Below are 72,089 nucleotides of genomic sequence, written 5' to 3'. Positions count from 1 at the left end.
TTACTTACAAGTTGGTTATGCATTGATTGTACGAAAACGCATTGGTAACTCGATGTTATAAAACGTGCTTTTGTGTATAATTCAACGAGTGGTAGAACAAACATATGAGTCGAAGTTTATTTGTTCCTTCTTGGATTAGAAGTTGATATATGGGCCCCTCGATGATTTTGTTTTGACCTATGTACCGGGCCCGGTCAGAACTAAGTTGATGTGTTCAATTAAGTTCTTTGTCAAACAAATCGGAAATCGAGAAACAAACTGTTGGACAATAAGTAAGACATTGTTCCATGTATTTGTCCGGCTGATATCTAGAACAGAGGATTATATGATCACTTATCTTAAATGGCGTATCAACATCTTCTCAGTTTCGAGAGACCTTGAAAGAGCTACGATTGCCGGTTGGTTCCTGAAGTACTGGAGTTATAGTTATTAGACTTATCCAAGTGGGAGACTGTTGGATAAGGTGTCTAAGTCCATAACTATTTCTGGTCAGTGCTTGACCCGACCCGACATGGTCCATTTGGGTTGCATGGCACCATGCAATTGGATAGACTAAATGAGAGAAATAACACTTGGAGATTATTAATATATTATAAGTTCTAATATATTAATAATATTATTTAATTAGTTTGATCAAGAATTAATTTAGAATTAATTAAGTGATCAAAAGATAACTAATTAAATATATGGGTTGATTATGTAAATCATTCATATCTTGTATAGTGGGCTAAGAGGCTCCATGGATTATCAAGTTGGGTTCCACCCATAGGATGCTCCATGGATGCTCCATGGGAGTTACAAACCCATGGGTCATGGAAATGAAGAGTCATGACACATTAGGGTTTACCTGGTGTAACCCTAGATGTGTCAACACTATATAAGAATCCCATTCTCCACCAAAATCGGCTACACATATATGAAACAAGAGGGCTAGGCCGATTTCAAGAAGTGTGTGGTCTTTCAAAAGTCTTTCCAAGAGCATTTGGTGTTGTGTGAAGCATTTGAGGCATCACACTTGGGGTGCTAGGCTCACAAGGTTTCAAGGAACATAAGCAACAACAAGGTAAGTTATTCTATCTTTCATTCAAGTTAAAAATTGTTCCCCATGTATGCTAGATAGGAATATAACCTTGGAATTCAACTTTGCATGATAATTAGACAAACATAGATCCAAGGTTATTAGGGTTGCATGTACACTTAGGAAGTGTTAGAATGCTCAAAACCCATCACAATCTAGATAGGTTGAAGGCCCAGTGAGGCGTTCCAGTCATGTTGAAGGTTCTGTGAGCGTTCCAAATAGTTTGTAGGCCGGTGTGGCGTTCTAGTCAGGTTGAAGGCTCTGTGTACATGTTGTTTGTTATTATGTTTATGTTTATGTGGTGGTACTTTGAGGGAACTCACTAAGCGATGACTTATAGTTTTGGTGTATGGTTTCAGATACTTCTGATGATCGCGGGAAGACGCAGACATGGCCATACACATCCTCTATTTTATGTACTTTTGATCTATGGGAGCCTATGATATGGAACAATACTTTGAAAGCAATGATTTTGTAAACATTCAAAAATTAGAGTTGTTTTAAAAAGTTTAAATTTATTATGATTTTATGGATGTTACATTTATATCCAAAAATGTAGTTAAATTAATACTTAAGTTTTCATATTTGACAAGTTTGGTCTCTTAATATTCAAAAAATTTATTTAACTCATTTTACCATTTTAATTAACATTTTTAGTTTCATAACTTCTAATCTAAATAATGATATTACATACAAATAACTCCATATCCTAATTAAAATAAATTTATCTCAAACTATTCCTTAATTCTTGATCTTGAAGATATTTAACTTCAACTTTCATCTAAATCATTTTAACTAAATTTTATATTTTTTAACATTGAAATTTTATATCCAGTATTTTTTTTAAAACTTTTATATTTTTTCTATGGAAATTTACTTAAGAATTAAAGCTTCTAACCCCAAATTTAGGAAACAAAAAGGGTCTAATGGAGAGATGGAAAGGATACATTTAGATATAGGGACGATCATTTGGAAACGTCAAAACTCTTCATTTTCATAATCTTCCTAAATGTGAAACAAAAATTAGCTCCAAATGTTTCGTCTTAAGAGTCGGAGATGGACAAAAATGCACATGTAGAGATGGAAAATTTTATGTATGGCTTTCAAAATTATGAAAAAATATAAGCAAAGAAAATCAATACCTACACTTTGATCGAATGGAAGATAGGGAAAACATATTAGATTGTTTATATTTATTCGTTCATTTATGATGAGTAACTTGATAAAAAAAATATGTATTATCCCAACACGATAAAAGGCCAAAAGCCTTAAAAGCTAAAACATTCACTAGCCTTGTAAGTTGGAATGACTTAAAGACTTAAAGGCTCAAACAAACGACCATTATTATCATCTTCATTTATGTTTGTGTATGCTACTTTAATATCTTAATAAACTAAGATAAATAAAATAAAATTTCAAATGAAAAAAAAGTGCATAAATAATTGTTCGTATATGTGTTCGTTCGTTTATTTACGTAAGTTGAACGAATATGAATAAGTAACCGTTTGTGTTCATTCGATTCATTTAAAACCTTGATTTTATCAAAGATTTAAAGTAAATAATAGTCATTTGTAATATGAAATTTGGGATGAAAATGATGTAGGGTAGTAGGAAACACAATCCCCATCTCCATATTTGAATCCCAGCTTATATTCACATCGCCGCCCTCATCATCATTTGGCATAAATATGTGTTCTCATCCCCATCCTTATCCGGTAATGGGGTTCTCCGCCGGGGTAATAAAGATTTTTCCCATTACAATTTGTTGATGGAAACTCAAAATTTTGTAACATAAGTTTATTAATTTTATAACCATCATTTAAAATAAAGTAGATATTCTTTTACGAGTGTTTCAACTCAAGAATCTATTTTTAGATCAACTTCAATGAGAAATATGGAACATCCAGAAGGCAAAAAAGAATCAGGTGTATTTGTTTGGATGAATCGGTTTAATCTGATCAGATCAAGTGAATCCAAATTAATTTCGGTTTTCAAAACGTAGATACAAATAGTCCAAACTAAATTCAAATCCGATCCGATCCAACCAAATTATAATTCGGTTGGATTGGTTTAATACAATTCGGTTTTCAAAAATCAAAACATTTCAACAAATATAAAATTTTAGTATTAACTTACTCTATGATATAAACTAAAATATATTGTTTAATTAGTTGTGAATTAAAATTATAAATAACTATCAAGAAAAATATATTATGGTTTACTACTTTATAGACAATTTTTTTTATAAGAAGTACATATTAAAGTATTATAATAGATGAAAATTTTTAATATACTAAAAAAATAATTTAGTAAATTTATAAATTATTAAAGATATATATTAAAAAGAACAAAATAATAAATTGCAATTCGGTTTTTGGACTATTCGGTTTTTATTTTATAAACCAAAACCAATCCGAAATTCAAAATAATAATTTGGTTTTGCTAAAACCAATCCAAAAATCCGAACATCCGAACCAAATAGTCCGATCCAAATTGTCCAATTGGACAATTCGGTTTTATCCAAATAATGAAGAGTCCTAAAAAAAACTATGTTACATATGGTTAAAAAGGTACGAATGTCTAATTTTTAATGCAAAAAATAATGAGTTATTTGGAGATTTCTAAAAGACATTATGCTTGTTTTTCTATAGGTTGTCGAGTGGAGAGATACCTCCGAATTTTAAGATCAACTTTTGTGAGAAATATGAAACGATCCAGGAAACCAAAAATTATGTATATTGTATGGTTTGGAAGATCTTCTTGAAGTCTAATTTCCATCGTAAGAAATGGTGAGTCGTTTGGAGATATAGAAGACATTACATTCGTTTTTTCTACAGGTTATCAAGTGGGCAAATTCCTCCGCATTTGAGGCCAACTGCAATGAATAATATGGAACAATCCAAAAGGATAAAACTCGTGTATAATATATGGTTGACAAGATGTGGAGTCTATTTTCCAACACACAAAAAAGTGTCATTTGAAGATTTGTGGAAGATGTTATGTTTAGTTTTCTACATGATGTTTGGGCGGTAAGTTCATTCGAATTTGTCCATTTTTTTGGGTTGCACTATTTTTTAAGATATCTATATATTTCTATTGAAGTTTTTAAGGTTTCTAAGTAAGTTATAAAATATTTTATTTCTAAGACATTATATAACTAACGGGGTCGGGGTCCGAGATGAAGGGTATTTGTATGTTATATGCAGAACTCACGGTTGCTTTATGAAAGATCCCTTGTGGAAGGAGATGAGACTCCAACATATATAGACACTTGTTGCATTGTGTCGCACTCATGTAAGATACAGTAACACTTTCTCTTACGCTTTGTTCCCGAGTTTTTATGTAAATTCATTAAAGGAAAGGGAATGAATATTTTGGCAGAAAGAAAGGGAGGTGAAGGAAAATATTCATTATTCTGTGTTCCCAAGTTCGAAGGAAAGGAAAGGAAAAATTTTAGTTTTTGTGTTCCCAAGTTAGAAGGAAAAAGAAAATAAAATTTAAAATTTTCGTTCCCCTCACTTTCTTCCCAAATCCGCCTGGGAGGAAATTTTGGAAGAAAAATATGACTCTAAAATCTTTCTCCTCCCCTCACTTTCCTTCCATTAATGAAACTCGGGAACACGATTTTCCTTCGACACCCCTCACTTTCCCTCTGTATCCTCTCATTTCTCTCCTCAAGTGTAACTCGGGAACAATGCGTTAGAGTCGGACGCCCGATGAGGATAAAAAGAGATATGTTGAGCCATGGGGTTGCGAGATGTCGATTCTGATACCATGTAAGATATATATTGAGCTCATGATTGTTTGTCCAAAAAGTCATTGTGGAGGGAAAGGAAACTCCAACATATATAAAAACTTGTTGGATTGTATCGTACCGATATGAGATACACTAACAATATCGTCATCCATCTTTTCTAGTTTGAGGATTCTTCTTCGCCTTCTCCATCCCTAGTTAACCCAGGTTCTGATATCAGGTCGAATACTTAGTTTTTTTTTGCCATCTTTATATGAAATTTTAATTCAAAGAAGCCTTTCATTTGACATTATATTCCGAAAGTATAAATATACTTTTAATGATGAAAAAGAAAACTAAAACAATAAGTTTAGATTAAATTAAAATTGGAACGAGGAGCATGCCAAGGAATCTTTGTACGTGTTTCCTTGTAAGAGAATCAATAGGATCGCTTCCACTCCATAGCAATATATTCTTTTGCTTTCTTTTGTCAATATGATTGTGACGATTTATAACTATTTTTAGTTGAAATATTTTTATGTATTTAAATAATTAATAAGCGTCTTTCAGTCTTTCTGGATTTGTGTTTTTATCATTATATATGCAAAATGGTATGTTGAATGAGTTGATTAATGTTTACAGTTTCTATGATGGATTAAAAAAAAGATTCGACTCTTTTAAACGAGCAATTTCATACCTTTTCTTCCAGAAATAACTAAGGTCCCGTTTGATAGTTTCTGTCTGGTAAAGTGCTGTCTGGAAAAGTTTTCTGACTGGGAAAGAAACCATGCTGTTTTATTATACATCTGATTGACTGTGTTGAATGATGAAAAAAAATAATAATTCAATAAAAAATAAATTTAAAAAAAAAAGTTATTTAAAAAAATTAATAATCCAATAAAGAAAGAAAGAGGCAGGGTTTGGTGTATAATTGTCTTTCCAACCCATTCAGCCAGAAAGATATGATTTTAGGGCTTTCTGGGAAAGACATATCTTACCGGGAAAGACTCCTTCTTTTGTGTAAATCAAACAGTCTTTCCGGTCCATTCAGCCAGAAAGATCTATTTAGACCTGGAATGATGCATATCAAACGGGGTCTAAAGGTCCAATCTGTAATGAGCTTAACAAAAGTGAAAAATCAATTTCATTATATATAAAACTCATTAATAAATATTTTTTTTATTACATATTAAATAACAAACAATAAAATATTATAGCTTAAATTTGAAGAGTTGGGATAACTTTGCATTTTGGATAACACGCGATGGTAATGATGAAAATGTATTTCCTTGGGTGCTTTCCTAGTTTCCTTATGGTCCCATGAGAGTTTCGTATTAGGCCCTAAAGATTTTGAAAAGTACAGATTGGACCCTGAACTTCTTTTATAGGAATTAAGGTTGACCTATTTTCATATAGGAAAGACGTGCGACAGTTAGAAAACGAGTGGTTGGTTGTCCATTAAACCTAATTAATGCGATTTCCCCATGCGTACAACCAACTACTTTTGCCACATTCAATAATTCCTTTTGTAAAACACTTATCATATTAATAGACTCTCGAATGATATATTATTCTTAAATGTCTTTTAATTTGTGTTTTTGGCATTGTCTCATGTACTAAGTATTGTTTGTCGATATGATTTTAATTTTAATTAAGGTAGGTGTTTAATGAAATCTCAATCTATATTAATTGCGGAAGGAATTGATGACATTGTAGATGGGCTGAGCTAAGTCCTTTTCGTGACAACTTCATACAAGGAAATTGTCTACTTAGAGCTTTGACTTTTGCACTACACAAATAAATGTTATGTTGGTACAATTTACAAATGAATGTTATGTTGCACTACACAAATGAATGTCGTAGGGTTCAAAACAAGTTATTTTCAAAAATATTGTTGGTGTCATGTGATTAATCAATATATAATAATTTCTGGTATTGATTTGGTGTGTGTCATTGCATACAAATTACCCTTTTGTAATATATGCAACATCCTTGCTATACAATTTACCCTTTTATAATACATGTAACATCCATGCTATAGAATTTACCCTTGTATAATATATGTAACATCCATGATTTTGTGATATAAATAAACTTTAAGCATTTGGATGATACTTTAATTGATGAGAATATTAATTTTAAAGACGTTTTTTTTTTCATAAAAACCCTATATTTTTATTTTTATTTTAAACCTAATTTTTTTCTTTTCAAAAAACTAAACTTTTAGGTATTACTTGTTATTTTATCCATAATAGGTAAATTGATTTTTTTTTCTATAAAAAGCCATATATTTTGCATTTTCTTACATTTTAGACCTACATTTTTTTTCAAAATAAACTCAACTTCAACATACCCATTATTATTTTATTAATGAAGCCAATTACCAATAGATAACCATATATTCTACTAACTTATGTACAACATATGCATCGATCGCTTAAAAAAATAAATGATTCTAATAATTTAGGTCACATTTATTCTTCTTCTTGTTGTTGTAAACCATTTTGGGTTCTTTAAAATGACTTTTTCTTCAAGTTAGGAATGTAAACTTAATAAGAACTATTGAAACAAAATTATGCTATTGTGAGGATGAAGCTCCTATCCCAAGACTCTTTTCACAAGATTGAGTCTATTTTCAAATGTTTTTTAAAGAGTATTTTCATAAGGTCTGATGGTATGCTTAGTTTAACGGTGTATTGTGATAATTTTGCAAGTAAATTGATATTTTTAAAGAGTATTTTTCACAAGGTCTGATGGTACATAGATATGAAATATCTCTTATAGAATACGTGCTATGTGTATATAAATACATATTATCTATTATTTCGAATGAGTATTGAATGAATATGATATATATATATATATATATATATATATATATATATATATATATATATATATATATATATATGTTATCTACAAAACCGTTGGGTATAACATGGGCAGATAATTGACCTGTGATGAAATAAAATAATGAGAGGCATCGATGTTGTTGTTGATCTAGTCATCTAGCGGAGTATGGATGACGACCCCGGACTCTTTCTAGACTGTCCAGTGGAACGCTGGCAGGTTCATAACCTGTAGGTGTTGTGAACGATGTGTTCACCAGTGGAATCTATCCCCCTCATGGTTGCCTTTAGGATATTTATTGTTGAGGAAACTCATTTGCAGTAGTGTCCATCCCGATGAAAATCCTTAGACTAGGTCCCTTGTGATAGTTGTTGTTTTAGGGACGTAAAGTGGGGATAACGGGAATGGGTAATCGGGTTATTGTTGGTTGGTGAAATTAAATTAATTATTTATTGTGGGTTGAAAACCCTATATGCTCACCAGGCCCCCAAGCCTGACCCACTTAGTTTTATTTGTATTACATGTAGTGACACGAGAGCATAAGTTGGATGAATCATCAAGTTATTTTGTTTATAGGCCTGTAATTGTAAATAACTGTTGTAAGGCTTATAATGTGTTGTTTATGCTTTTGGTTTGTATCGTAACATGACATCCCGAGTTTTGATTATACTATGAAAATACATTTCTTTATGAAATGCTTTGGTAAATATTATTTTATCATATTTTGTTTGGGAACAAATTCCACAACTCTTTTAATCAAAGGATTACTCTGAAATTATTTTAAAAGCATAAATTAAACCGGTCTTTTATGGTCATGAATTTGGGGATGTCACAATTGGTATCATAGCATTAGTTTAAGCGAACTAGGAATTTATAGGATTTCTAGACTTAAATTTAGAATGCTAAGTGAAGATTGTGAGATAAGTGTCTGATATATTTTAGACACGAACACTAGTTTATTTTAGGAAATATGCCTAAAATGCTTTTATGTGCTAAATGTTATATGTTTGCCATATATGATATTATTTGTTCAGATCTATGGTTTGTTGTCAACCGGATCTGGAGACCTTATATGTTTAGGATTCTAAGCGTATGACGACAGTATTAGAACTAGCATGTAAACGTTTCGGAGTGATATGGATGATTTAATTATCTATCGTGAATGAGGATCTAAATTCACCTTATTCGGTGTATAGATCGAAAATGGCAAGAACTAGAAGCGGAGTTGGAAACACAAACGAAAATAGGAATCAGCCTACAGTGATTGAGCAAGCACTTGTTGTAGCAGCAGCACCTGAGCCAATGACAATGGTTGGGGTACAAGTGATGATCCAAATGATGTTGGATCGTCAAATGGAAGAAACTAGACGTCTGCTTCAGCAGAATTATGAAGAACCTTCAATTCCAATTGAACAACCCGAATTGAATGAAGGGCAGTCGGAAAGAGGAAACTTCAGTGGAATTGTTGGTCAAGCTAACCCACCGATTGTTAGGAAAAACAATCAGGATGAAGGAAATGATGGGCTTGGGTGCAAGTACAAGGATTTCATGGCATCCAAACCACCATGTCTATCCGGAAGCCCGATGCCGGTAGAAGTTATGAACTAGATCTCCGAAATGGAGACAATGTTCGAGAGTTGCGAATGCAGCAACAGACAGAAGACCGCTCTTGCGATCCCTCTATTAAAATCGGGAGTATTGAGCTGGTGGAAGTTACTAGCTAACTCGATGCCCAAGGAAGAAGCTAGCAAGATGTCTTGGGAAGACTTTGTGGTGCAACTCAAATTGCAATACTGCTCAGAGCAGGACCTTCTGGAAATCAATAATGAGTTTCAGAATTTGAAGAAGGTAAGGATGAGTGTTACTGAATACGCTGCAAGTTTTACAGAAAAGATGAAACTTATTTGATACCTAGTTCCAACTGAACTCTCTAAGTTCAATAAGTTTGCTCGCGGATTACCATCAAAATTTGTTCCAATGGTTAAGCAAGCAACCACATTGAAAGCCGTCATCTGGGCTGCTAAGAATGTTGACCCAGATTAGGGAGAAGGGTCTGGAGAGGTTAGAGGTTGGTGAGAAAAGGAAGTTCGATGGACCTTCAGGGTCCAGCAAGAAAAATAAATTCTCAAAGTCTAGTTCGAGAGGAAGTGGAGGAGGAGGCGAAGCGAAATGGTACAACAAATGCAAGAAGAAGCATCATGGGAAATGTGACGGGTTAGTCACATGCTTCAAATGTGGAAAGTCAGGGCACTATGCCAACGAATGCACCCTCACCAAGAAAGTATGCTTTGGGTGTGGTGAGGAGGGGCACATCTTGAGGGATTGTCCGAAAAAGAAGGAGGCAGCTAAACCCAACATTCCACCAAAACCGAAGGCGAGAGCCTTTCAGATGACACTTTAAGCTGCAAAAGATGAAGCTGATGTCGCTTCAGGTACCTTTCTTGTAAACGAATTGCCTGCCCAAATTTTGTTTGATTCTGGAGCCACTTACTCCTTTATTTCGCATGAATTTGGTAGAAAAGTAGTTTTGCCTGTAGATAGACTAGATAATGCTTTATTAGTCGAAGTTGCTAGTGGCAAGTTTGTACCTATTAGCCATTTTATGAAAAACATATTTTTCGACTTGAATGGGAATAAGTTCCACGAGGAATTATTGCCTATTGAGTTAAATGGTTTCGACCAAAACCGAAGGCGAGATCCTTTCAGATGACACTTGAAGCTGCGAAAGATGAAGTTGATGTCGCTTCAGGTACCTTTCTCGTAAACGAATTGCCTGCCCAAATTTTGTTTGATTCTGGAGCCAATTACTCCTTTATTTCGCATGAATTTGGTAGAAAACTAGTTTTGCCTGTAGATAGACTAGATAATGCTTTATTAGTCGAAGTTGCTAGTGGCAAGTTTGTACCTGTTAGCCATCTTATGAAAAACATATTTTTCGACTTGAGTGAGAATAAGTTCCACGAGGAATTATTGCCTATTGAGCTAAATGGTTTCGACATCGTGTTGGGGATGGATTGGCTTAGCACCAATGATGTCAAAATATTGTGCAGGAAGAAGATAGTAAAAGTAAACCCGTCAGGGAAAGAGTCATTTATGGTGTACGGGGACAAACGCAGAGTAAATTATGGGTTTATTTCTCTAATGAAAGCCAGAAAGTGTTTGGCCAAAGGATGTTCATCATATTTGGCATTCGTGATTGATGCAAATAAGGAGAAAAAGGAGATGCATAGCATTCTTGTGGTGTGTGATTATCTGGAAGTATTTCCTGAAGATCTTCCTGGATTACCGCCTGATCGACAAGTAGAATTATGTATCGACTTGTTTCCAGGAACCACGCCAATAGCAAAAGCACCGTACCGATTAGCACCAACGGAGTTGAAGGATCTGATGATGCAACTTCAGGAGTTATTGGACAAAGGTTTCATTAGACCTAGTTCATCACCTTGGGGAGCTCCGATGTTATTCGTAAAGAAAAAGGACGAGAGTATGAGGATGTGCATTGATTACAGAGAGCTGAATAAGGCAACGATGAAGAATAGATATTTATTGCCAAGCATTGATGACTTGTTCAATAAACTTCAAGGTTTAAGCTATTTTTCAAAGATCGACCTAAGGTCAGGATATCATCAGCTGAAGGTGAGAGAGCAGGATATCGAGAAGACTGCATTCAGAACACGATATGAACACTACGAGTTTTTGGTTATGTCGTTTGGAATAACCAATGCTCCAGCAGCATTTGTGGATTTAATGAACAGAGTTTGTAATACGTTCCTTGATAAATCTGTGATAGTGTTCATAGATGACATTTTGATTTACTTGAAAAGCCAAAAGGAGCATGGCAGACACTTGCGAGAAGTGTTGGAAGTCTTGAAGAAGGAGAAGTTGTATGCAAAGTTCTCCAAATGTGATTTTTGGATTCGAGAAGTCCAATTCTTGGGTCACGTGGTCAACCAAGAAGGGATAATGGTTGATCCAACGAAGATTGAAGTTGTGATGAAGTGGGAACAACCGAAAAGTCCCACGGAGATCCAAAGCTTTTTGGGATTAGTCGGATATTACTGAAGGTTTATCCAAGGCTTTTCTTCAATCGCTACTCCATTGACAGCTTTGACTCACAAGGGAGCTACTTATTCTTGGAGCGATAAGCACAAAGAAGCATTCGAGTTTCTAAAGAAGAAGCTATGTGAAGCACCGATTCTTTCTCTACCCGATGGAGTTGAAGACTTCACTGTTTATAGCGATGTGTATGGTGTTGGATTGGGTTGTGTATTGACCCAAAGAGAAAAAGTGATATCATATGTGTCTCGATAGCTGAAAGAGCATGAAAAGAACTACCCCACTCATGATTTGGAGTTGGCAGCGGTAGTATTTGCTTTAAAGATATGGAGGCATTACCTCTATGACACGAAGTGCAAACTTTTCACTGATCATAATAGTCTTCTATATCTCTTTAATCAGAAAGAATTGAATATGAGGCAAAGACGATGTCTAGAGTTACTCAAGGACTACGACTGTGAGATACTTTACCACCCCAGTAAAGAAAATGTTGTCGTTGATGCTCTCAGTCGGAAAGTCAATCTTGAAAGAAAAAGGCCAAGAGCGTTGAGAATAGAAGTTGGCTCAACAATTGTGGAGAGTATAAAGAAAGCTCAAGAAGAAGCTTCAAAGAATAATGACCGAAAGGAGGAACGTTTGGGCAAAACGTTAGTGTTCGGTACAAACAGTCATGGACTGAAGGTATTCCAAGATCGGATTTGAGTACCTAAGTCAGGAGGAGTAAGAGATCTTCTGATGGAAGAAGCTCATAAAACCATGCACTCGATTCATCCTGATAGCACTAAAATGTATAGGGACCTGAAACCCTATTACTGGTGGCCGATGATGAAGCTTGATATTGCAAAGTATGTGGTCGAGTGTGTGACCTGTGCAAGAGTTAAGGCACAACATCAGAAACCATACGGGAGTTTAGAACCTTTACCTGTACCCATGGGTAAGTGGGAAGACATTGTCATAGATTTTGTCACTAAACTGCCCAAAACAAAGAATGGTCACGACATGATTTGGGTGGTCGTTGATCGCTTCACTAAGAGTGCGCACTTCATAGCAGCCAATGAGAAATGGTCTATGGATAAGCTTATGAATTATTACATGAAAGAAATTGTGTGGCTTCACAGTGTTCCATTAACGATTGTATCAGATCGTGATAGTCGTTTCACCTCAAGGTTTTGGAAAAGTCTACAAGAGGAATTGGGTACCAAGTTGTGTTTAAGTACAACTTACCATCCACAGACTGATGGTCAGAGTGAACGAACGATACAAACACTTGAAGATATGTTGAGAGCATGTACCCTGGAATTCCAAGGTAGTTGGGATGAACATTTACATTTGGTAGAATTTTCCTACAATAATAGTTTCCACTCGAGCATTAAGATGGCACCCTATCAAGCTTCGTACGGACAGAAGTGTCGTACGCCGTCTTGTTGGCTTGAGGCTGGGGAAAAGCAGTTTATGGGACCCGAGATAGTCCATCAGACTACTGAAAAGCTTAAAATAATTAGGGAGAGAATGTTAGTGGCTCGGGATCGTCAAAAGAGATATGCTGGCATAAAGCAAAGACCGATGGCATTTGAAGTTGGGGATTCGGTTTTGCTTAAAGTCTCACCGTGGAAGGGACTTATAAGATTTGGAAAAAGGGGAAAGTTAAGTCCAAGATTTATTGGACCGATTAAGGTTCTTCATAGGATTGGGAATCAAGCTTACAAGCTCGAATTACCCGAAGAACTGAATGGAATTCATAAAACCTTCCATGTGTTTATCTGAGGAAGTTCTCGAGAGAAGTTCCCGATATAATTCCAATTTTTGAATTAAGAATTGATGAAAATAAGAGGTTAATTGAAGAACCAGAGGCAATCGTTGACCATAAGACTAAGAAGTTGTGACGCAAGATGGTTGAATTAGTGCTTGTCCGTTGGAAACAAACGAATGGGTCAAATCTCACCTGGGAAACGGAAAGTGACATGATGAGTCGATATCCACATTTGTTTGTTGATCTGTGATTCCGGGGACGGAATCATCCTAAGGAGGAGAGAATTGTAACACCCGTGTTTCTAGGCTAGACATTAATGTTGATGTAATAGTCTAGGTTAACCTTTGTAACCCGTTTTGAAATAATAAAAATGTATTATTTGAGTATTATGTGTTTTATGCTTAATTGTTGTGATTTAAATGAATTAAAAATTAAATAAGAGTTAAAATTAAGTATTTTATAAGCCTGATATGTATACATAAAGAGGTAGTGGTCATGACAAGGATTCTGAATATATATAGAATGCCGAAATCCGAGTTATAACGAAGAAGTTATGATCTGTCGAAGTTTCGCGACAGAACCGGTACAACACTACGTGACGTAAATAGTGAATTTATGATAGAGCAATATTTAGCCTTAGTGATCTAAATGAAATTCGTAGAATACGTTAAACCGAGAGCGTGCATAAAAAGAACGTCTAAATCTGACTTCGTATGAGGAAGTTATGATTTTTCGAAGTTTCGACTTAGCAACATCCGGCCCAAAGTACGATTATGAGATCGAGTGATTTCTAGCCAAAACAATATAAAAGAGAATCGAAGATCTTGTCGATCATTATTCAACAGTAAAAAGACAGACGAAAACGGACGTCGGATGAAGAAGTTATGAATTTCTAACGGAGTTTTTCTGTCCCTACCTACTAAAAATAATATAATAAAAAAAGTCAAAATTAGCCGACGGAGTCTAAACGAGAGTTGTAGAACATAATCTCACCTACGCGTGGATATAAAGAACATCAAAAATGGAGCTCGTATGCGAAAGTTATGAATTTCTAAACTCCGAGGCACGCAAACCGAGGCATGTCAGAAGGGAACACCCAATGTTCAGAAGGGGAATGCCCCGCGTTCATTGCTAGGCCTCGGATTGGCCACGTCTCTGCTGACTCGGAGATCTCATTGGATAGAGACCAAACCCCGCTCCTCCGCGCAACGTTCGGAGGAACGCCCAACGTTCAGGGAACGTGTTGCGTTCTTCGCTGGAACGCGCAACGTACGAGGGCCAGCCTCACCCTATAAATAAGATGCAAGGCCAGTCGTTGGTGGGTGCCAAATTTCTCTCTTAACCCTTAAACTTTCTTCTATCTTGCGAGAAATACCCCCGAAGCCCCGGTATCAATCCCAACACCCGAAGCAAGTCCCGAAGCCCTGAAGATCCCGAGAAATAGAGTTGTCGAGCCGAAACTCTGCCCGCGAGAGGCCCAGTTTTTTTGAAGATCTCCCGGTTTCATCAAAGAATACTACTTTTAGAGCCGTAGTGCTGTCCGATAATCGTCTTATCAAGTGAGTGTATATTCCCTTTCTTCTAACACATAGATATGAAGTATCTCCTATAGAATACGTGTTATGTGTATATAGATACATATTATATGTTATTTGGAATGAGTATTGAATGAATATGATATACATACATATATATATATATATATATATATATATATATATATATATATATATATATATGTTATCTACAAAATTGTTGGGTATAACATGGGTAGATAGTTGACGTGTGATGAAATAAAATGATGAGAGGCCTCGATGTTGTTGTTGATCTAGTCATCTAGCGGAATATGGATGACGACCCCAGACTCTTTCTAGACTGTCTATTGGAATGCTGGCAGGTTCATAACCTGTAGGTGTTGTGAACGATGTGTTCACCGGTGGAATCTATCCCCTTCATGGTTGCCTTTAGGATATTTATTGTTGAGGAAACTCATTTGCAGTAGTGTCCATCCTGATGAAAATCCTTAGACTAGATCCCTTGTGATAGTTGTTGTTTTAGGGATGTAAAGTGAGGATAACGGGAATGGGTAATCGGGTTATTGTTGGTTGGTGAAATTAAATTAATTATTTATTGTGGGTTGAAAACCCTATATGCTCACCAAGCCCCCAAGCCTGACCCACTTAGTTTTATTTGTATTACATGTAGTGGCGCGAGAGCATAAGTTGGATGAATCATCAAGTTATTTTGTTTATAGGCCTGTAATTGTAAATAACTGTTGTAAGGCTTATAATGTGTTGTTTATGCTTTTGGTCTGTATCGTTACATGACATCCCGAGTTTTGATTATACTATGAAAATACATTTCTTTATGAAATGCTTTGGTAAATATTATTTTATCATATTTTGTTTGGGGAACAAATTCCGCAACTCTTTTAATCAAAGGATTACTCTGAAATTATTTTAAAAGCATAAATTAAACCGGTCGTTTCTGGCCGTGAATTTGGGGATGTCACGGAAAGTTAAGCCAATGAGGGTTTATATAGGTGTTAGGAAGGTATTGGATAAGACAGGTGTATCCAAGATAACCCTAATCCCTAAAATTCCTCCCTAAGGCATCCAAGGCACCCTTATAGCCCAAGGAAACCCTAGGAGCATCTAGAATTCGTTCCCCCTACTATAGGGAGGTTCTAGAATTGCCCAATGCTCAACTATTAAACATTATCACCTTTAGTCCTGACAGTTTTAATTAATGTATTTAATCCCAAAATTAATTCCAAATTAATTTTTGATTAATATTAATTAAACAATATGATTTTTAATTAATATATTATTTCAATAATACATTAATGAATCATTTATTTTGATTTCTAATTAATTTATTAACCATGTAATAAATTAATAAATCATTCTTCTCTCTTTAAAAGATATCCTATTCAATTGTCAGGTTTGAAGGCAACCCAAAAGGACTGTGCTACTATCAATTCAAGTATATATCAATTATAATTATGGGCTTAGACACCTAATCCAACAGTCTCCCACTTGGACAAGTCTAATAACTATAACTGCCAGTATAACTACCAGATTGATCAGCAAATTGTAGCTACCAAAAGCCGATGTCGAACTCTGACCTATTCATTAATGTGTCCTTAGATTAGTGTTCAAATATTTCTCCTTTCTACAAGATATCGTATGGACATGAGACATGGATTATAATCAATCTCTTTGTCCAAGATTTGTTTCCCGATCTGATTTATGACGACTGATATCAGACTACTAATTGAACACATCAATTAAGTCCAGGCTTGGCCAAGCGCTTTAGATGTCATCATCAAATCATCGATGGGCCCACATATATCGCTTTTTTCATTAGGGCAAAAGGAACGGATAAACTTTGACTTATATTCTTGCACTATTCACTCATCAAATCACGCACAACAATATGTTTTATAACATCAAGTTATTGATACGTTTACGTATTATCAATGCACAACTGACTCGTAAACAACAACTCATATATCTCTATTTCAAGAATATAAGATATTATCATCACAAAATTACTCGTGATAAAATCCATGAAGTAATTCTCTGAGCGTGGGTTAATCCAATACTTAAATCCCTCTTTCAAAAGTACTTATGAATACTGCAGTAAACCATTGCTAAGTCTAACCTCTTAAACAATCTACAGTCTGATTCATAACAGTCTTAATTCACTACTTACTTCTAAAATTATGATCGATTGTGGATGTTTGAATAATCCAATTATTTGGGAAGTAAAACATGCAAAGTGAAACACAATAATAACCTAATTAACTGTGGTATCAAAACTGTTGAATATAAATAAAACACTTATTATTTAATCACCACATTTTGACTTTATTAATTGTATAATGTTTCGATTAATCAACTAAATACTTGAATTAAACAATAGTCATGCCATGTTCTAAATATGCATACTATGTTTCTCTATAGTCCTTCCTTTGTGAGAAGATCGATTGGACACTATCCCAATGATGCTCATTTCACAACTTCAAAATCCTTATCACAAGTGTAAAAATTCCAAATTCTTGTCACTACTAAATGTGTTAGAGTCTAACCTTTTTGCATTATCCTTTTGTGATGACATGGCGTCAACATGTGACATCCCCAATTTTTACGGCCAGAAAAGACCGATTTGTTTATGCTTTGTTTTATAAAATCAGAGTAATTCTTTGATTAAAAGAGTTGCGGAATTTGTTCCCAAAACATAATATGATAAGAATTTATCAAAACATTTCTTTAAAGAAATGTATTTTCATTAAATAACAAAATCTCGGGATGTCATATTCCGATACAGACCAAAAGCATAAAACAATATAAAATAGACCTTACAACAGTTATTTATAACTACTGATCTATAATCCAAAATCTCTCGTCAAGTCCACCAACTTATACTCTTGTGCCATTACCTGTAATGCAAAGAAAACTTAGTGGGTAAGGCTTGGAAGCCTAGTGAGCATATAGGGTTTTCAACCCACAGTAAGATATTATATTATATTTAATCATCAGACAATCAACCCAAATTACTCATTCCCATTATCTTCTTATTTCTTAAGGTTGTACCCTAAGAATCAATTATCCTTCATTCATTCCCTAAGGGATTGGCACAAAGTCCATTTGATACCACAGTTTATACAACAGGCACTACGTCACATAGTCGCCATGGTTTATACAATAGGCACTACGTCTCATAGTCACCAGGGTTTTGTTGGATTGGTGTCTAAGGCTGTAACTATATTTGGTAAGTACTTGACCCGGTTGTGCATGGTCATTTTGGGTTGCCTTCACCATAGCAACTTGATAGAGTGATTTAGAGAGAAGAGATATTATTATTAATGTATTATAAGAATAAGAATATTATTTGATTAATATAAGTCATAAATTAATTAGGAATTAATTTGGTGACTTAAAGAGATTAATTGAATAAAGGGGCATAAACTGTCAAATGTGTAATAGTTGTATTTTGAGCTATTAATCCTTATGGATATGGGTTGGACGATTTTAGGGATGTGGATCACCTAGAAATCGTCCAAGGCCTTATCTAGAAGAGGATTTGGATTGCTTTGAGGCTAAGTTATCCAATTAGGGTTTTAGGGTGAAACCCTAGGAGCTCACAGTATAAATAGACCCATAGGGTTGAGGAAATCAGCCAGCCTTGCTATTGGAGTAACCCTAGAGCCGATTTCCCTCTTCCTCATCTCTCTCAAATCATCTTCTTGCTATTTGGTGTTTGTAAGCCATTAGAGGAGTGATATTTGTGACTCTAAGCTCCAAGAAGAAGAAGGTTTTCAAGCAAGTAACTCATGGTATTATTCTAGATCTGTTTTCATATGTTTTGATTATTAGTTTACATTAGATCTAGACATGAAAGTCTTGGATATGTTGCATGTTCAATTAGTGAAACCTAGATCCAAGCTATAGGGTTGTATGTGCACATAGGGAAAGTTCTTATGTCCAAAACCCATCAGTGGTATCAGAGCCATGATTGGTTTCAATTGAATATGATGCTTAACTGTTTTGCTTGCTGAAAATCGTTTTTCTTGCCCTCTGTCGACATAACTCGGCGAGTCAGTGTTTGGACTCGGCGAGTCTGAGCGTCAAACAGAGGATAATTCGGGATTTTGTTGCTGTTTTGTCTTGGATTGATACCTAAATCATTTTATTATGTAAAAATCTGAATTTTAACTTAATTTAATGATTATCCTTGACATAAATATAGATAATTTCAAATCTTTTAAATACTGTTTATTTATGTGATAAATATGGACTATTTAAGATTATTTGGTAATTATCTAATGACTAAAATTGGATTAGATCAAATATAGATAATTATGAAATTAATTGTTTAATTTGAATTATTTGTTATATGATCCCTATTGTTTTGAAAAGTTCAATTTCTATCCTGGAGTTTTGAAATTTGAATTTTGTGATTAATAGTTTAATTTAGAAGAATTTAAATTTCAACCCCTAGAGTTTTACAAGTTTAAAATTCAACCCTATACTATTATATTATTAAAGGCTTAATATATATATATATATATATATATATATATATATATATATATATATAAGTAAAATCAAAAATGCTAGTCTTACCGTTAGTAGGCCTCATTCACGAAGCTGGTCTATAAGGTGGGTATAAGGTTGCTGCCTATAAAATGGCACTTAATGGGTGTACACTCACACCCACCGCTTGCTTGACCGGTGGATGATCGTTAGCCGAACGGGTAGGATAGGGCAACTCTCTCTCCTCATTAATAACTATAATGAACCTATAAAGTAACTAAACTATTTTATAAAATTCCCAATCTTAGTTACTTTAGGAAAAGTGAATTGATGCAATCCCATGAAATTGCACTTTGCACCCTTGCTAAGAAGTTAGTGGAGCGTGTGTGGTTTACCGGCCACTAATTGGTTCTAAGGAAAGGTGGCAAAGGGTGATTCATTGTTTATCATAGTTCGATGGAGCGTGTGTGGTTTACCGGCACATCGAATAGATGATTGTAACAATGAAGGCACCATGTAGATTTGCATGGTAATTCACACCCGCTTTGTGATCCTCGGTATCCCAGTCACAAACTAGAGGGGAATATCGAGATTTAAACATGTCATTGAAGAGTTCAATGAATCTCTAAAATCTAGGAATTCTCAATAAAAATTAAGGTTATGTTTTCGTGGTGAAGAATTAGTGAATCGTCATTCACTTACCTCCAAATTATTTGCATGATTGGATTATGACATCCCTTTTCTAATATGTAAATAATTGTTGGGTCCTAGCCCTAATTTTTCATTTTGGGTGTTTAATTAGGGATCCAATTCTAATCAAACTTTGTCCTTTCTATTTGTAGATGTCAAACGCAAACATCATTGCTGCTAACTCATTCACGTTAATGAGTCTTTGCCAAAAGGTGACCTTCGATGGTATGAACTTTAGCGAATGGATAAGATACATTCACCCCATTGCATGCTACGAGGACAAAGAGTATGTCCTCGACGAAAAGCTCGAGAAGGTCAACCCGGAAATCGCTACTCCCGAAGAGATGGCTGTCTTTGAGACACACGAACGTGATGCAACGAAAGTCCATTGCATCATGATAGCCACTATGAACCAAGAATTCCAAAAGTCCTATGAGGACATGTATTCGTATGAAATGCATCAAGACTTGATGGAGAGGTACCACCAAAGCGCGAGGCAAGAGCGCTACGAGATCATCACCAACATGATCACCGCTAAGATGGGAAATGGAGAATCGTTGACTGTGCACTTGCAAAAGATGCAACGATATGTTGATCGTCTTCGCAAGTTAAATGTTAACTTTGGGGAGGACTTGGCCATTGACATTGTTCTTCATTCCTTGCCTTCATGCTACAACCAATTTAGGATGACCTACCACATGAACAAGGAAGAGGTCACCCTAAGCAAACTCCAAGGACTGCTGAGAGCAACCTAAAGGACAAGTCTGTTGCACCAACTCCCGCACCAACCACTGCTCCTGTTTTGGCTATAGGGCAGGGAAGGGGAAAGAAGAGGAAGGCTCCATCAAAGAGCCACCTCAAGGGAAAGTCCCAAGATGGTTCTTCTTCTAGTGGGACCAAGGTTGATCCCGCTAAGCCCAACCCTAACCAGAAGGAGGCAGAGTGCCATCATTGCCACAAAATAGGGCATTGGAAGAGAAGCTGCCCGGAATATCTGCAAGCCATCAAGGATGGAAAGATCAAGCCATCTTTTGCAGGTATATACACAATCAAATCTAGTAATTCATCTCATACTATTTCTTGGGTTCTTGATACAGGATGTGGTTACCACATTTGTTCTGATTTGTAGGGACTAAGAAGAGATAGAGATGTGGAGCAAGGAAGAATAAATCTAATCATGGGAAATAGAAGATCGTCGCATGTTACCAAGATTGGAGTGTATTCTTTAGTGCTTAGTAATGGATTAGGTCTAGATTTAAATAATTATTGATACTCGCCAGATATGGCAAGAAACATCATTTCATTTCATGGTTTGTTTAGGCAAGGATTTAGATATTCGTTTAATAATATGAATGATTCTATTTATGCTTATCTAAATGGTGTTTTATACTTTGAAGCAATGCCTTGTAATGGAATTTATGAAACTGTTATGGTTGTAGATAACCTAGGAAATGATGTGTTGTGTATAGATTCTTCCAATAGTATGGATAAAGCATCTTTGTGGCATTGTCGTCTTGGACATGTTAACAAGAAGCGCATAGCCCAACTCCAAAAGGATGGAGTGTTGGAGTCATTCGACCTTAGGGAAGATGACACGTGTGAGCCTTGTTTGCTTGGAAAGATGACCAAGTCACCCTTCATTGGCACTTGCGAGAGGGGTGAGAGTTTATTGGATCTCATACATACCGATGTATGTGGGCCCTTTAGATCCACCACAAAGGATGGAAACCGCTTCTACGTGACGTTCACCGACGATTATAGTAGATATGGGTACATTTACTTAATCAAGCACAAGTCTGAAACGTTTGAAAAGTTCAAAGAGTTCAAGAATGAAGCGGAGAATCAATTGGGCAGGAAAATCAAGATGATTCGATCCGATCGAGGAGGAGAGTACCTAAGTCTTGAATTCCACGACTATCTCAAGGAATGTGGAATAGTTTCACAATTGACGCCACCTAGTACACCGTAGTTAAATGGTGTGGCAGAAAGGCGCAATCGAACCTTGTTAGACATGGTTCGTTCTATGATGATTCGTACTTCACTACCTATCTCGTTTTGGGGGTATGCCTTAGAGACTGCCGCCCATATCCTTAACCGAGTCCCTACAAAGAAGGTTGCCAAAACACCTCACGAGATGTGGACAGGGAAAGCTCCCTCGTTGGCACATATCAATGTTTGGGGTTGTGGAGTTTTCGTAAGACGAGAAACTCATGACAAGCTCGAACCTCGTAGTAAGCGATGTATTTTCATCGGCTACCCGCAGAAATCCTTTGGATATCTCTTCTATAGACCGAGTGACAATGTTGTCTTCGTTGTGAGGAGAGGGGTTTTCCGAGAGAGAGAACTCATAAGCCAAGGAGACACTGGGAGGCAAATCGATCTTGAAGAGATTCAAGAGTCGAGTGGTGAAGGAACCTCTACCGCTGGCGCTCAATCCAAGGAGGAAACTCCGGTTGAACCAATTGACGAGTCATTACCTCTTAGACGTTCCGAAAGAGTTAGATTTCAACCCCAGTTGTATGGTTTTCATATTACTACCGAAGGGGACACGTATATTAGTGATAATACACTAATAAATCTAGATGAACCTAATTGCTATAAGGAAGCCATGGCAGGCCCGAAGTCTGCCAAATGGAAAGAGGCGATGGACGGCGAGATTCAGTCCATGTATAACAACCATGTTTGTAATTTGGTAGAGAATGTGCCCGGACGTAAGACGGTTGGGTGCAAATGGATATTCAAGAAGAAGACCGACATGGATGGGAATGTGCACACGTATAAGGCGCGATTGGTGGCGAAGGGCTTTACTCAAACTCCCGGAGTTGACTATGATGAGACCTTCTCACCAGTTGCGAAAATTAAGTCTATTAGGGTGATGCTAGCTATTGCCGCATTTCATGATTATGAGATATGGAAAATGGATGTTAAGACCTCTTTCCTTGATGGGAAGTTTGCTGAGGATGTTTACATGGCTCAGCCAGGGGGTTTTGTCGATACGAAGCATCCCAATAGAGTGTGCAAGCTTGAGAAGTCCATTTATGGGCTTAAGCAAGCATCTCGCAGATGGAATCTTTGCTTCGATGAGAAAGTCAAAGAGTTTGGATTTGTACGAAACGAATATGAATCATGTGTATATGTCAAAGCCAGTGGGAGCATAGTTGGCTTTCTCGTTTTGTATGTCGATGACATACTGCTCATAGGAAACGACATCCCGACTCTACAGGAGGTCAAGTCCTGGCTCGGGAAGTGCTTCACTATGAAGGACCTCGGAGAGGCTTCCTATATATTGGGAATAAGGATAGTGAGAGAAAGAAGTAAGAGACTAATAGGACTTAGTCAGAATACTTACTTAGATAAGGTACTAAAACGTTTTAATATGGAAAACTCAAAAAAGGGAGAACTACCGATACAGAGTAATACCAAGTTGAGTAAGACTCAAAGTCCGAGTACCGAAGCCGAGATAGCTGAGATGAGCCGAGTACCTTACGCTTCCGCAATTGGCTCGATCATGTATGCTATGACTTGTACTCGTTCTGATGTGGCCTTTGCTTTGAGCATGATCAGTAGATATCAAGGGAATCCTGGAAAAGCGCATTGGATTGCGGTCAAGAACATCCTTAAGTACCTTCGGAGGACCAAGGAATGGTTTCTATTCCTCGGAGGGAGTGATGACTTGAAGGTGCGAGGGTATAGTGACGCCACTTTCCAGACCGACAGGGACAACTATCGTTCACAGTCGGGATGGGTCTTTACCCTTAATGGAGGAGTGGTAACTTGGAAGAGTTCCAAACAGGAAACTGTAGTTGATTCAACGTGCAAATCAGAGTACATTGCAGCGAGCGAAGCGTTAAAGGAGGCAATATGGTTAAAGAACTTCATTGGCGATCTTGGAGTTGTGCCTGCTATAAAGGAGCCCATGGAAATTTTATGTGATAATGAAGGAACGGTTGCCTTGACCAAGGAACCGAGGGATCATGGTAGATCTCGGCATATCGACAGAAAATATCACTTTATTAGACATCGAGTAGAAGGACACCTCGTGGTTAAGAGGATATCATCAGAAGATAACCCAGCAGATCCGCTTACGAAGGGACTGAGTAGGGTTAAGCACTTGCAGCATGCTAGTAGTATTGGGCTGAAGGATGATATTAGTTTAGATTAGATAGTTTTAGAAACATGAAATAGATAAATGTAATTGACATTTGATGATTAAATAAAAGAGTATTGTTTATAAGTAAAGTTACTGTCTTATGTTAATTGTTTAGCTATTGTTTCACTTTGCATGTTTTGACTTCCACAATAATTGAGTTTATTAAGAATAATCGAATTATTCAAACTGTCCACAATCGTTCATATGTTGGAAGTAGGTATGAATGAAGATTGTCGTGAATTGGTGTGTAGATTGTCTAAATGGTATTAGACATAGCAAAGGTTTGTTGCAACGTTCATGAGTGCTTATGAACAAGTTTTGAGCATTGGAATAAACCCGCGCTTGCTGGAATCACTTTGGAGTGATCGCAAGACGATAATATCATATGGTCTTAAAACCTAGATATATGGTTTATTATTTACTAATTGGTTGTACATTGATAATGCGAAACCGCGTCAGTAAATTGATGTCATAAAACGCATTGTTGTGTATAGTTGATTAGTCGATAAGTAAATGCATATAAGTCGAAGTTTATCTGTTACTTTTATCCTAAGAGGGTAAAACCGATATCACGGCCGCTCGATGATTTGATTTGACTTATGTGCCGGTCCCGGTCAGGACTGAATTGATGTGTTCAATTAAGTTCTATATCAAACAAATCTGAGATCGAGAAAATTAGTTGCTGGACGACAAGTGTGATAATCGTCTGCACGATATAAAAACAGAGGATTGTACGACCCCTTATCTAAAGGACAGGTTACTGATAAGATCAGAGTTGACAACGTCTTTGAGAGCTATGATTGCTAATCGGATTGTGTTTGCATTTATAGTTACTAGACTTATCCAAGTGGGAGACTGTTGGATTAGTGTCTAAGGCTGTAACTATATTTTGTAAGTACTTGACCCGGTTGTGCATGGTCTTTTTGGGTTGCCTTCACCATAGCAACTTGATAGGGTGATTTAGAGAGAAGAGATATTATTATTAATGTATTATAAGAATAATATGTTAAAAGAATAATAATATTATTTGATTAATATAAGTCATCAATTAATTAGGAATTAATTTAGTGACTTAAAGAGATTAATTGATTAAAAGGGCATAAACTGTCAAATGTGTGATAGTTCTATTTTGAGCTATTAATCCTTATGGATATGGTTTGGACGATTTTAGGGATGTGGATCACCTAGAAATCGTCCAAGGCCTTATCTAGAAGAGGATTTGGATTGCTTTGAGGTTAAGTTATCCAATTAGGGTTTTAGGGTGAAACCCTAGGAGCTCACAGTATAAATAAACCCATAGGGTTGAGGAAATCGGCCAGCCTTGCTATTGGAGTAACCCTAGAGCCGATTTCCCTCTTCCTCATCTCTCTCAAATCATCTTCTTGCTAGTTGGTGTTTGTAAGCCATTAGAGGAGTGGCATTTGTGACTCTAAGCTCCAAGAAGAAGAAGGTTTTCAAGCAAGTAACTCAAGGTATTATTCTAGATCTGTTTTCATATGTTTTGATTATTAGTTTACATTAGATCTAGCCATGAAAGTCTTGGATATGTTGCATGTTCAATTAGTGAAACCTAGTTCCAAGCTATAGGGTTGTATGTGCACATAGGGAAAGTTCTTATGTCCAAAACCCATCAGGTTTATACAATAGGCACTACGTCTCATAGTCACCAGGGTTTACACAATAGGCACTACGTCTCATAGTCACCAGGGTTTACACAATAGGCACTACGGCTTATAGTCACCAAGGTTTACACAATAGGAACTATGTCTCATAGTCACCAGGGTTTACACAATAGGCACTACGTCTCATAGTCACCAGGGTTTACACAATAGGAATTATGTCTCATAGTCACCAGGGTTTACACAATAGGCACTACGTCTCATCGTCACCAAATATTTCATCTACCCACGTTCTACTCAACATATTTGTAAATATAAAATACATGTACGGTGTAAATCATTAAAAACCTATATAAAACATCCATTCCACATCCCATCTCAAATAAACAAACAATACATAACACATAGCACGTATTTCATAGCAAATACTTCATGTTTATGTGTTACAAGAAAGTAACTACACACTCACCCAAAACATAAACTTTATACATTCAAACAATATTAAAATCGTATTTATGAAAGGGACTATACACTCACTTGATAAGACGATGATCGGACAGCACCTCGTCTCTTAAAATAATATTTTCCGATAAAACCGGGACGTTTTCTCCAAAACCGGGCTTCACGCGGGCAGAGTTTTGGATCGAAAACTATTTTTCTCGAGATCTTCGGGGCTTCGGGACTTGCTTCGGGTGTCGGGATTGATACCGGGGCTTCGGGGGTATAAATTGCCTAGAAGAAGAAAGAAAAATGGGAGAGAAGTGAAAATTAGCAAACAATCCGGTTGGGGGTCACATCGTATTTATAGGGGCTGAACCCCGGGTTACGCGGGGCGTAACGCCTCGTCGACATGTACGATGGGCGTACTCCTGGTAAGCTGGGCGTACCGGGTGGATCAGATCGGGTGTGTCACGAATTCGGGTATTATCCGAATAAATAATTTTATTAATATATTTTAATTATTTAAAAACTTCATAAATTCATATCTTCCTCATACGAGTTCTAGTTTTGACGTTCTTTATATCCACGCGTAGGTGAGACTATTATCTACAACTTTCGTTTAGACTCCGTTGGCTAATTTTGAATTTATTTTTATTATATTATTTTTAGTAGGCCGAGACAGGAAAACTCCGTTATAAAATCATAACTTCTTCATCTGACGTCCGTTTTCGTCTGTCTTTTTTACCGTTGGACTACTATTGACGAGATCTTTGATTCTCGTTTAGGTTGTTTTGGCTAGAAATCGCTCGATCTCATATTCGAACTTTGGGTTGCATACCGCTAAGTCGAAACTTCAAAAAATCATAACTTCCTCATACGAAGTCAGATTTAGACGTTCTTCTTATGCACGCTCTCGGTTTAACATATTCTACGACTTTCTTTTAGACTGCTAAGGCCAAATATCACTCTATCGTAAATTTACTATTTACGTCGCGCTGTGTCGTGTCGGTTCTGTCGCGAAACTTCGACAGGTCTTAACTTCTTCGTTATAACTCGGATTTCGGCTTTCTTTATATTTTCAAAAACCTTGCCACGACCACTACAACTTAGTGAAGATTATTTCATTCTAAATAATCTTTTATCAAAAAGTCACTTTTTATGCTTATCGTCTCTAGATTGACTAGCCCTGATCTACGGGTGTTACACAACGTCACCAAGACTTAGCCAATGATGTCACAAAATGCTCCATTGAAACTTTGTTACTAAAACAATTTCATGGTAATAAATATCAAATTCAAGGTAACTCCTTAAACACCTTCCTTGCGTTAAGGTTTCTAAATCATATGTGGATTTCAATAACCAACTCCTATTATGGAAACATTTCCATATTCCCATATGACCGTCAATTCTGAACAAGAATCACATCCATTCAGAATTATGTTAAGATGTTCCGTCCAAATTAATACTATACTTCCAATTGTCCAAAAGTAACCAATCTTTTGGTAAACCTCAGACTATTCTTGAGAGTTGTTTAACAACTCTAGTCACATCTTGTTCAAGTCCTTTTTTCCTTCTCAATTCCCTAGGCATTTTGTAAAAAAAAATAGAACAAGTGAATATTATAGCATATGTAATCAATCCAACATCCAAGACATATGGGATTTGACACATAATGTCTCACATAAAGATAGGATACTTGATCAGTCTCTTACTATAATATTTCCATATATATTGAATTTCCTATGTTGAATCATTTCAACACAATGTTCATATATGCCCATGACCAAGTTCTTTCAAATCCTTTCAACCCAACCTTTTAGATTTAAAATGAAGTATAAGTGTTCTCTCCCTTAAATCATTTTGTAGCGAAACAATTCCCAAACTTCACAACTTGCAAAATTGAAATCTTTGTTTCCTACAATTAGCATTATTGATCTTCACTGAGACACATGACCGGAGGGTCCACACCGAGACGTGAGACTGGAGGGTCCTCACCGATACGCATGACCGGAGGGTCCATGTCAAGTTATAGCCATGAGAGGCTTATTATTTGTGTATGTGGTATTTTGGGGAATTTACTAAGCTTCGTGCTTACCGTGTTGTGTGATATGTGTTTCAGGTACCTCTCAGGATCGTGGGAATGTGCCGACTTGATTGTACACACCAGTTAGAGATTATGTTTTTGAGGATTCTAGGATATTATCAAACATTTGTTGCCTTGTGTTTTGACAACTTATACATTTTGTGGTTTTTGAGAAATGTGATATTGGGTTTAATGTGTTTTAAAAAATGAAGAGTTTATTTGAAAATTTAGAGTGTTACACTTTGTCTAAACTATTACAAGAATCATTATTATAAACATTATTGCTTAGTTCATTCACAAAAACAATAGTTTCATATACACCCTCACAATGATAATCTTTGAAAATAAATGGACCATTACGATAAACAGAAATTGTACCATCATTATAATCAAAACCATAACGAAATCCTTGTCTAAATAAAGCATGAAATGAAATTATGTTTGTATCCATTTCTGGAGAATAACAAAAATTGTTTAAAGTAACCCTAACACTATCAAATATAAGCTCGTAAGTCCCAGCCCTGGTAACAGCCGACTTGCGCTTATTCCCCATAATTAGCTTTAGCTTCCCATGCTCAACCTCTTCACTTTCCTTTAGCCCTGCATATTAGAACATATATGGAAACCACATCACATATCAAAGACCCAATAATTTTAATACAAGTGTTATTGATCTCGATATAGTACGTACCAGAAAAGACAGACGCCTTTCCCTATGATTCTTTTACTTCTTGTAGTTACGTGGGGTTGCTTCTTCTCTAATGGCCTTTCTGGCAATAGTGAAAGCACACAACTTCTTTTAGATCTACAATAGGAGGAGCATCGAAGTTGGGGTTTCCCTTTGACCTACTGGACTCTCCGTTGTGGGCTTTCCCTTTCCACTAGGGTTGGGAATAGGCATTTCTCTTCTTACTCTTTCCTTGTTGAATAGCCATGACTGGGGCAACTGTAACACTGTTAGAGCGAGACTTCTTCATTCCTGCTTCAGTTGTTTGCAATATATTATGAAGCTTAATCAATGTAGTCTTAGTATTGTTCAGATGATAGGTCAAAATGAACTGATCATAACTAATCTGCATTTTCTGCAGGCGAGCACAAACAGATTCCCCATCTTTCAACTTGCATGCCATTAGGGCCTTTCCGACTTCTTAATGCTCTTGTCTAGCTTTATTGAGAAACATTTTAAAAATAGTATGGTTCATTTCATAGGGTCAGTAGTCCTCATAGGTATTTTGGAGCTTAGGTGCCATGGTTACAATCATAATGCAAGCGACCTTTGTTGTGTCACCAACGTGTTGGTTATATTCAGCTAATTCTTCAGTAGTAGCATTATCTTTGTCAATGTTGGGACTGGAGTGTTGAGAACATACTCTATGTTCTCATATCTTAATATCATCTTTAAATTGTGCAACCAGTCCATGTAGTTAGGACCAGTAATTTTTGAAAGGATAAACAAGAGAGTGAAGTTGTGAGTAGTTGGAGGATGAGGAGGAAGATCGCCATTTACAGACATTTAAAAAAGAGATAAGATTTTTGTTAGTTGATTAATTTCCTCAATATTTTAACTCAAACTAATATTCAATGTTAGGATCCATAAATACAATTCGAAATTATGAAGAGTGATGTCGTAATCTAATTGCGAATTTATTTTAGGAAAGTAAAACATTTTACCAATTTCAATCTAATACGAAATTCCTAGATCGTTTGAGATCAATTGAAAATTTTATTTTATAGGTTGTTTCCTTATACATCTCTTAGAGTATGACTTCGTGAATGAGGCCTACTATTGATTCAACTGACTTTTAGTTATACATATAGTAATATACAATTATACATATGTATCGTGCGTATTTTAAAACTTTTTAAATTGCAAGGTTCAAATCATAATAATTCAATTAACCTTTAATAATTAATATTTGAACTAAATAAGATTTAAGAATTATCTTTTAATTAAACTTTTAATTAATTAATATAAATCCTATTAAAGGATAAATATATTATTTTCTAATAGATAAATATCTTATTTAATCTTCCTTTTATATTAAAATTAGGATTCTTAATTATCTAGTTAATGTATTCAGATTTTATACATTTAAAAAAAATACTAATTAACTAATAATTATCTTATCTTTTGAATAAGGCAAGAAAATCCCGAAATTCAGATTCCAGACAGTCCCCACGACATGGCAGAGGACCGCCCACATCGTGGCGATCCAGATCAATGATTTTTGTTTTTCTGGTTTCATCGTTTATGCACTATCAATTAAAAAGGCATGGTTCAGATACCATTGGTGGGATTTATAGGTTACAACTCAATTGTACATTAGGAATTTCACTTAACACTTAAGAGTACATGCAACCTAATGGATCTATGTCTTATCACTATTAATAACAATATACTTGTGAAACAAAAACTTTAATCCATCTGAATCAAATTCATGAATAGAACCACATACCTTATAACTTAAGTCGAATTAAGCTAATCAAAACCTTGATAACTTCCTTGAATAACTAGCTCCAAAAGTATGCGAGTCTTTAATGTGTCACACCCACAACACTAGAAACTCTAGGGTTGAGAGAAATAGGGGAGAGGATGAAATTTTTCAGAATTCTCTTGTGGTAAAAAGGTTAGGCCAAAAATCACAAGGGTATGCCCCTTTATATAGCTGCCTGATAAACACAAAACCCTATATTTGCACTTAAAATCATATTATTCCAAATCTAGTTTCCTTTTATCAGTTAGAAGCTTCCAGAAGCTTAATTAAGAGCCTCCAAAACCATCTACTATAGGAGGATTCTAAATCCTTTATTTTGTTCAACTATTGAACAATTGCATCTCAACCCTTGTACCAATAATTAATTCTAATTAACCCATAATTAATTTCAAATTAATTTTGATTAATTATTCATATTTCTAATTAATATATTAATCATATAATATATTAATAAATCATTTATCTCTCTCCTTTGATCAATCCAAGCCATTTCCTGGTTATGAGGGCAACCCAAAAAGGAATTTACTTTTATGCATCAACATTATACCAATTTAGTTAGGACCTTAGACATTTAAATCAAACAAAACTAACCTTGGTGACGAAATGGAGAGTTTGGGTCGTTACAAAAAGCAGTAAACTCCAGAGCTAATAAGATTCTTGGCACCGTTAAAGCTAGGGTATGCATCGACAAATGGCACATGGATATAACTTTTATGATTGTGTGCATAGAGGATAACAAAACTAATTATGGAATGAACTTCTTTCATGGAGCCAATGTCTTATCGATACCAAAGTGTTGTTCCCTAGTGATCCATGATGGTGACGAAATACGATTGGTTGAGTTGATGGGGAAGGATAGAGAAAAGACTTTAATGCCATGCATACAATACAAAGAAGATAAGTTGAGCCTACCCATGAGAAATCACAAAAATAATCAAGTTTCATAAAATAAAAAAGAACAGGATAATGATTACATCAAGAACCCTTCGACACACGAAACTCTAAGGTGGAACCTGAAGATCAATCATTATGTGGATGTCGCGAAATCAACAACGAGAGGTTGTTACGACCCAATGTTCATAGCCCGATCTAAAGGTCTTAACTTATACATATATATATGTGTCCTTTTGCTTCCATTCTAAAAGGTGTCCCTTAGTTCCCCTTCTATAATGTTTCTCTTTGTTTCTAAGTCATTTGGTATTCCATGTAAGAAAATATAAGGCCAAGTACTCTTTCATTTGTAATCACTTCATCCTTGAGATAAATATTAAAATTAAGCATTTTCCAAGTGTTGAAGTCCCTTCTTCTCATTTTAGTCTTGATAGTATTTGTAAGTGTTCCAAACCTCTTCTGATCCCTATTTTTAGGCTTACTCAACCCCCAAGGGTAGGATTATCGAGTATCAGATAGGTTCAAAATTTGACCTCATGACAAACAACTTCCTAAATCAACATCGGTAGCAGCATGATTAACATCATTGAATGTTGTTGGTTCTATTTTTGCAGCCTCTTAAAAGTTTTGGGGTAACTTTTCGAGCTCTAAACAGTTCTTTTGTTCAAGACTTGAAGAAACAAGCTAATGATAATATATCGTGTACTCCCAAAAGAAAATTGATGGTTCTTTTAGTTCTTAAAGAACTAAATGCTACCATTGATCGTGGAGAAATTTTAAGTTAGGATATGGAAGGATGTAAGAGTGACAAGCAAGTGATTATTAGTAGGAATGGGGTTCATGAAGTAAAAATGAATTATTTTTCTATTAACATACAAGTAGTTAGGAATGTGGAGAAATGAGTTGGGTCAAAGATTTATGTCCAACAAATGAGAATATTTTGTTTTGTTTAAGAAACAAAGATGTTTAGGTTGGATTTGTTGTTTGTTAAAAGATCGTGGGGGAATATGTTTTTTGATTTTTCTTGTAGTTCCTTTAAAAGTTAATTGGGAAGAATTTTATGTTTATAAAATTCCTCGAAATTCCATAAACATAAAGAGTCCTGGTTCATCGAATTTGAATGAATATTATGAATGGGAAGCATAGGCTGTTAGAAGACTGCTTGATGATATAATCGGTAACTTAATCATAAGCATGCCAAATATGATCATATAAGATCATCATCTTAAAGCACACATAATGTATTCTGATCAGGAACATGATCAGGGTGTGGCATATTTGATGGAAGACTACTTTGTTGACAACCCAATATATGATGAAGCAACCTATCATCGTAGATTTCAAATATAAAAAAACCAACATTCCTCCATATTGTGACAATTATTACAACCAATGACATATATTTTTAATAATGATATCATGCTACATGCAGACAAGGTCTTTCACGATTACATATATTCACCAGAGTTATGCGGGTGTTGGCTTATAGGACATCACAGATGCACAAGATGATTATGTGAAAACGAGTGAAACTATAACAAGGGGTGTTATTATAAAGCTTGTACAAGATGTTATTTCATGCTTCAGTAAAGAGTACATTCAAAGGCCTAATGAAGTTTATTTGGCAAGATTTTGTCAAGTCAATAACTTATCCACAACTTCAAAAGAATGTGTGTTTCCGACATTGAGGAAGAACATGGATTTCTAGGTATGATAGTCAGCATTGACTATATGCATTAGGAATGAAAAAAATGTCTCACTGCTTGGGCTACACAATATGCAGGTATAGGCTGTAAACCAAAAATAATTTTGGAAGTATTTATCTCGCATGACCTATGAATATGTCACATAATCTTCAAAACACCATGTTCATGAATGACATTAACGTTCTCTACCGATCTCCTATTTTTAGTGATGTTAAGAAACACAAGTTATTCGTTAAACATCCGGATGCTACTAAAAATACCCCAAATGACATTGTTAAATTATTATGGTGTTTATCATCATTCATAAAAATGAACTACAAACGTACATTCATAGTTACTATCCATCTCACATATTTTAAAAATAATGTATTTTTATTGATTTATTTATTATAATAATAATACTTTTTCTATTACAATATTAAAATTTTAAAATATCTAACGTATTATACCAATATAATTAAAATCTAAAATATTTTTAGAGCTATAACGAATACGATTTTCTTTTTTAAATATCATGTCATAATGACAAAAAAAATTACAACGAAAGCTTACATTGAAAGTTTTTTGAATAAAATAATTTCGACATTTTGAGATGGGACATTCGGCTATGTTGACGTCGTTAAATGCAGCCTTTTTAAGAGGGCGGTTCTTCCGAACTTCCGCAGCGAACCAGTCTCCTCCTCCTCCACCACCCGCTCAATCTCCGCCATTATTGATTCCCTTTTTCTTAAACTCTACCTTCATATCCATTGATGCAGTAAACATTTATCCATCTACAGAAAATGGGAATATGTTTCTCTCGAAAATCAACAAGATCAACGAGAATCTACTCAAAACGCATATCAAATCAATCATCCACTACATCAATCAACAAAAATTCTCTTAATCGATGGTCTCGCGTTCGATCTTCTTCAGTTAAGAAGGAAAAGTTTGACGACGCTCTTCTTCACGAACAAGCCATTGCTGCCGCTCTCCTCTTCCAGCAACACCAGCAGCAAAACGGAGCTTTTGATCGATCAATTTCTCTCCGGCATCCTTCCGGTGGCTCAAATTCCAAATGCCATCAGGGTATTCCTCGTAGTTCTAGTACTAGGCGTCGCTCGCTTGCTGATCCTATGCTTCCACTTCAACAGCTCATTAATCAGGTTTGTTATCTGTTTATCGATTGAATAATTTGGTTAGTTTTGCTTGATTGATGAATTCGGAGTTCAATCTATACATTTTGTGATAATTCGATCGTTGTATCGAGAATTGGGGAAAACTAATGTATCCATCTAACAAACATGAGCTTCAAATTCTCGTATATGAATCTTAAATTTATAACAACTGGTGCGATTATATAATTGGTTATCTGAATCGATTAGAGTTCTTTATATTTCTTCAATCATTCCTCAATTGTAAAGTGTGTTTTGGATAACAGGAGGTAAACCATGAAGAACTGGAGACAAGCCATATTGTTCTTGTTCATGGAGGTGGTTTTGGAGCCTGGTGTTGGTATAAAACCATGGCGCTTTTACAAGAATGCAAATTCAAAGTGACTACAATCGATTCAAGTGGTTGTGGGATTGATTTGTTTGATGCAAATGATATCAAAAGTCTCTCACAATATGTGAAGCCACTAACGGATTTTCTTGAAAAGATTGAAGATGGAGAAAAGGTTAGTTTTGGATCTTCAACATAGTTTATTTTTTCTTCTTTGAAGTTGTCAAAAATGGGTTTTTAAAGATAGATCTCAAAGATCGATAATTCGATATACAAGTTTTTATCTTTATTTTCTTACTTAAAATCACATACCCTTTTCGAATTTGTAGGTGATTTTGGCTGGACATGACTTTGGTGGTGCATGTATATCATATGCAATGGAATTATTTCCAAATAAAGTTGCAAAAGCTATCTTCATTGCTGCTTCAATGTTGAAAAGTGGACAAAGCACTCTTGATATGTTCTCCCACAAGGTTTGTCCTATAAAATTATCTATTTTTTTTTTACTCTGTATCTGATTTACATTTCACATGTTCCTGAAATGGTACTGTGTGGGCCCAGGTTAAGAGTTTGTGAAAAAATAACTTTTTTGTAGAAATGGTAATCCGGTTCCTCAAATGGGCATTATATATAAAGGTGAATGGGGTTCGGTTTAATTCAAATAACAATATTTCAGGAAAATACAAACGATCTAACGAGGCAAGCTCAAAAATTTCTATATGCAAATGGGAACAATCAACCTCCAACTGCTATAGATCTTGACAAATCGCTATTGAAGGACCTTTTATTCAACCAAAGTACCACAAAGGTATGACTCGTATTAAAGTACACGACATGACATAACAAGTTGTACAATATTTATCTTTTATTGTTTTGGATTTAAATCGAAACAATTTTCAACATATCAAAGTAGATGACATAACAAGTTGTACAATATTTATCTTTTATGGTTTTGGATTTAAATCTAAACAATTTTCAAGAGGACAAAGACTAGTTAGTTTTTTTGTCTGATCCAAAACGGTTATGTTATTCTAAACAAAAATGATAAATGTTTTTTAGGCCTGGATCAGACCCAATCGAGTTTTTTTTAGGACGACAGTTTCGGTCGTTCATGGAGTTTCTATTTTGTCAAAAAAAATTTAAACTTTGGATTTTTTATAATCATTTACTAATATATGTCAATTAATTAAAAAATAACATCCAACAAATCATTTTATTATAACCTTATGACAAACTACAACATAACTTAGCATTTTAACACACCCAAAGGAAGAAAAATTGTTTGTACATCTTTATTTGTTGTTTCTAAACATATTATTTATTGATATGTGTAGGACGTAGCATTAGCATCGGTCTCAATGAGGCCAATTCCATTTGCGCCCGTTCTTGAGAAGCTTTCCCTTTCGGACTCAAATTATGGATCTGTGAGACGATTTTATATACAAACTCTTGAAGATAACGCGATACCAATTAGTCTCCAACAACTAATGATAAATGAAAGTCCACCCGAAAAAGTTTTTCGTTTAAAAGGTTCTGATCATTGCCCATTTTTCTCCAAGCCTCAAGCCTTACATAAGTTGTTGGTTGAAATCGCAAAAATCAAATAAAATTTAATCAAAATTTGATATTATCTGGAAAACCCGACAAGTTTTAGTTAAATTTTGTTTGAGAGAGAGGTAGCATGATGTTGAGGAGTTGTATACTTTATACATGTTGGTATTAATCTTTTTTAGTGTGACAAAAAATTACACATTTTTTTCCTATTAAGTGCAATGTATATTGAATACACTACATGTTTGGCATCGTCTTCGGTCCCCACGCAATTTGCTATGCAATCTGCGAATCCCTTACATTCTAGATAAAATATTTATTCTTGAATGTAAAGGATTCAAATTGGAAGTGTGTCCCACCATATATTCTAGATAAAATATTTTTTTTCTATAAAAAATTATAGTTATTCTTGGCATCATAATTAATCGGAAAAAACCCAATAAAACCACAAAAAGGTCAGTTTGTTTTTTTTTGGAACAACATAATTTTATTAAATGTAAAAAAAACTTGGCGCTGAGCTAAAAGAGTACAACTAGTTTATGACATTTAGAGGGTTTTGAAAGCACCAAACTTAATTAATGTTAAGCTTATTACAGCACAATAAGTAAAATATGTGTGTAAAATATTGTTGAGTAAATGTTCAAATATGTTGTAAGTAATGTTGATAGGAATAGAAAATTGTAAATAAGTTGTTTGAAGATTAGTTCGGGCATAGTGTCTAAAAAGGTCTTTACGACAACCTTGCGAATGGTTGTTTGACTTGTTTGCACAATATGATCAACTTTGTTAGTGAACTGTTATTTTTAATGATTACTCTAAACAAATTTCTGGTTAAATTGATTAAAAGGGAGGATTTAAGTAATGTTTCCATGTGGTGTTTACCGTGTTTAACAAGCTAATGAGCTGTTAATTCGTTAAAAACTTTGGACTTCGTACATGGAAGCCCAACTCCCATTAACTTATTGAATAAGCAATGAAGAACCCACCAAAACAAGTCAATCCTAACCGAATGGGCACAAGACAAATCAACCAGGAGATTGGAAATCCATCACAAAAAATTAACCAAAATCCTTCTTTTTGTAATTGTGATAGTTTGTGATTTATGGTCGAGAATCTTACGATTTTGTAGAATATGTGCTCTTATGTTGGTACATCATTAGCATGAGAGAAGTATGCAAAGATCACATGTTGATAAAAATTAGTAATTGAGAAAATAACTCTTTTAAGTTTAAAAAAAAAAAAAAACAGTTTATCTAAATTTTAGTTTATTTTAGTAGTATGCAGACTATAAAAAAACAAACAATCTTCTTCCTGAATGCATATGCTTGGTCCACTTTTTTTCTTCTGTAGATATCTATAGATATGGTTCGTGGACTGCAGACCTTTTGTCTCTTAAAAATAAACAACACCTTATAAAGTGACTCCAAAAATTTCTACGAAATGAAACAACTAATGTAACTTTATATTCTTGTTATCTAATCCAAATCTTAATGAAAATTGAAACTATTTAGAAAGCCCCACCACATAACAATGACATATTATAATAACAATCACATATACGAATATATAATTAAAGATAAAATAAGTAAAATTAAATTCCTAAAACATTGCATAATCTAAATGATTAAACCTTGTCCAAGAATTGAAACCTAGACAATCTATTAATTCAAAATGGAGATTTAATAAAGCAAAAAAGGATATATATATATATATATATATATATATATATATATATATATATATATATATATATATATATATATATATATATATATATATATATATATATATATATATATATATATATATCCTTTTTTGCTTTATTAAATCTCCATTTTGAATTAATAGATTGTCTAGGTTTCAATGGGGAAAATACAAAACAAGTAATTTTTCCTAATTACTTATCAAAAAATAGCCAAAAATAGCCCACAAAAGAGTAGTTAACTTTCGGTTGACTACGGTCAACGCCCGTTGACTACTCTTTTCCACTAATGACCTACTGTTTCAAGGGGGCGTTTACTTTTTCGTGGCCCTTTAGCCCAAAGTATATAATGAAAAAAAAATTCAGATTAGGTAATTTTCCTATTGTTTTCTTTTGTTAGGCTACGTTTTTCTCTCAATGGAGCACCCAAAGAACAATCATGTTTGTCTACTTATGTTAAAAATTTTACCGTGTTTGTGATTAGGAGTAGGTTTTGTTTATGGGGATAAAATTTTTTTTGAAAAAAATTGAAAAAAAAATATAAAACCGTAGTTTTCATATGAAACCTACGGTGTATAAGTGCCCAATGCACTGTTTGTGCAGTGTCGACTTGTATACCGTAGGTTTCATATGAAACCGTACGGACGTTATTTTTTTCGTTTTTTTTTAAATGGTATCAATAGAATAGGAATTGGATGTATTTTGTTGTGGTATAATTTTTTTTATATATATATAAAAAAGGGAAACCATAGGTTTTTTAGAAACCTACAGCGTACAAGTATTTACTGTACAGTTTGTGCAGTAAAAACTTGTACACCGTAGATTTCACAAAAAAAACCGTATTTTTTTATTTTTTTATTAAAAAAAATTTAATAGCCAATAAACATTTGTATCCCCCTTGTATGTATCTTATGATTTTTTTTGGAAAAAAAATCGTAGGTTTCCTAAAATGTATGGTTATATATATATATTTTTATTTTCTTAAAAAAAATTGTTTGTATTTGTAACGATTGTATCCCCTTGTATGTATCTTATGATTCAATGTTTTGCATGTTGTTGAAAATGATGTTATTTTCTATGTTTCAATTATAGCATACAATAGCAATGTACTATCTATTGAAGAAGTTTTTATGTGTATAATGTGTAGATACTTTGTATTATACTGTATTGATAAAATAACATTGTGTTTTGGTAGTTTCGGGTTTGTTATAAAATATGTTATTGTCACACCATTTTTAAAGTACAATACTATTTTTTGTATACAAGTAGTATAGAAAAAGACAAAAACTTGTGTAAAATAATTTACTTTGGTATTTTATAGAAAGTAAATAGATTATATGAAATGTTTAACTGTTTTATTGTGTGATACTCCAACACTGTTTTTTTTTTATAAAACCTTATTTAACTTTATTTTTTATTTATTTTGTAGCTTCCTAACAAAAAGATGACATGCAATATATCTGTGAAAGCTTCATGTCACAAGTTGCATGAAGTTTTGAGTCCGTTGAATGGGCCGGTTCGAGAATTATTTTCAAGAACTAGCTTTGGTTACCTCTTGGATCTGCCGGCTTTGTCCGGAGACGGACTATTTATTCATGGCCTATTGCTTCACATGTTGCGTCCTACCCCTTGAAAGTGATGCAGCTGAGTGTCTACATTTTGGACATAAGATTGTAGGTTGACTACTATGTTGTACGTATTAACTATTGTCCACTTGCAATTGACTGATGGTTTATGTGTTGTCTAATCTAACTGTTAATTTCTGACATAGGATTATATCTTGACTATTGTGTTATAGGTATTGACTACTGTCTACCACCATTTGACTACTACTTTAGTTTTCGAATACTGATTCGATTCTATAAAAAGGTTTTGAAATAATTTAAATCATCGTTATTGATATATTTTACAAAGGTTCCTGTTCACCGCCCTAACGTTAAACATGAGTTTCTCGTACAATGACTATGAAGACAGCTTTACCAACTTGCCTATTTACCTCTACAACATTCAGCGTGCAAATCCCCACAGTTACACATACATCAAAACCAATGTTATGGATCGGTTCGAACTATGTTTTGTTGCTATTCGATGTGTGGTAATGTAGTATCGATTTGTTTATTATTTTGCTAAACCAATTTAGATTAGTCTAAAAACTAATAATTATGTTATATAAAATTTGAAATAGATCAACGCATTTATAGGATGCATGCTTCCGGTCATCTTCATAAGCAGTGTCCGTATCAAATGAGAGTATCTTAATACAATGTTAGCAGTTGCTATTGATGGAAACAACAATACTACGTCAATAGCATTTGGTGTCGGGGTGGCAAATAGTGTTAACTCCTACACTTGGTTCCTTATGAGGTTGAAGGATGCTATCGGAGCGGGTACGGAAGTTGTGCTCATAACCAACATGGGCGATACCATTGCTTCTTGCATTGGTCAAGTATTCCCTGATGCTTACCATGGTTATTCGTCTAACAGTGTTTTGAATTATTGCCAATTAAGAATTGGTCAAAGCAGAAATTTAGATTACTTGTTCTTCCGTGTATGCAAAGCATATATCACGCAAGACTTTAAACAAACATTTTCTAAGTTAAGTCATGGTGCACAGGAAGTTCTTCACAACATCGGACATATGAAATGGGCACGGGCCTATTTCCCTAATATACGTTGGAATGTACTAAACATTAAAATTCCAGAATTCCTAATGGTGTTATCGGTTAGTCAACACAATGTGCCGATAATAACGCTAATGGATGTGATTGTGCAGCACATCCAACAGACATTTGCAGAACGCTGTGTCATGGGAGGTAATATAGGAAATTTTTATAAATCACTTAAATGCCGGTAATTTATTATCCTTTGATTTTTGAGGAGTGTTGAGCACCGTATTCACACCTTACGTAGAGATGGTCCTTCAAAGGAGGATGCAAAAGTCTCGGCAATGGAAAGCAATGAAAATACCACCTGAGATCCCGTCTATGTTACCTTCGGATATTTTCCAAGTTTTTGATTTCAAACGTACATGTGTTGTAGATATGAATCGACACACATGTTCTTGTGGGAAATGGCGCAGTCTTGGTATAACATGTGGTCATGCTCTTGTTGCAGCACGTTATACAAACAACACATAATTAGCCGATATGGTTCAAATATATTATCGGGGTGATGTGTTTCGAACCACATACCATACTAGGAATATGAATGTTGTTCCCCCTCCATCTGAATGGGAAATACCAAAGCCATTGTCGGCCGTTTTAATCCCTATGTAATAGTTTTCAAATGTTCGTTTAATAAATATAATTTCCATTGTAGATAACGCTTGTGACATCCCCAATTTTCATGGCCAGAAAAGACCGATTTTGTTTATGCTTTATAAAAATCAGAGTATCTCTTTTAATCAAAAGGTTGCGGAATTTGTTCCCAGTAAAACATGATAAATACGTTATCAAAGCATTTCCGAAGAAATGTATTTTTATTCCTTTTAAAACATTTGGGATGTCATCGTTAATACAGAAACATAAGCATAAACAGAACTTACATTCATTTATACTAGTGATCTATATCTCCTTAATCTCTCAGTGTAATGTAACTTCACATCGTCACCTGTGATACAAGTAAATTGAGTGGGTCAGGTTGGGAAACCTGGTGAGTACATAGGGTTTTCAACCCACAATAATACAATTATTATGTTTAATCATCAAACAATTAACCCAATTACCCATCCCCATTATCTTCCTTATTCCTAAGTACCTTCCCTAAGGATTTATCCTAAGGATCGTCTCCTATATCATATTTACCTCGCATCTCCTTACATCGCATTTCCTTATATGTTTGTTTCTAAGGACTCTCCCTAAGGATCATCGCCTACATCGCATAGACAATATTGACTCAGGGATTACTCCCTCAATACGTGCCCAACAAGGGTTATGGTATCATCACATGAATATGCAGTTACGACATCGCCTGAACTCGTAATTCATAGTAAGGGTTAGAGGATCATCACATGAATACGTAGTTACAACATCGCCTGAACTCATAATTCATCCCCTATAGGTTATGAGCATGCAGGTGTTTCCACGGGGTTGTCTATAATAGTCCGTGGTCGCTATCTATACTCTGGTAGATGACTACATCTCCAAATTGTCGGACAAGGTTATAGTATCTTTCATCCTACATCACCGATTCATCATCACCTATCTCTCATCATTTTATTTCATCACACATCAACTATTTTATCTACCCATGTTTTATCCCAACATATTTGTAGATATAAAATAAATATATAGTTTAAATCATTTAAAACATGTATAAAATCATTCATCCAGCATAGACAGCAAGTATCCAGATAATATGCACACATGGCACGTAATTTATATAAAATACTTCATATCTATGTGTAAGATGAAAGGGACCATGCACTCACTTGATTCAGTGATGATTCCGAACTCAGACAGCGCTTCGTTATCTCAAAACAATTTTCCTCGACAATACCTAGTATCAATACCACTAGGGTTTAGTTTTTTTAACATTAACCGCGACTAATTAATAGTCTAACTATTATTACTATTATATAAGCGTTAAATAACACTCAATATAACTCATAATAATAGCCCAAATAATTATTTTAAGGTCCTAATAATGTTACTATAATTAAATAAAAGTTATATTAAATATAGTATAGGCGTAGCTCACTTACACTAGGTTTTTATTAAAAACCGGGTTTCGCTGGAGCAGCGTTTCCGATCCGAAAGCTTTTCTTCTCGGAGCCGTCGAGCGCTCCGAGGCTTTCTTCTCGTGCTAGGGAGGTTCCTTAGACTTCGGAGGGGTTTAGGGAGGCTAGAGAGAAGTTAGAGAGAGAAAGAAAGGCTTATGGTGTGAAGAAATTATGAAGGCTTCATCATTTATTTATAGGAGTTTTATAGTAAAGTAGTCTCCAAGCTTCGTCCGTATCTTTCGCGTACGAGCTCTGTTTTCTACGTTCTTTATATCCACGCATTGGTATTTACGAGTACTACAACTTTCATTTAGACCACGTCGGCTAATTCTCCTTCTATCTCATATTTACAAAAACTGTATCGAATTCGCCGCGCTCGAAAAGTAGAGACTAAGCTTCGTCCATAACTTTCACATACGATCTCCGTTTTTGTCGATATGTATATCCACACATTGGTATTTACGAGTACTACAACTTTCATTTAGACCTCGTTGGCAAATTTTCAATCTATCTCGGATTTACAAAACTGTATCGAATTTGCCTCGCTCGAAAAGTAGAGACTAAGCTTCGTCCATAACTTTCACATACGAGCTTCGTTTTTTATGTTATTTATATCCAAGCATAGGTAAAAATAAAATCTACAACTTTTCTTTTTACTCCGTCGGCTAATTCTCGACCGATTTTAAATTTAACAGTAGGAGGTGATTACACTGTTAAATGTTCGCGTAAAATTCATAACTTTTACATACGGACTCCGTTTTCGTCTGTCTTTTTGTCGTTGAGTTCCTATTAATGAGGTATTAAACTCTCATTTAGGTCACGTAAGCCAAAAACCGCTCGAACTAAAATTCGAGTTTCGGGTCATGCACCACTATGCCAAATCTTAGAAAAATATAACTTCCTCATACAAAGTCAGATTTGGGCGTTCTTTTTATGGACACTCTCGGTTTAACATTTTCTACAACTTTTGTTCAGATCGCTAAGGCTAAAAGTCACTCTATCGTAAATTCACTATTTACACTTCCCGGTGCCGTGCCGGTTCCGTCACGAAACTTTGACGAGTCATAACTTCTTCGTTATAACTCGGATTTCGGCGCTCTTTATATGTACAGAAACCTTGTAACATATACTACAACTTGGTTAAGATTATTTATTCTAAATAATATTTTGCCGAAAAGTCGTTTTCGACCCCTATTATCTCTAAATTGACTAGCCCGGATCTACGAGCGTTACAATGCTACCTTCTAATCCCTATGTAATACCAGAGGCATTGATGGTCGCTTTAATCCATATATAAAATCAACTCCTTCAAATTATTAGACTACGGTTTCATAGTCTTTGACTACTATTTGGCACACTACATAATGTATAGTCCTTTCCAACAGTAGATTTTTCGCTTCAAAAATTATTTTCGTGCAATGTTTTTGACCGAGTTCTATTTGAAATGAAATCCCTTTATATAACCTCGACCGAATTCATTGAAACATGCCAATTCTCATAATGAGTGGATTTAATGAGATATACAAACAAAGCTTTTCCAACCTACCGATACTCTTTCATAATCTTCAAAGAACAAATCGTAACTGTTTCACAACCATTAAGAAATACATGAGAGACAGGTTTCAATTTTGTTTTGTCGCATTAGGATGCGTGGTAACTCCTCCTCTATATTATGTTATTATTTATTTCAAGTTCACGTTTGTGTAATGTTGCCATCGTTTCTTACAGATTACTACCTTTCTCACATCCATGATACCAACACTATTTGTTGCTCATGTACCCCTTATTGGGACCAACATAACAACAATGTATCTTGCTCATGCTTTGGACGGTAATCATGAAACCCTGATCATAGCATTCGCTTTGAGAAGCGTTGACTGTGACGAGGCTTGGACTTGGTTCATGAGAAGGTTGAAAGAATGCTTAGGTGACACTACTGAAGTTGGTTTCATAAGCCATATGTCTGACTCGATAGACTACGCCATTATGCAAGTATACCCAGACTCCTATCATGGGTATTGTTGTAAAAATATAGCCGATAAAGTTCGGGCTTCCACAGGAAGTATCGTTGTCGAACAGTTGTTCTGGAAGACATGCAAAACTTATAGCTTGTCTGAATTTTACGTTTTTTTAAACAATTTAAAAAGGAGGTTAATGGGTATGATCTTGACTGGCTTGACAATATCCCAATGGCAAATGGGTTCAAGCCTTTTTTCCTAAAGTACGTTTCAATGTTAAATACATTAGCATTTTGATTGGATTGAGTTGGCTTAGATCAAACACGCACGAGTTACCAATAACGACAATCATTGAACTAGTCCATCAGTCAATATAAATGGTGTACGCGCAACGAGCTGAATTTGGAGGTAATAAATAATTGTTTTCTTTATTTTCCGTTACTCTATCCTCTTTTTAATTTTAAGTAAATTATTTACACAGGTGGAATGCATGGTCAACTTACCCCTTATGCACAACACGTGTTTGAACGGAGAATGAACCAATCTAAGGGTTATGAGGTTACACAGATTGGTAGTGACAAATTTGAAGTGCGTTGTAATTTAACCATACAAACGGTACAAGTTGAACGTGGTATTTCTACTTGTGGCAAATGGCAAAAATGCGGCATACGCTATGAACATTGTATAGCATCATTAAGCAGGCTTACAGTTGAAGAGAAACAACAATTGGTTAATTATAGGTAGACTTCTACGGTGTATCGACATGCATTCCAAGTGGAGACGATTAATCCTATTCCAATTCTTCTGCATTGGGAAATACCAACTGCGAAGATCGTCGTCGTACCACCATTTGCACGTTACTAATTACTTAGACTAATTTTATTAGTAGTTATGTTTACCAGTAATATTATGTTTATTTGTAATTCTAATTTCCTTTCAGAATTATGTTATGTTTATTAGTAATTCTAAAGTTCATATGATTTTTATGTTAAGTGTATTTGACTACTACTTTACGTTTTTATTAGTAATGTTATGTTTTTTTCTGACACACAATTGTATTTTGACTAATGTGTTATAGCTTTTGACTATTGTCTAGGTGCATTTGACTAATACTTTACCTGTTGTCTTATCCAATAGTGATTTTTGCTCTCAAACTATTAATATGCAACTAACATAGAACTTATACGTGATACACTACAACATTCTAAAATTGAAAATGAATTCATCGGACTTCGGTGTTTGGCATTGCGAAGATGAATACTGCTATGTTTGTTTCGATACAAACCCGATTCCTGAAGGCCCAGATTTCCCATTCCCAGATTACATGCCTGACGACATTTTCCATCCTATGAAGGCCGCTGAAGAAGCCAACGAAAGGGACTCTGAAATTAGTTGCAAACTCAACCAACGTGCAAACGACCTAGCAGATCAAGTAATTGAAAAAGAAAAATGGATTGCTGAAACTACAAAAAATATCAAGGAAGCTAAAAGGTGGATTCGAAATGCAAATACGGAGTTTCAAAAGCTTCAAGCAGAACGGGATCGTCTATTAGATGTTGTTAGAATTAAAAGGGAATTTATCGATCGTGAAAAAAACTTGTATCCCAAACAGTTTCCTAATCTGTGGAAACCAATTTAACTATGTAATAGGTGGTGAGACGTTCCTTTAACAATTTTATGTTTAATTCTAATTGTAATTTCCTTTACTTTTATGTTATGTTCAATTTTGTTGATTACAAACATAATGTATTTCAAACTTATTACAAACACATTGTCAACTATATTGCAAACATAATATATTGAAAAATATATTACAAACTCAACAGCAAATATATTACATAGACAATGACAAATATATTACAAACTCAACAGCAAATATATTACATAGACAATGACAAATATATTACAAGCATCAATATTTGTTGAGTCTAATGAATTGCGTCATGGGCTCGGTCCACTGCCTAGATTAGTTGTCGGTATTGGGCATGTCCAGCCGTGCATTATTTTGCATTAGGGTTTAGTATATAAGGTGCATGCATGCAGACTTAGATGGTAGCGCTTTTATTATTTTCGTATTCACTGTTTTGTAAACCCTAGCTCGCCTCTACAGCGGAAGTTCTTCATCGAGCTCTGCTGAGGCGTGACTCAGTTTTGAATCATAAGCTCTTATTTGATTCTGATCTGTGTTCGTTCATTGTTTATTCTTAACTGCTAGAATTCTTTTGTCGCACTTGTGAAAGATCTAAACGATCTAAGAGTTTTAAACTCTACAATTGATATCAGTGCAGGAGACTGTGTAATCCATACACACCTCTTCTGTCGAAGAAGTTCATAGGGTTTTTATTCTGCATTGATTGATATTTATTGAGCCGTCATTCCTTGTTGGCGTATCTCATTATGTAACATCCAAAATTTCAGGTTTTATTTTGAGTTTTGTGGAAGAACTCGGCGAGTTGGTGCGTAGACTCGCCGAGTAGAGACGCGATTTCTCACCCGGATTAATGACCTGACTCGACGAGTCGCATTGGTGGACTCGGCGAGTCCGTGCTGTTTAATGAAACCCTAATTTCTCAGGTTTGGGGCCTATTTAAAGGGCCTTATGACCGTCATTTGTGCTCACCATCCCCCAAAGTGAAACCCTAGTGAGCTTGAGCGTTTGGAGTGAGAGAAGGAGCCATTGTTGACCTTGGAGGTGTTGTTTAGCAAGGGAAAGGAAGCTATAGCCAAGAGGAAGCAAGAGGGTTAACTTCCTGAAGATCTGAGGTTTAGAACATCACGTTTGACGTACTATTTTCGAACCATTTTCTGTTGAGGTGATGTTCATGTTGATTTAGGGCTTATTGAGCCCTTTTGTGACTAGATCTAGTGCTTCCATGGTCCCTTAAGCGAGTTAGGTTCTGGATCTGGACCCTTGGAGGTCCAGAGTGTCTCTTTGTCCAAGCTTTATATGAGTCTATGGAGGTTTTGGTTTGGGATCTTTGTGTTTGAGGTTAAAACACCATTTATGAGTCAATAGGTGTGATATGAGCGCCAAGACATAAACTTTACGTGATAAATAAGCTTGGAAAGACTGGATCTATGAGTTAGTGGAACAGATCTGACCTCAGAAGGTCGTTTGTGGTTGTGCATGGAATGCACTCGTCGAGTCCATTGGCAGACTCGACGAGTTGGAGCGAGTTGTTTTGTGTTTTCGAACCAGGGGTTGAGTAACCGAGTTGGGTGAGTGACTCGGTGAGTCGGAAGGGATTCAGAGGAATTGGGTCCCCGTAGGGACTCGGCGAGTCCACGCCAGACTCGGCGAGTTAGGTTGACCGTTGACCATTGACCAGAGTTGACCGGTGTTGACTTGATAGAGCTAGTCAACCCTAGTTGGGAAAGTGTTAATTAGAGATATATTTGTGTTATAGGAGGACTATAGCTCGGGAGATCGAGCACTAGTGGTTTCAGGGATTTACGAGTTACCGAGATACGCGAGGTGAGTCTTCTCACTATGCTTTACCTTGAGTAGGTAACCAGAGTTATGTGACAGAGTATTTGTATGCTGTGTATGTTATGTGTTGTACTGCATTATTTCTATGTGATTTATGTTGTGCATGTTTACAGAGTTAGAACCGGAAGGTTCACAGAGTTAGAACCGGAAGGTTCACAGAGTAGGGTCCACGGACCCACAGAGTTATAGCCTCGAGTGGCTAATATGTGTTACGTGTGGTATTTTGGGGAACTCACTAAGCTTTGTGCTTACAGTGTTTTGCGTTATGTGTTTCAGGTTTCTCTCAGGATCACGGGACGGCACCGACTCGATTGTACACACCCGAGAAAGAGTCATGTTTTGAGGGTCCTGGTTTATTATGCAAATGAAAAATGGAGTTATGTTTTGTAATTCGATTATGAATAAGATTTTAAGCAAAGTGTTTTTAAGAATTAAACAATTATTTTTAAATGAAAAATTGTTTTGAAATTTTCAGTGTTACACATTAATTGTTAATCTAACCATAGTCGAAATATTACAAGTCTGATCTTTTACAGGTTTTCGATCAAAAGTGCTCACAATGTCTATGGACGATTCTCAAACCAATCCGATAAATATCTCAAACAACATAGGGTCTACAACAAGAATACCGATCTTGTATACGTAAGACTATGAAGTCTGGATGCATCACTTTGAAGACTACGTGATTGGATTGGAGGATAATGGGTATCTAATCTGGGAAGCTATCACTTCAGTCCCATTCGCTCATACTCGCACGTCAAAGATTGTTAAAATGCAGAAAGAATACAATCAACTTGTTAATGACGTCAAAGACATCCCTCAGGATGAAAAGGAGAAGTTCCAGTGCAATATTAAAGCTCTTAGGATGATAAGGTTTGCGTTGCAATCAGATACATTTCGTTTGGTAAGCTCCTGTGCTACAGCCAAGGAGATCTGGGATTGATTGAAGGAATTATATTCCACATCTGAAGATCTGGAACACTCTATCCAAACTCTCCTGTTATCAGAGTTTGGTGAATTTAAGCAAAATCCTGAAGAAAAGCTGATCCAAACTTTCGATCGCTTCAATCATCTTTTGAGCAAGATGATAAAGCATGGTATTGAAAGAGAGGTAATTGAACAAAAGGTCACTTTCATGAATGGTCTCAGATCTGAATGGATGGCTGTAGTGTCAACTGTCAAAGCTCACGAACAGTTCAAGTCATACTATTTGGCAAAACTTGTGGGTATCTTAAAATCCCATGAGAATGCCTTATCGAAGGAAACGAATGTTGTTTCGGGTCTTGGTTCTCTATCTCTTGTCTCTAAAGGAAAGAGTTCGATCAAAGAAGAAGAAGAATTAGATCTTGCTGATTTTGATCTAACCGGCGAGGAATATGCAATGATGGTATCAAACCCAAGGAAATTCATCAAGAAGAAATTCCCAGCCAACAAAAACTGAAATTCGCAGGGAAGTTATAGTGCTGAAAGGGTCAAGGAGGAACCAAAGCTGGGATCAAAGTCCGAAGAGTCGAAGAAGGAGACTAAGACTGGAGGAGAATCAGGTTTTGATTTTCATTACTGTAGAGGCAAAAATCATTTTGCCAAAGATTGCATGCTGAGAATGAAAGAAGAGAAGACAGGAGAAGATGATGAGGAAGCGAGCCTCCTGAGAAGATTGGAGGAAATAAAGAAAAGAAAGTCAGCTGTTAATAACTCTACTATGAATGCTTTAATTGTGCAGGGTTCAACCAATAGTGACGAGTTTGGAGGTGTAGAAGTTTGGTCTACAGATTCTGAGGATGATGAAGTTAGGAAGCCAACTCATGGAAAAGCGATGATGGCAAAAGCAGAACACTCAATGGGAAGATGTTTTGCAGTGACCAAGGGTGTGTCCCAAATGAGAGGATACACAACTGATGGGGGAGTTGAAGAAGAAAGAGAGCAAGAAGACAGATGTTTCACTGCCAAGCCTGTCAGTGCTCAGATCAATGAGTGTGATGAGTTGATAAAAAAAGGTACAAGATATTCTTGCTTCTCTAAAAATACCTGCTAATAATTATGAAAAAGAATTAAATAATTTGAAGTCGAAATTCTCTAGCATAAGTAGCAGTCTCTCCCAAACCAGTGTCACCAATTATAACCTAACTGATCAAATCAACAGGATTTCTTCAAAGAGTGAGGAACGAATAATGTAGATCGAGCAAAAGGAAAAGGAATTAATTAGATCAAAAGATGATTCTATTTATTTGCAAAGAGACAATCTTAAAATTCTCAAACAAAGAAACGTTTTCCGTTTAATTGCTAAGAGGCTTTATTTTAACATTACTTATTTGCATCTTGATTGTGAAATAGGGAAGAAAATTCATCATATGATTTTGCCTTTCCTTGAATTAAAGGAGGATGAAATCGATGCAGAAGCATACAACTGTGAAAGTCTTGTGTCCTCTGAGGAAGTGTCTCCAGCATATAAGATTGGTCTGGACAAAATTGAATCTTACATAAAGTCCAAGGACCACAAGGACATGCTCAAAAATCTACTAGATGAAAATGACAAATTGAAACTGAGAGCCGAAACTATACAAAAATTTGACTCATTGAGTGCCAACTTAAGTTCAGATAACAAAATTGATGTTGAAAATACATCTGAACTTAATGAGGACGATGATATGAGTGAAATTTATGTAGAAGATTTGGTAGACTATTCTGAATTAGCCAAGAATGAACCAAAGTCCAATAAAAACCTCATTTCTGAAAACTCTGTTGAGTTTGCTCGCTCTACAACCGACAAGTCCAAAACCCTCAAAAGCTAAAGTTGTTGTGTACCAAAAGGTTCAAACCACTCCAAATCAGGTTTACACTGTGCCAGGGGTCACTCCACAACAAACTGTAGAGTTAACATTGATGGTAGAAGAAGACAATGCTGGTGGATGTGATGAATACTTTTGGTCAGCCCCAATCGACAATGCAGACGAGACGAAGGGTCTCTCACAGAAAACCTCATGGAGAGTGAAAGGTAGATATATACCCGAACCACTAAATGAGCCAACAAAGTATGATGTACCGAGCACAAGTGCAACTAAACCTTTTGTGGATGAACCGAAGCAAACTATGAGTGACACTTCTTCAACAAAAAGTGAATGTTGTGCTCATGCTTCTAAAAGAAAGGCCAACATTCATAGAAATCCCAAACAGGTCGCATTTAAAAAGCATCAACGTAACGTAAGATACAAGAAGAATCTCTCCGAAAGAAAACGATTTTGGAACTCTCAAAATCCTGACTTTGTAAAGATTGAAAGAAAGTCTAAATTGGAGAAAAACCCAAAGAACCAGAAGCACAGTCACGACAAGAACCAAAAGAGCAGCTTCGGTCCTTCAAAAGATTGGAACCGAAAGGGTGGTTTCGGTCCATCACCCATCCACAACCAAAAGGGTGGTTTCGGTCCATCACCCATCAACAACCGAAAGGGAGGTTTTGGTTCATCACCCATCAACAACCGAAAGGGTGGTTTCGGTTCATCTCCCAACAGCAACCGAAGGGAGAGTTTCGTTCCCTCATCCTTGGACAACCGAAAGGGAAGTTTCGGTTCCCCATCCAGCTCCAACCGAAAGAAAAGCTTTGGTCTTCAAGCCTACAAGTCTCATCCCAAAAATCAAGAACCCAACGCCTCTCCTAATTCTAAATCTCTCAATTCTAGTCCTTCTGTCAAAAACTCTAGTTCTCCTAAGTCAACAAAAATTAAAGTCTTTACCATTAAAAGAAAAGATGAAACCACTTTAATTAAACGCACATATATGGTTGATATTTCTCTTACTATACCATGTCCTGTAAAAGGCTCACGAGGACCCAAGAAACTTTGGGTTCCTAAATCTGCTTAATCTTTTGCAGGTTATGCATGACGAGCAGTTTGACGAAGAATGGTACATTGACAGTGGCTGCTCGCGTCACATGACAGGGAGAAAGGAGGAACTAAGGGAGTTCCGCTCTTTAAAAGATGGCGACATTGTAAAGTATGGCAACAACTCGTTTGGCACCATTAAAGGCTACGGAATGATCACTAATGGAGAATTCTCCATAAGAAAGGTAGCATACGTTGAAGGACTCCAACACAATCTAATAAGTGTATCACAGCTGGTGGTTGGTACCGGGTTGAAAGTATCTTTCAATGTTGAAGGCTCAGAAATTGTCTAGAAGAAGTCAAGCAACGTTCTATTAAGATCCAAGCGAAAAGGAGAAATGTATCCACTAAACCTCAATCCACTACGAGGTAAACCTGCAATCTGTTTACTCTCAAAGGCGCACTCCGATGAAAGCTGGTTATGGCATAGAAGACTCTCACACCTGAACTTCAACGACATCAATAAATTAGTTCTAGGTGATCATGTACGAGGGCTGCTAGTTCTGAAATTTGATAAGGAACATCTCTGTGCAGCATGTGAAATGGGAAAGCAGAGTCGACAGAGCCATCCCTCAATAATTAACACCAAGGTCATAGAACCATTGGAGTTATTGCATATTGATCTATGTGGTCCATCATCCATTGAAAGCATTGGAGGAAACAGTTATATTCTGGTTATAGTAGACGATTTCTCAAGGTTCACCTGGACCTTCTTTCTCAAGCAAAAGTCTGAAGCTGTAACAAAGCTCAAGCTCTTTATTAAACAGATAGAAACGCAACTCAGAAAAATTGTTCGTAATGTAAGGAGCGATAATGGCCTGGAATTCAAAAACAAAGATTTTGAAAGTTTTCTTGCTGAAAAGGGGACAACGCACAATTTCTCAGCCCCCTATACTCCACAACAAAATGGCATTGTTGAAAGGAGAAATCGATCCTTGTGTGAAGCTGCTCGTACCATGTTGTGCTTTGCATCCTTGCCATTATACTTCTGGGCTGATGCAATTGCGGCTGCATGTTATACCTAGATGCGATCTTACTTGAATAAACGGTTCTCCATTACTCCTTATGAGATTTTAAACAATCGAAAACCAAACATGAAATTCTTTCATGTGTTCGATTCTAGATGCTTCATTTTTAACTCCAAGGAGAATCGAAACAAGTTTGATGCCAAGGCGGACAAAGGAATTTTCTTAGGCTACTCCTTGAACTCCAAGGCATATAGAGTTCTCAATAAACGCTCGAAGAAAATTGAAGAAACATACTATGTCACCTTTGACGATAGTTATGTTAAAAAGTTAAGGGCAACCGAAGATGCATCACAAGACATATTTCCAAAGAATGGTCATGTTACTGTCTCAATCTCAAATCTTTTGACCAATTCATGCTCTTGTTTGATGAACCTCAGAAAGCGATCAACTCAGAGTCAACAGCTGCAGACAACAAAGTTAACAATTTGAAACAAGTTATAGATGATGCTGCCAGGAAAAAGGCTGATGAACAATCCAAAGGAACCGTAGATACAGCTATGAGGCAACCTTCTGATGACCATCCTACTGTCGAGGGGGAGGGTTCTTCTCCTCATCATGATTAAGGTTTTTCTTTCCAGGGGGAGGACTCATCAACAAATACATCCACCTCCACTGAAACTCCAACAAATGAAGGAGGTACAAATACTGATCCTGAATAGGAATCATTCTTCGAGGGGGAGAAAACAGTAAGTAAAGATGACACTTTGTCTGAACTCGAAGAAGAAATCAATGTTGAATTGGATCCCATCTATGATCCAAAGTTCCCTCCACTTGTCAAATGGACTAAAGATCATCCCCAGACTTAAATTATTGGGGAATCCTCTGAAAAGGTGTTGACACGATCTCAAATCAAAGAGAAACAGACTGCTTTATTCTCAAAAGTCGAGTTTTGTATGTTCAATTCGTTTGTGTCCAAAATCGGGCCAAAGACTGTTAATTCAGCTCTTGATCATTCAGATTGGGTTCAAGCCATGCAGGATGAGTTAAATGAGTTTGAAAGAAACAAGGTATGGTGTCTTATTCCAACACCAAAGGATGCTTCGGTTGTCGGTCTCAAATGGGTGTTCAGAAACAAGATGGATAAAGAAGGAAATGTTATCCGTAATAAAGCTAGGCTGGTAGTCAAAGGATATTGTCAGGAAGAGGGAATTGATTATGAAGAAACCTTTGCTCCAGTGGCTAGATTGGAATCTGTTCGTATCTTTTTGGCGTACGCTGCTCACAAGAACTTTGAAGTCTATCAGATGGACGTCAAATGTGCCTTTCTCAACGGTGAACTTGAAGAAACCGTATATGTTGAGCAACCACCGGGATTTGTGAACGAGAAGTATCCTGATCACTGCCATATCCTCGACAAAGCTGTCTATGGCCTGAAACAAGCTCCCAGAGCATGGTATGAAACTCTTACTCGTTTCTTAAAAATGTCTAAATTTAAATAAGGTTCGGTTGACCCAACCTTCTTCCGTAAGCGAGAAGGTAACCACCTTATGATAGTCCAAATTTAAGTTGATGACATCATCTTTGGCTCCACGAATCCTAGCCTAACAGCTGAATTCCGAAATTTGATGGAAACTAAGTTTGAGATGAGCTCAATGGGTCCAATTAATTTTTTTCTTGGATTGAATATTAGACAGGGACCTGAAGGCATTTTTATTAATCAGGAAGCATATACCAAGACTTTGCTCACCAAGTTTGGAATGACGGGAGACTCCAAGGTAAAAGTGTCGATGGCTTTTGGAACGAAACTCACCATCCCCCAAAGTGAAACCCTAGTGAGCTTGAGCGTTTGGAGTGAGAGAAGGAGCCATTGTTGACCTTGGAGGTGTTGTTTAGCAAGGGAAAGGAAGCTATAGCCAAGAGGAAGCAAGAGGGTTAACTTCCTGAAGATCTGAGGTTTAGAACATCACGTTTGACGTACTATTTTCGAACCATTTTCTGTTGAGGTGATGTTCATGTTGATTTAGGGCTTATTGAGCCCTTTTGTGACTAGATCTAGTGCTTCCATGGTCCCTTAAGCGAGTTAGGTTCTGGATCTGGACCCTTGGAGGTCCAGAGTGTCTCTTTGTCCAAGCTTTATATGAGTCTATGGAGGTTTTGGTTTGGGATCTTTGTGTTTGAGGTTAAAACACCATTTATGAGTCAATAGGTGTGATATGAGCGCCAAGACATAAACTTTACGTGATAAATAAGCTTGGAAAGACTGGATCTATGAGTTAGTGGAACAGATCTGACCTCAGAAGGTCGTTTGTGGTTGTGCATGGAATGCACTCGTCGAGTCCATTGGCAGACTCGACGAGTTGGAGCGAGTTGTTTTGTGTTTTCGAACCAGGGGTTGAGTAACCGAGTTGGGTGAGTGACTCGGTGAGTCGGAAGGGATTCAGAGGAATTGGGTCCCCGTAGGGACTCGGCGAGTCCACGCCAGACTCGGCGAGTTAGGTTGACCGTTGACCATTGACCAGAGTTGACCGGTGTTGACTTGATAGAGCTAGTCAACCCTAGTTGGGAAAGTGTTAATTAGAGATATATTTGTGTTATAGGAGGACTATAGCTCGGGAGATCGAGCACTAGTGGTTTCAGGGATTTACGAGTTACCGAGATACGCGAGGTGAGTCTTCTCACTATGCTTTACCTTGAGTAGGTAACCAGAGTTATGTGACAGAGTATTTGTATGCTGTGTATGTTATGTGTTGTACTGCATTATTTCTATGTGATTTATGCTGTGCATGTTTACAGAGTTAGAACCGGAAGGTTCACAGAGTTAGAACCGGAAGGTTCACAGAGTAGGGTCCACGGACCCACAGAGTTATAGCCTCGAGTGGCTAATATGTGTTACGTGTGGTATTTTGGGGAACTCACTAAGCTTTGTGCTTACAGTGTTTTGCGTTATGTGTTTCAGGTTTCTCTCAGGATCACGGGACGGCACCGACTCGATTGTACACACCCGAGAAAGAGTCATGTTTTGAGGGTCCTGGTTTATTATGCAAATGAAAAATGGAGTTATGTTTTGTAATTCGATTATGAATAAGATTTTAAGCAAAGTGTTTTTAAGAATTAAACAATTATTTTTAAATGAAAAATTGTTTTGAAATTTTCAGTGTTACACATTAATTGTTAATCTAACCATAGTCGAAATATTACAAGTCTGATCTTTTACAGGTTTTCGATCAAAAGTGCTCACAATGTCTATGGACGATTCTCAAACCAATCCGATAAATATCTCAAACAACATAGGGTCTACAACAAGAATACCGATCTTGTATACGTAAGACTATGAAGTCTGGATGCATCACTTTGAAGACTACGTGATTGGATTGGAGGATAATGGGTATCTAATCTGGGAAGCTATCACTTCAGTCCCATTCGCTCATACTCGCACGTCAAAGATTGTTAAAACGCAGAAAGAATACAATCAACTTGTTAATGACGTCAAAGACATCCCTCAGGATGAAAAGGAGAAGTTCCAGTGCAATATTAAAGCTCTTAGGATGATAAGGTTTGCGTTGCAATCAGATACATTTCGTTTGGTAAGCTCCTGTGCTACAGCCAAGGAGATCTGGGATTGATTGAAGGAATTATATTCCACATCTGAAGATCTGGAACACTCTATCCAAACTCTCCTGTTATCAGAGTTTGGTGAATTTAAGCAAAAGCCTGAAGAAAAGCTGATCCAAACTTTCGATCGCTTCAATCATCTTTTGAGCAAGATGATAAAGCATGGTATTGAAAGAGAGGTAATTGAACAAAAGGTCACTTTCATGAATGGTCTCAGATCTGAATGGATGGCTGTAGTGTCAACTGTCAAAGCTCACGAACAGTTCAAGTCATACTATTTGGCAAAACTTGTGGGTATCTTAAAATCCCATGAGAATGCCTTATCGAAGGAAACGAATGTTGTTTCGGGTCTTGGTTCTCTATCTCTTGTCTCTAAAGGAAAGAGTTCGATCAAAGAAGAAGAAGAATTAGATCTTGCTGATTTTGATCTAACCGGCGAGGAATATGCAATGATGGTATCAAACCCAAGGAAATTCATCAAGAAGAAATTCCCAGCCAACAAAAACTGAAATTCGCAGGGAAGTTATAGTGCTGAAAGGGTCAAGGAGGAACCAAAGCTGGGATCAAAGTCCGAAGAGTCGAAGAAGGAGACTAAGACTGGAGGAGAATCAGGTTTTGATTTTCATTACTGTAGAGGCAAAAATCATTTTGCCAAAGATTGCATGCTGAGAATGAAAGAAGAGAAGACAGGAGAAGATGATGAGGAAGCGAGCCTCCTGAGAAGATTGGAGGAAATAAAGAAAAGAAAGTCAGCTGTTAATAACTCTACTATGAATGCTTTAATTGTGCAGGGTTCAACCAATAGTGACGAGTTTGGAGGTGTAGAAGTTTGGTCTACAGATTCTGAGGATGATGAAGTTAGGAAGCCAACTCATGGAAAAGCGATGATGGCAAAAGCAGAACACTCAATGGGAAGATGTTTTGCAGTGACCAAGGGTGTGTCCCAAATGAGAGGATACACAACTGATGGGGGAGTTGAAGAAGAAAGAGAGCAAGAAGACAGATGTTTCACTGCCAAGCCTGTCAGTGCTCAGATCAATGAGTGTGATGAGTTGATAAAAAAAGGTACAAGATATTCTTGCTTCTCTAAAAATACCTGCTAATAATTATGAAAAAGAATTAAATAATTTGAAGTCGAAATTCTCTAGCATAAGTAGCAGTCTCTCCCAAACCAGTGTCACCAATTATAACCTAACTGATCAAATCAACAGGATTTCTTCAAAGAGTGAGGAACGAATAATGTAGATCGAGCAAAAGGAAAAGGAATTAATTAGATCAAAAGATGATTCTATTTATTTGCAAAGAGACAATCTTAAAATTCTCAAACAAAGAAACGTTTTCCGTTTAATTGCTAAGAGGCTTTATTTTAACATTACTTATTTGCATCTTGATTGTGAAATAGGGAAGAAAATTCATCATATGATTTTGCCTTTCCTTGAATTAAAGGAGGATGAAATCGATGCAGAAGCATACAACTGTGAAAGTCTTGTGTCCTCTGAGGAAGTGTCTCCAGCATATAAGATTGGTCTGGACAAAATTGAATCTTACATAAAGTCCAAGGACCACAAGGACATGCTCAAAAATCTACTAGATGAAAATGACAAATTGAAACTGAGAGCCGAAACTATACAAAAATTTGACTCATTGAGTGCCAACTTAAGTTCAGATAACAAAATTGATGTTGAAAATACATCTGAACTTAATGAGGACGATGATATGAGTGAAATTTATGTAGAAGATTTGGTAGACTATTCTGAATTAGCCAAGAATGAACCAAAGTCCAATAAAAACCTCATTTCTGAAAACTCTGTTGAGTTTGCTCGCTCTACAACCGACAAGTCCAAAACCCTCAAAAGCTAAAGTTGTTGTGTACCAAAAGGTTCAAACCACTCCAAATCAGGTTTACACTGTGCCAGGGGTCACTCCACAACAAACTGTAGAGTTAACATTGATGGTAGAAGAAGACAATGCTGGTGGATGTGATGAATACTTTTGGTCAGCCCCAATCGACAATGCAGACGAGACGAAGGGTCTCTCACAGAAAACCTCATGGAGAGTGAAAGGTAGATATATACCCGAACCACTAAATGAGCCAACAAAGTATGATGTACCGAGCACAAGTGCAACTAAACCTTTTGTGGATGAACCGAAGCAAACTATGAGTGACACTTCTTCAACAAAAAGTGAATGTTGTGCTCATGCTTCTAAAAGAAAGGCCAACATTCATAGAAATCCCAAACAGGTCGCATTTAAAAAGCATCAACGTAACGTAAGATACAAGAAGAATCTCTCCGAAAGAAAACGATTTTGGAACTCTCAAAATCCTGACTTTGTAAAGATTGAAAGAAAGTCTAAATTGGAGAAAAACCCAAAGAACCAGAAGCACAGTCACGACAAGAACCAAAAGAGCAGCTTCGGTCCTTCAAAAGATTGGAACCGAAAGGGTGGTTTCGGTCCATCACCCATCCACAACCGAAAGGGTGGTTTCGGTCCATCACCCATCAACAACCGAAAGGGAGGTTTTGGTTCATCACCCATCAACAACCGAAAGGGTGGTTTCGGTTCATCTCCCAACAGCAACCGAAGGGAGAGTTTCGTTCCCTCATCCTTGGACAACCGAAAGGGAAGTTTCGGTTCCCCATCCAGCTCCAACCGAAAGAAAAGCTTTGGTCTTCAAGCCTACAAGTCTCATCCCAAAAATCAAGAACCCAACGCCTCTCCTAATTCTAAATCTCTCAATTCTAGTCCTTCTGTCAAAAACTCTAGTTCTCCTAAGTCAACAAAAATTAAAGTCTTTACCATTAAAAGAAAAGATGAAACCACTTTAATTAAACGCACATATATGGTTGATATTTCTCTTACTATACCATGTCCTGTAAAAGGCTCACGAGGACCCAAGAAACTTTGGGTTCCTAAATCTGCTTAATCTTTTGCAGGTTATGCATGACGAGCAGTTTGACGAAGAATGGTACATTGACAGTGGCTGCTCGCGTCACATGACAGGGAGAAAGGAGGAACTAAGGGAGTTCCGCTCTTTAAAAGATGGCGACATTGTAAAGTATGGCAACAACTCGTTTGGCACCATTAAAGGCTACGGAATGATCACTAATGGAGAATTCTCCATAAGAAAGGTAGCATACGTTGAAGGACTCCAACACAATCTAATAAGTGTATCACAGCTGGTGGTTGGTACCGGGTTGAAAGTATCTTTCAATGTTGAAGGCTCAGAAATTGTCTAGAAGAAGTCAAGCAACGTTCTATTAAGATCCAAGCGAAAAGGAGAAATGTATCCACTAAACCTCAATCCACTACGAGGTAAACCTGCAATCTGTTTACTCTCAAAGGCGCACTCCGATGAAAGCTGGTTATGGCATAGAAGACTCTCACACCTGAACTTCAACGACATCAATAAATTAGTTCTAGGTGATCATGTACGAGGGCTGCTAGTTCTGAAATTTGATAAGGAACATCTCTGTGCAGCATGTGAAATGGGAAAGCAGAGTCGACAGAGCCATCCCTCAATAATTAACACCAAGGTCATAGAACCATTGGAGTTATTGCATATTGATCTATGTGGTCCATCATCCATTGAAAGCATTGGAGGAAACAGTTATATTCTGGTTATAGTAGACGATTTCTCAAGGTTCACCTGGACCTTCTTTCTCAAGCAAAAGTCTGAAGCTGTAACAAAGCTCAAGCTCTTTATTAAACAGATAGAAACGCAACTCAGAAAAATTGTTCGTAATGTAAGGAGCGATAATGGCCTGGAATTCAAAAACAAAGATTTTGAAAGTTTTCTTGCTGAAAAGGGGACAACGCACAATTTCTCAGCCCCCTATACTCCACAACAAAATGGCATTGTTGAAAGGAGAAATCGATCCTTGTGTGAAGCTGCTCGTACCATGTTGTGCTTTGCATCCTTGCCATTATACTTCTGGGCTGATGCAATTGCGGCTGCATGTTATACCTAGATGCGATCTTACTTGAATAAACGGTTCTCCATTACTCCTTATGAGATTTTAAACAATCGAAAACCAAACATGAAATTCTTTCATGTGTTCGATTCTAGATGCTTCATTTTTAACTCCAAGGAGAATCGAAACAAGTTTGATGCCAAGGCGGACAAAGGAATTTTCTTAGGCTACTCCTTGAACTCCAAGGCATATAGAGTTCTCAATAAACGCTCGAAGAAAATTGAAGAAACATACTATGTCACCTTTGACGATAGTTATGTTAAAAAGTTAAGGGCAACCGAAGATGCATCACAAGACATATTTCCAAAGAATGGTCATGTTACTGTCTCAATCTCAAATCTTTTGACCAATTCATGCTCTTGTTTGATGAACCTCAGAAAGCGATCAACTCAGAGTCAACAGCTGCAGACAACAAAGTTAACAATTTGAAACAAGTTATAGATGATGCTGCCAGGAAAAAGGCTGATGAACAATCCAAAGGAACCGTAGATACAGCTATGAGGCAACCTTCTGATGACCATCCTACTGTCGAGGGGGAGGGTTCTTCTCCTCATCATGATTAAGGTTTTTCTTTCCAGGGGGAGGACTCATCAACAAATACATCCACCTCCACTGAAACTCCAACAAATGAAGGAGGTACAAATACTGATCCTGAATAGGAATCATTCTTCGAGGGGGAGAAAACAGTAAGTAAAGATGACACTTTGTCTGAACTCGAAGAAGAAATCAATGTTGAATTGGATCCCATCTATGATCCAAAGTTCCCTCCACTTGTCAAATGGACTAAAGATCATCCCCAGACTTAAATTATTGGGGAATCCTCTGAAAAGGTGTTGACACGATCTCAAATCAAAGAGAAACAGACTGCTTTATTCTCAAAAGTCGAGTTTTGTATGTTCAATTCGTTTGTGTCCAAAATCGGGCCAAAGACTGTTAATTCAGCTCTTGATCATTCAGATTGGGTTCAAGCCATGCAGGATGAGTTAAATGAGTTTGAAAGAAACAAGGTATGGTGTCTTATTCCAACACCAAAGGATGCTTCGGTTGTCGGTCTCAAATGGGTGTTCAGAAACAAGATGGATAAAGAAGGAAATGTTATCCGTAATAAAGCTAGGCTGGTAGTCAAAGGATATTGTCAGGAAGAGGGAATTGATTATGAAGAAACCTTTGCTCCAGTGGCTAGATTGGAATCTGTTCGTATCTTTTTGGCGTACGCTGCTCACAAGAACTTTGAAGTCTATCAGATGGACGTCAAATGTGCCTTTCTCAACGGTGAACTTGAAGAAACCGTATATGTTGAGCAACCACCGGGATTTGTGAACGAGAAGTATCCTGATCACTGCCATATCCTCGACAAAGCTGTCTATGGCCTGAAACAAGCTCCCAGAGCATGGTATGAAACTCTTACTCGTTTCTTAAAAATGTCTAAATTTAAATAAGGTTCGGTTGACCCAACCTTCTTCCGTAAGCGAGAAGGTAACCACCTTATGATAGTCCAAATTTAAGTTGATGACATCATCTTTGGCTCCACGAATCCTAGCCTAACAGCTGAATTCCGAAATTTGATGGAAACTAAGTTTGAGATGAGCTCAATGGGTCCAATTAATTTTTTTCTTGGATTGAATATTAGACAGGGACCTGAAGGCATTTTTATTAATCAGGAAGCATATACCAAGACTTTGCTCACCAAGTTTGGAATGACGGGAGACTCCAAGGTAAAAGTGTCGATGGCTTTTGGAACGAAACTCACCATCCCCCAAAGTGAAACCCTAGTGAGCTTGAGCGTTTGGAGTGAGAGAAGGAGCCATTGTTGACCTTGGAGGTGTTGTTTAGCAAGGGAAAGGAAGCTATAGCCAAGAGGAAGCAAGAGGGTTAACTTCCTGAAGATCTGAGGTTTAGAACATCACGTTTGACGTACTATTTTCGAACCATTTTCTGTTGAGGTGATGTTCATGTTGATTTAGGGCTTATTGAGCCCTTTTGTGACTAGATCTAGTGCTTCCATGGTCCCTTAAGCGAGTTAGGTTCTGGATCTGGACCCTTGGAGGTCCAGAGTGTCTCTTTGTCCAAGCTTTATATGAGTCTATGGAGGTTTTGGTTTGGGATCTTTGTGTTTGAGGTTAAAACACCATTTATGAGTCAATAGGTGTGATATGAGCGCCAAGACATAAACTTTACGTGATAAATAAGCTTGGAAAGACTGGATCTATGAGTTAGTGGAACAGATCTGACCTCAGAAGGTCGTTTGTGGTTGTGCATGGAATGCACTCGTCGAGTCCATTGGCAGACTCGACGAGTTGGAGCGAGTTGTTTTGTGTTTTCGAACCAGGGGTTGAGTAACCGAGTTGGGTGAGTGACTCGGTGAGTCGGAAGGGATTCAGAGGAATTGGGTCCCCGTAGGGACTCGGCGAGTCCACGCCAGACTCGGCGAGTTAGGTTGACCGTTGACCATTGACCAGAGTTGACCGGTGTTGACTTGATAGAGCTAGTCAACCCTAGTTGGGAAAGTGTTAATTAGAGATATATTTGTGTTATAGGAGGACTATAGCTCGGGAGATCGAGCACTAGTGGTTTCAGGGATTTACGAGTTACCGAGATACGCGAGGTGAGTCTTCTCACTATGCTTTACCTTGAGTAGGTAACCAGAGTTATGTGACAGAGTATTTGTATGCTGTGTATGTTATGTGTTGTACTGCATTATTTCTATGTGATTTATGCTGTGCATGTTTACAGAGTTAGAACCGGAAGGTTCACAGAGTTAGAACCGGAAGGTTCACAGAGTAGGGTCCACGGACCCACAGAGTTATAGCCTCGAGTGGCTAATATGTGTTACGTGTGGTATTTTGGTGAACTCACTAAGCTTTGTGCTTACAGTGTTTTGCGTTATGTGTTTCAGGTTTCTCTCAGGATCACGGGACGGCACCGACTCGATTGTACACACCCGAGAAAGAGTCATGTTTTGAGGGTCCTGGTTTATTATGCAAATGAAAAATGGAGTTATGTTTTGTAATTCGATTATGAATAAGATTTTAAGCAAAGTGTTTTTAAGAATTAAACAATTATTTTTAAATGAAAAATTGTTTTGAAATTTTCAGTGTTACACATTAATTGTTAATCTAACCATAGTCGAAATATTACAAGTCTGATCTTTTACAGGTTTTCGATCAAAAGTGCTCACAATGTCTATGGACGATTCTCAAACCAATCCGATAAATATCTCAAACAACATAGGGTCTACAACAAGAATACCGATCTTGTATACGTAAGACTATGAAGTCTGGATGCATCACTTTGAAGACTACGTGATTGGATTGGAGGATAATGGGTATCTAATCTGGGAAGCTATCACTTCAGTCCCATTCGCTCATACTCGCACGTCAAAGATTGTTAAAATGCAGAAAGAATACAATCAACTTGTTAATGACGTCAAAGACATCCCTCAGGATGAAAAGGAGAAGTTCCAGTGCAATATTAAAGCTCTTAGGATGATAAGGTTTGCGTTGCAATCAGATACATTTCGTTTGGTAAGCTCCTGTGCTACAGCCAAGGAGATCTGGGATTGATTGAAGGAATTATATTCCACATCTGAAGATCTGGAACACTCTATCCAAACTCTCCTGTTATCAGAGTTTGGTGAATTTAAGCAAAATCCTGAAGAAAAGCTGATCCAAACTTTCGATCGCTTCAATCATCTTTTGAGCAAGATGATAAAGCATGGTATTGAAAGAGAGGTAATTGAACAAAAGGTCACTTTCATGAATGGTCTCAGATCTGAATGGATGGCTGTAGTGTCAACTGTCAAAGCTCACGAACAGTTCAAGTCATACTATTTGGCAAAACTTGTGGGTATCTTAAAATCCCATGAGAATGCCTTATCGAAGGAAACGAATGTTGTTTCGGGTCTTGGTTCTCTATCTCTTGTCTCTAAAGGAAAGAGTTCGATCAAAGAAGAAGAAGAATTAGATCTTGCTGATTTTGATCTAATCGGCGAGGAATATGCAATGATGGTATCAAACCCAAGGAAATTCATCAAGAAGAAATTCCCAGCCAACAAAAACTGAAATTCGCAGGGAAGTTATAGTGCTGAAAGGGTCAAGGAGGAACCAAAGCTGGGATCAAAGTCCGAAGAGTCGAAGAAGGAGACTAAGACTGGAGGAGAATCAGGTTTTGATTTTCATTACTGTAGAGGCAAAAATCATTTTGCCAAAGATTGCATGCTGAGAATGAAAGAAGAGAAGACAGGAGAAGATGATGAGGAAGCGAGCCTCCTGAGAAGATTGGAGGAAATAAAGAAAAGAAAGTCAGCTGTTAATAACTCTACTATGAATGCTTTAATTGTGCAGGGTTCAACCAATAGTGACGAGTTTGGAGGTGTAGAAGTTTGGTCTACAGATTCTGAGGATGATGAAGTTAGGAAGCCAACTCATGGAAAAGCGATGATGGCAAAAGCAGAACACTCAATGGGAAGATGTTTTGCAGTGACCAAGGGTGTGTCCCAAATGAGAGGATACACAACTGATGGGGGAGTTGAAGAAGAAAGAGAGCAAGAAGACAGATGTTTCACTGCCAAGCCTGTCAGTGCTCAGATCAATGAGTGTGATGAGTTGATAAAAAAAGGTACAAGATATTCTTGCTTCTCTAAAAATACCTGCTAATAATTATGAAAAAGAATTAAATAATTTGAAGTCGAAATTCTCTAGCATAAGTAGCAGTCTCTCCCAAACCAGTGTCACCAATTATAACCTAACTGATCAAATCAACAGGATTTCTTCAAAGAGTGAGGAACGAATAATGTAGATCGAGCAAAAGGAAAAGGAATTAATTAGATCAAAAGATGATTCTATTTATTTGCAAAGAGACAATCTTAAAATTCTCAAACAAAGAAACGTTTTCCGTTTAATTGCTAAGAGGCTTTATTTTAACATTACTTATTTGCATCTTGATTGTGAAATAGGGAAGAAAATTCATCATATGATTTTGCCTTTCCTTGAATTAAAGGAGGATGAAATCGATGCAGAAGCATACAACTGTGAAAGTCTTGTGTCCTCTGAGGAAGTGTCTCCAGCATATAAGATTGGTCTGGACAAAATTGAATCTTACATAAAGTCCAAGGACCACAAGGACATGCTCAAAAATCTACTAGATGAAAATGACAAATTGAAACTGAGAGCCGAAACTATACAAAAATTTGACTCATTGAGTGCCAACTTAAGTTCAGATAACAAAATTGATGTTGAAAATACATCTGAACTTAATGAGGACGATGATATGAGTGAAATTTATGTAGAAGATTTGGTAGACTATTCTGAATTAGCCAAGAATGAACCAAAGTCCAATAAAAACCTCATTTCTGAAAACTCTGTTGAGTTTGCTCGCTCTACAACCGACAAGTCCAAAACCCTCAAAAGCTAAAGTTGTTGTGTACCAAAAGGTTCAAACCACTCCAAATCAGGTTTACACTGTGCCAGGGGTCACTCCACAACAAACTGTAGAGTTAACATTGATGGTAGAAGAAGACAATGCTGGTGGATGTGATGAATACTTTTGGTCAGCCCCAATCGACAATGCAGACGAGACGAAGGGTCTCTCACAGAAAACCTCATGGAGAGTGAAAGGTAGATATATACCCGAACCACTAAATGAGCCAACAAAGTATGATGTACCGAGCACAAGTGCAACTAAACCTTTTGTGGATGAACCGAAGCAAACTATGAGTGACACTTCTTCAATAAAAAGTGAATGTTGTGCTCATGCTTCTAAAAGAAAGGCCAACATTCATAGAAATCCCAAACAGGTCGCATTTAAAAAGCATCAACGTAACGTAAGATACAAGAAGAATCTCTCCGAAAGAAAACGATTTTGGAACTCTCAAAATCCTGACTTTGTAAAGATTGAAAGAAAGTCTAAATTGGAGAAAAACCCAAAGAACCAGAAGCACAGTCACGACAAGAACCAAAAGAGCAGCTTCGGTCCTTCAAAAGATTGGAACCGAAAGGGTGGTTTCGGTCCATCACCCATCCACAACCAAAAGGGTGGTTTCGGTCCATCACCCATCAACAACCGAAAGGGAGGTTTTGGTTCATCACCCATCAACAACCGAAAGGGTGGTTTCGGTTCATCTCCCAACAGCAACCGAAGGGAGAGTTTCGTTCCCTCATCCTTGGACAACCGAAAGGGAAGTTTCGGTTCCCCATCCAGCTCCAACCGAAAGAAAAGCTTTGGTCTTCAAGCCTACAAGTCTCATCCCAAAAATCAAGAACCCAACGCCTCTCCTAATTCTAAATCTCTCAATTCTAGTCCTTCTGTCAAAAACTCTAGTTCTCCTAAGTCAACAAAAATTAAAGTCTTTACCATTAAAAGAAAAGATGAAACCACTTTAATTAAACGCACATATATGGTTGATATTTCTCTTACTATACCATGTCCTGTAAAAGGCTCACGAGGACCCAAGAAACTTTGGGTTCCTAAATCTGCTTAATCTTTTGCAGGTTATGCATGACGAGCAGTTTGACGAAGAATGGTACATTGACAGTGGCTGCTCGCGTCACATGACAGGGAGAAAGGAGGAACTAAGGGAGTTCCGCTCTTTAAAAGATGGCGACATTGTAAAGTATGGCAACAACTCGTTTGGCACCATTAAAGGCTACGGAATGATCACTAATGGAGAATTCTCCATAAGAAAGGTAGCATACGTTGAAGGACTCCAACACAATCTAATAAGTGTATCACAGCTGGTGGTTGGTACCGGGTTGAAAGTATCTTTCAATGTTGAAGGCTCAGAAATTGTCTAGAAGAAGTCAAGCAACGTTCTATTAAGATCCAAGCGAAAAGGAGAAATGTATCCACTAAACCTCAATCCACTACGAGGTAAACCTGCAATCTGTTTACTCTCAAAGGCGCACTCCGATGAAAGCTGGTTATGGCATAGAAGACTCTCACACCTGAACTTCAACGACATCAATAAATTAGTTCTAGGTGATCATGTACGAGGGCTGCTAGTTCTGAAATTTGATAAGGAACATCTCTGTGCAGCATGTGAAATGGGAAAGCAGAGTCGACAGAGCCATCCCTCAATAATTAACACCAAGGTCATAGAACCATTGGAGTTATTGCATATTGATCTATGTGGTCCATCATCCATTGAAAGCATTGGAGGAAACAGTTATATTCTGGTTATAGTAGACGATTTCTCAAGGTTCACCTGGACCTTCTTTCTCAAGCAAAAGTCTGAAGCTGTAACAAAGCTCAAGCTCTTTATTAAACAGATAGAAACGCAACTCAGAAAAATTGTTCGTAATGTAAGGAGCGATAATGGCCTGGAATTCAAAAACAAAGATTTTGAAAGTTTTCTTGCTGAAAAGGGGACAACGCACAATTTCTCAGCCCCCTATACTCCACAACAAAATGGCATTGTTGAAAGGAGAAATCGATCCTTGTGTGAAGCTGCTCGTACCATGTTGTGCTTTGCATCCTTGCCATTATACTTCTGGGCTGATGCAATTGCGGCTGCATGTTATACCTAGATGCGATCTTACTTGAATAAACGGTTCTCCATTACTCCTTATGAGATTTTAAACAATCGAAAACCAAACATGAAATTCTTTCATGTGTTCGATTCTAGATGCTTCATTTTTAACTCCAAGGAGAATCGAAACAAGTTTGATGCCAAGGCGGACAAAGGAATTTTCTTAGGCTACTCCTTGAACTCCAAGGCATATAGAGTTCTCAATAAACGCTCGAAGAAAATTGAAGAAACATACTATGTCACCTTTGACGATAGTTATGTTAAAAAGTTAAGGGCAACCGAAGATGCATCACAAGACATATTTCCAAAGAATGGTCATGTTACTGTCTCAATCTCAAATCTTTTGACCAATTCATGCTCTTGTTTGATGAACCTCAGAAAGCGATCAACTCAGAGTCAACAGCTGCAGACAACAAAGTTAACAATTTGAAACAAGTTATAGATGATGCTGCCAGGAAAAAGGCTGATGAACAATCCAAAGGAACCGTAGATACAGCTATGAGGCAACCTTCTGATGACCATCCTACTGTTAATTCAGCTCTTGATCATTCAGATTGGGTTCAAGCCATGCAGGATGAGTTAAATGAGTTTGAAAGAAACAAGGTATGGTGTCTTATTCCAACACCAAAGGATGCTTCGGTTGTCGGTCTCAAATGGGTGTTCAGAAACAAGATGGATAAAGAAGGAAATGTTATCCGTAATAAAGCTAGGCTGGTAGTCAAAGGATATTGTCAGGAAGAGGGAATTGATTATGAAGAAACCTTTGCTCCAGTGGCTAGATTGGAATCTGTTCGTATCTTTTTGGCGTACGCTGCTCACAAGAACTTTGAAGTCTATCAGATGGACGTCAAATGTGCCTTTCTCAACGGTGAACTTGAAGAAACCGTATATGTTGAGCAACCACCGGGATTTGTGAACGAGAAGTATCCTGATCACTGCCATATCCTCGATAAAGCTGTCTATGGCCTGAAACAAGCTCCCAGAGCATGGTATGAAACTCTTACTCGTTTCTTAAAAATGTCTAAATTTAAATAAGGTTCGGTTGACCCAACCTTCTTTCGTAAGCGAGAAGGTAACCACCTTATGATAGTCCAAATTTAAGTTGATGACATCATCTTTGGCTCCACGAATCCTAGCCTAACAGCTGAATTCCGAAATTTGATGGAAACTAAGTTTGAGATGAGCTCAATGGGTCCAATTAATTTCTTTCTTGGATTGAATATTAGACAGGGACCTGAAGGCATTTTTATTAATCAGGAAGCATATACCAAGACTTTGCTCACCAAGTTTGGAATGACGGGAGACTCCAAGGTAAAAGTGTCGATGGCTTTTGGAACGAAACTTACACCATCATTTGAGAAACCAGCAGCTGACACAACGCTTTATCGACAGAAGATCGGGTCTTTAATGTATCTCACTGCCAGTAGACCTAATATATTGTTCTCTGTCTGTTATTGTGCTCGATTCCAGGCCAACCCACGAGAACCTCATCTTCAAGCAGTAAAAAACATCTTTCGCTGTCTAAAGCGAACTTCCTCTCTCGGTCTATAGTATCCAGCCAACTACGGATTCTTCGTGCAAGCATTTTCATATGCTAATCTGTGTGGCTGTGGATTGGATCGAAAAAGCACCACAGGAGGATGCCAATTTCTGGATGGCAAATTAGTCAGTTGGCAATCAAAGAAACAAACTTGTGTTTCGTTATCCACTGTAGAAGCCGAATACATTGCTGCGGCATCCTATACATCTCAAGTTGTATGGATACAGAGTCAACTTCGGGATTATGGCTTGAACATGAAGAAAATTCCCCTATACTGTGACTCTGAAAGCGCAATCAGAATCTGTCACAACCCAATGCAGCACTCGAAGACAAAGCATATTGCACTGAGGTACCATTTCATCAAGGATCACGTCGAAGATGGCAACGTCGAAATTCACTTCATAAGAAGTACTGATCAACTGGCAGACATTTTCACAAAGGCTTTACCTAAAGCAAGCTTCAATAAGATCTTACAAGGCCTAGGAATGATGCAAGCCAAGTCGGTACAAAAACGCCTTTGCTCCCTTAAAGGTAACAAGCGAAATAGAGAGAACCTATATGAACCGAAATGAACCGAGCGTTCGATCTATTTCGGGTTCGGTCCATTTCGGGTTCGGTCTATTTCGAGTGAAGTTGGTCTATGAACCGAAATGAACCGAGCGTTCGGTCTATTTCAGGTACGTTCCTTCTGAACTTGCAATTTTTTAAAGGCATTTCAAGTGTATTCTTTTGTATATTTTTATTTTTTTTAATTATTCAATTCTCACAAAAACCCAAAAATATTTTCTTTGTTTTCTTTTTACTTTATTTTATTCTCCTTATCTCTAACGTTTTTATGTTTGTCTAAGTGTGATTCTCGATGACGCATCTATAGTAGGTAAAAAAAAATTCGTTAGTTAGGTGTCCCTAGAAGCATGCTGCTGTATGTAGACTAAAGCCTCAACTGATTCTGAGTGAAGCCTTAATAACATGATCAACACCAATCATGTTTTCCCAATCCAGGCTGTCAAGTTCACTCTAATCATGAGCTACCTTACTCTACTCAAAGCGAGTTTAGAGTTGTCTGCTTGGACCCTCTTTTCTTTAATAAGCAGAGGTACTTTCGCTTCTTTTACCATCTCCATCCTCTTTCTCCATTATATTTCACTTCATCAATATAACCCCTAAGACTCTCAGTTTTAACCACTGAGGTTTATGGTTATACAACATCTGTGTTAATGATCTTAGTTTCATGCCACTATGTACTAAGTGAAACCCAAAATTCAACACCACTAATGAATTGATGGTGAATTCAATAATTCAAGATATTACTTGTTACCCAATGAAATCTCTTTTACTTTTTGAGTAATCTTTATGAGATTGCCTTTCACCAAGGTATCTCTAACCCTAAAAGATTCAGTTTATTTTTTTTGAGATTTCTTAAACTCATTTGTCACTATAAATTATTTCTCACCTACTTGTTCAACAGATCACAATGATCTCACAAGTACTTCGTTCTATTTTGATCTTCTATTAAGTATCGAAATTATGAATTGAAGCGACAACCACCCACTTTACCCTTTAAAAGATGTCTTTCAAAACTTCTGAACAAGTTATTGATCGTTATTTCATGGGAAACCAAGCAAGCACTTCAAGGTCTCTCTTGACTTTGAAGGAAGTGATTTTTGCCCATAATCAATTGCTTTATGTCTCATACAACATCACAGTAAATCCCAAAATACTAGTTTTATTTCTTTATATTTTACACCCTTTGCACAAAAATTTTTAATTTTCCAAAATTCTAAGTTTTACAACAGATTATCAAGGCACAAATACTCAAGCGTTATCCGGTGGATCCATTGGATTGAATAGGATGCCGACTCAGCAGAAATTCAAACGTTTTGACAATTTGAAAAAGGTGAGTTGTTATCAAAAGGCGTGAAAAGGGGGAAACGTTTTTCTCTCTCCTGCGTCACCCTCGGCATGCCAACTGTTCTCACATCAAGTCAGGCGCGTTTTTAGAGATAATCCAACATTTTAGCCGGATTCTTCTCTCTCATCCCTGTACGTATAAAAGGAATTGGAACGGTACTCTCTCAACCTTTATCACTTCCAAAAAGCTCTCAA

The 72,089-nt window shown here is 36.7% G+C and overlaps 2 protein-coding genes across 2 annotated transcripts; both read left to right on the top strand.

Moving 5' to 3' along the window:
• Positions 1 to 34,175: 34,175 nt before the first annotated feature.
• On the top strand, positions 34,176 to 36,870 carry LOC111904718 (putative methylesterase 11, chloroplastic). The gene is made up of 5 exons (XM_023900447.3): positions 34,176 to 34,728; positions 35,004 to 35,240; positions 35,395 to 35,538; positions 35,742 to 35,873; positions 36,400 to 36,870. Exons 1-5 carry the CDS (start codon positions 34,366 to 34,368, stop codon positions 36,670 to 36,672), a joined length of 1,149 nt encoding a protein of 382 aa, XP_023756215.1. The 5' UTR covers positions 34,176 to 34,365; the 3' UTR covers positions 36,673 to 36,870.
• A 3,711-nt stretch (positions 36,871 to 40,581) lies between these two features.
• On the top strand, positions 40,582 to 41,455 carry LOC111904723 (uncharacterized). Its single transcript, XM_023900454.1, has 2 exons — positions 40,582 to 41,131; positions 41,358 to 41,455. The coding sequence occupies exons 1-2, from the start codon at positions 40,582 to 40,584 to the stop codon at positions 41,453 to 41,455; spliced, it is 648 nt and encodes a 215-aa protein (XP_023756222.1).
• The last annotated feature ends 30,634 nt before the right edge of the window (positions 41,456 to 72,089 follow it).

Source organism: Lactuca sativa, chromosome 3, assembly GCF_002870075.4.
Source record: "Lactuca sativa cultivar Salinas chromosome 3, Lsat_Salinas_v11, whole genome shotgun sequence".
NCBI lineage: Eukaryota > Viridiplantae > Streptophyta > Magnoliopsida > Asterales > Asteraceae > Lactuca > Lactuca sativa.
The sequence above is the reverse complement of the archived record's forward strand: the minus strand, read 5'-3'. Positions and strand labels throughout refer to the sequence as shown.

Excerpts from the sequence above, each read along its gene's own strand:
- LOC111904718 (XM_023900447.3), top strand. The coding sequence starts at position 34,366 with ATGGGAATATGTTTCTCTCGAAAATCAACAAGATCAACGAGAATCTAC. Across the intron at positions 34,729-35,003 it reads TTCAACAGCTCATTAATCAG|GAGGTAAACCATGAAGAACT; the intron begins GTTTGTTATCTG and ends TTTGGATAACAG. Across the intron at positions 35,874-36,399 it reads TCAACCAAAGTACCACAAAG|GACGTAGCATTAGCATCGGT; the intron begins GTATGACTCGTA and ends TGATATGTGTAG.
- LOC111904723 (XM_023900454.1), top strand. The coding sequence starts at position 40,582 with ATGTTAGCAGTTGCTATTGATGGAAACAACAATACTACGTCAATAGCA. Across the intron at positions 41,132-41,357 it reads AGAACGCTGTGTCATGGGAG|ATATGAATCGACACACATGT; the intron begins GTAATATAGGAA and ends CATGTGTTGTAG.